The following is a 72089-nucleotide window of genomic DNA, read 5'->3' on the forward strand; positions in this document are numbered from 1 at the left end:
TGTTGTTTCTAATAATTAACTTCTTTAGGTTATGCGTTAGACTAAGAGGCTGTTTGTTAGCCTCTTAATGATCATTCAGATGCTACCTCTTAATGGTTTAAAACCTCTGAATGAATAAGAGGTAACCTCAAGTCTGAATGGTTAAGATGTAACATCTGAATAGTAAATCATTACATGTCACATTCTTCTACCTTCTCATTGGTAAAATTCTTGATGGTTCCATTAAGAGATAGCCTCTTAATGATCATTCAGAGGCTACCAAACAGCCCCTAAGTGTGATAGGGTAACATCATCTTGACGTGGCTAGCTATTAACTTGGCGTTAAACACCGACCCACAGGATGTTACCCATGTCTTATAGGTGGGAAGCGTGAGCTACACAACACTCCGGGGATCCCGATTTTCGTGCCGACGGTCACTATACCATTAATAAGAAAAAAAATCAATTTACACACACAACACTTGTACATTTTTAAACAAACCATTCTCAAATTTTTCTCACAAAAAATTATCGATATCTCAAATTGCAAGAAGAGTTTGGACCCAAGACGAAGAAATAACCTTGGTTATGGCTTGAGTGAATGTGGCCGATGGTGTACCGTGCGGAAGCGTATAGTTGTCACGGCCCTCGGCCCCGGTTTGACCCGGTCCAGAGCCGTGGGACAGGAAATCCCGTGGTATTTACTTTAGACGACAACGGAAGTCTTTAATACAGGATCTTTTAATACTAAAAATGCCCGTTTACTTTAATACATACTTTAGGGATAAACCCTGTTAATTTACATTAACATGATTTCACTGGGAAATCTTTATTTCTCAAAACATGTTTCTTTTATATTGAGCCACTTCTCTAAGCTTGTAGTGCTTCACAGCACTTTTCTTGGATCACAACAGATCACCTGAAACATGTTTGAAAAAGGTTTTGTCAGCGGGGAAATACTGAGTGAGTTCATTCAATTTGCACAAAAACATATTTGTTATAATTTACAGTATTAAGAGCGATTACAATGTTTCCATATCAACCAACTACCCACAGTATTTGTCACTCGACCGGATCTGTGACTGTGGTCATATCACTGTTGGGTCCGTTCACCCAAAAGTGACGTATATCACTATTTAGGTCCAACTACCTAATAATGTATATCATAATTTAGGCACGCTCACCTAAAATGATAAAAACAGTAGTAATGTGCACAATACCACACATACCGGCTGTAATTTGGTGATTACAAAGACTTAATCCCTGTAATTATAACTTTGGAAAATAATTTGGAGTATTGTAAAACAGCTGATAAAAAGAGAATGACTCACATTGCAGATTTAACGAGCAATGTATAAGCCTACTGATTAGCCTTGTTTAACCTAATTTAAATAACAATGCATACAAACTGGGTTAGTAACTAATACAGCAGTTACGACCATTCACGAGATTAAACCCTCACAACGATCGACAAAGTGCGATACTTAAACATCCAGCGAATTCACAACGAATGACAGAGTATAGCCCGAGTTCGGGCAACACTCAAACATCCTGTCGGAATCACGACGAATGACAAAGTATAAACCCAATTTGAGCAGCACTTAAACATTCGTTGGATAGTTTCAATCGATCGGACGTTGTATCGTAATAGCGATCGAGTTATTACCCTGTTTGTTGCGGCAGCGTTTCATGCGGTGTGTGTTTTGTAGTAAACAGTGTATAACGAAGTGCATGAAGTGAGTTTTAATGTCGAAACAAGCAATCTGTGTCACACCCCAACCGATGGCGGAAACATCGGGATGAGACGAAGTGTGTGAAGATTGCTAGAGACGTCATAACACTATGTGACAATATTTAATTAATTTCAAATTTCATTTCAAAACTAAATGTCATACAAATTCAAAAAGAAATAACAACATTGTTCCAACAAATAACATAACAAAAAAGATAGATAAATTTAGGTGTGTATCTAGTCCACCCTAAACTTGTTTCATCAATCATCCATACTTCAATAATCAACCTGCAACATGTATTAAAATAGAGTTTCAATGCAAAAGCAAAGAGCGATTATACAAGTTTGTTTACATAGCATAATAGAATAAAAACTCATATCCAACATGAACATAATAAAATAGTTTCAACCATGCTAGTTTACGCAGTCCAAGTGATAGCCCAAGTTTCATATGCGTTAAAGTACCTAACCCAAAGTTTCACAGGAGATTAATATGTCTCCTCCTAACAATACCCCAAAGACTAACGGGGAGGTGCATTACCCCTATAGCGCTACCATTGTTAAGGCGGAACTACACACAAGGATTAAACGTTCACATAGCACAAAATAGTCTCAAGTATCACAAGTTTCATGTTTAAAAGGATAGAGCATGTTTCAAATAAGTTTCAAGTGTCACGTGCGTTTAATATAGAATACATGTTGCACCCAAAGTGTTTAAAAGTAAAATGGGTTCGAGTATACTCACGATGGTTGCAAGCTTTCCTACTTGAAATCCCGCGAGCGAGTTCGGTGGATGGATTAAGTTGGAGCACCTAGTCCTTCTACACAAGGAAACGTAGGTGTGTGAGTTTGGCGTATAACGGAAGATTATAATTTGGAGTTTAACATATCATAAAGTAGGATATCAAAATAATCATCCTTGACTTATACTCTTATATGACACTACGTAACCACTAGGGTTATATTGTATTTCATGGGTAGTAAGCCCATTAGAATCATACTTGGAGTGTTAAGTCTTAGATGTCATTCTACTACTTTAACATATAAACACGAGTTTAATATTAAAGGTTCGAATGTGTGTATATATATATTTAAGTATTACATATTATTAAGTTCAATATTTCAAGTAGGAGGTAGAAGATTTAGATCTTCGTTTAGGCACCTCGAGTCATTCATGAATGTCATGTATGGGGTAGGAAGAACATGCTTCCGTTTAGAGACCCCTTGAATGTTCACCACTTCACTTGATGTAAAGACAACCAAGGAGGGTCACGAACTAGGGTTAATACAAGTATGTAAATAACCTAAACTAAAGGAAATCATCAAATCATGTGAGGATTTTATGTTGGAACAACCCAAGTTGTTCTATAATCACTCATTCATCTAGGTCTAAGCTTGACATAACTTGTGGGTTAAATACCCTAACAAAACAGAAAGTTTATGAGGTTTAATCCTCTGATTTAAGTGTCTCAACCATGTTTTTAAGCCTAACCAACCATAAGAGAGGTTGTAAGCATTAGGACATTGGTATGAGATGTGTTAAACACAAGTTGGATGAAGTTTAAACAAGTATGTAACAAAACAGAAAGTTTATGGTCAATTTCAGAGCAATTCCAGGTCTGATTTCTCCAAGGAGAAGTCAAGGAATCAAACTCCATGATTAACCAAGCAAGTAGGAAGAAGAATCAAGTGATTTCATCAAGAAATGAGCAAGTTATGCCAAGTTTTGTGCAAGAGTATGAATCTGTCCGAAAATGCAGATTCTTGCTTGAATTTGAGAGTGTTTTGGTGAGATTAGAGAGAGATGAAAGTGTCCAAGTGCTTGGAGGCCCTTGGGTACTTATAGGGAAGTGATTAGGGTTGATTAGAGGGGTTTACAAGTGCCAAAACTCGGTTTAAACAAGGAAATCCCGCCCAAAATTGAAGCTGGTCGCGACTGTCCACATTTTCTGCAGATATGAGGTCCAGGCGGCCCGCTTGAGGTTTCAGGGTAAGTCCACGCGGGCCGCGCGGGCTTGTTTATCTGGAATAAGTTTCAAAATTTACAATTTGGCCCCTGGAGTTGTGTATTTGATGCTTTTAAGGTAATTTAAGGGCCGTATTTGCCACAAAGGCATAGTTTAAGACATGATTAAGTATGAGGAGTATAAACCAAGTATAATCAAGCGTATAAGTATCAAATCAAGTGTCATTCTCGTTCAAAATACGTTCAATGCATAAGTTTAGTTTAATTACAAGTTTCACACATAGTTTCCAAGGATAACGATTAAACATCGATTGATTCACGAAGTCGAACATACGAGCATACATAGAATGCGTATAACATAAATGTAACAAAATACAAGCTTCATTAATGATCCAAGTCTCGATTTGATAATGATTACAAAGAAAGGAACGACCACAAGAATACAAGGTTTCCAAAAATAGAATTTCAAGCAATGGTTTCTAAATAGGGAAATTATGAAAACGCAGGGCGTTACAATCTGATCCAGTCCCAGGCCCCCCTATTTATACCCGAATTTGGTACCTCCCGCGTGTCGCGGAAGAATCCACGACATTTGTCGCGTGTCGCGGGGCAAGTCCCCCTAGTCTAGGGTTGGCTTGTCACCTGGGTAGCCCTGCTGAGTTGACGTACGACGAAAATTCTATTTAGACAATGAATTCGGAGGATAATTATCAATTAGGGTTTACCCCCCCTGAGTTTTAGGGGCCCTGATCCTGATTCTGTTTGTTCTGAAAATTTTAGGGTTTATGCAGAATTACTTGGGTTTCTCAATTAGGGTTTCCTTATTAGACAATTAACATAATAAGTATGGATTTTAGTGAGAGTTGTTACAATAGTTTTGTAATGCACTATTTGATGCATTTTGTAAACGTTTAGGTGAAACTAATCGCCGGCGAGACCAAATTTTTTTCGAAGTGGATGGATTTGAGAATAATGGTAGGGCTAGCATATCGTGTATACCCGTACACGATAAGACACGACACGATAAGACACGATACACAAAATCCGATACACGAACACGACACGATAACTTATCGTGTCCTTTTTTTCAAACACGAACACGAACACGACACGATATACACGAAAATTACCTGTTAATACCTGTTAACATGACTATTCGACTGTTATACACGAAAATTACCTGTTAATACCTGTTAACATGAACAAAAACACGAACACGACATGCTATCTGAGAGTTACAGAGGGAGTTTACGGTTTTATTTTTTTTAATTAAATGAGGAATGCAAATATAAAGGAATTAAGGAACCCACACGCACATGGCTGATGAGTTTTATTTAATTTAATTTCTTATCGTGTACTAACGGGTATTAACAGGTAAACACTGTTTATACACGAAAATTAACAGGTAATATCGTGTCTACCTGTTTGGTACACGATACCTGTTAAGGCCATACACGATACCTGTTAACTTCGTGTAGGTTCGTGTCGTGTATTCGTGTATTCGTGTAAAATTGCCGGCCCTAAATAATGGTTGCCAAACTTAACCAATTCTTCAAAGTCGTGATGGATCGCGATGATAGGGGAATGAGACGAAAGCGATTGAGGAGGCCCTTCGTGAGTACCAAACGCTCTATGATTGAAGATTTACGCACATGTCGTCCTGGCAAATACTAAGAAATCATCCCGGTTGGCAGCTAGTTGCACGTTCCGATTCCGACTTTAATGATTCCGAAGTTGATGATTAGTATTTAATTATACCTTTTTTTTAATAATTGCGTTGTTTTATTTTCTATGTCTAATTTAATCATCTTCAATATTTGATTTAAAAAAGGTATTTAATTGGTCAAAACTTATTTTTTTCCGTTTATGTTTATAACAAAATATATAGTTAAATATTCTAACGACTGTGAGCGTTGATATTTTAACGACTATTTTCAAATGCCTATAAATAACTTTGTCTTCCACCTTCAAACCCTGTATCTTTCCGTTTTCACTTCAAAGATTTCATTTGAATATCTAAAAATTGGGAGGTAAACCGGTGAAATTGTATACCTTCAACCTCCTTCAGTGGCAAACCCTCCTCCAGCTGATGAACATGCTACATGGATAATCGAAGAATGGAATTGGACCTTTAATTTTGTTTTTAATAAACTACGAATTTGGGAAGGGCACGTCCCCATCTCAGAGGATCTTAACCGACTAAAAATTGGAGAGGGGCATATCCCCAATTCACTAGAAGTTAACCCTCCTCCAACGGGTGAGACCCCATCCTCTGGACCCACTAACAACTCTGCTTGTCCGTCCATCCTCCCCTTCCTGTGCAACGGACGCTGAAGCCATGGCCCATCTCTCCCTCTCACAATCACAATTTCTCTCATTTACGAGCGTGCCCTTAGCCACGCGTGAAGAGTCATCTCTTTCATCAAACTCATCATGCCACGTCGAAACAAGCGGCCACGTTGAAGATAGTCTATGTGATGTAGCTAACATCACTACTCATCACAACTATTGTTTTACTCAATAACTTAAAAAGGAATGTATCGCATTTGCTAATCATAAAACCTAAAACTACAACTAAATATAAAACAAGGGGAAAATTGATAATCACCAAAACTTAGGTATAATTTATGTAATTAAGCATAACCACAGGATGCTTATACGAATTTCACGAGCGAAATTGTTGGCACTATAACCGAATTAACTACCAAAAATAGCAACTTCAAAGTAGATTGTTTCCCCCTTTTTCATCACCTATGGCACATTTGGAGTGTAACAACATTTTGTAAATCACATCATTTGTTTTTGTTTTCTGATCAGAAGCAATAAATGTCGAATTTCTCTAGACAAGTTCGGCTCTCGTCGAATCTGATCAGAGATGTACACTACAGAATTTCACGATCATTTACAATCGAATGTCATAGACCCACCATTATTCATAAAAAAGGTGTCGATATTATTCACAATCCATGGTACAATAAGGTACATATTTGAGGTTATTTTCGTTCGGAATGATTCGTATGAAACGTTACATTTTTTGCAATAATAAAATAGGAACTTTGGTTAATAGGGGACAGCATTCTCAATGACTGAGCGAGATCGGCTTGAGCTGCGTGGACTTTTACCTACAAATGTTCAAACCGTCGAACAACAAATTGATCGATTTAGTAAGTTAATATCTTCATTTATTGTTGTTCGGGTTAATACTTAGTATAATAAAAAACAACACATTTGTCGTTTTTCATGAAAAATAAAAGTCCTTGCACATGCTAATAAAAAGGAAAAGAGTCACTCAACCCAGTTTTGCTTTATTAAAGTCTCTACACTTGTCTAGAATGCATGTGTTTGTGAAAAAAAGTCATCGAAATAATAACTCGTTGCCCTTTAAATTTGTAAAATAAGAGTATAAGTTAATAAGTTGATTGCCGCCTCATCAATTTTTGACCAATTTAACATGTAACAAGTAACGTGTTATAATTTTAAATAATTTTTTCACAAGTACGTGCATTTTAGACAAGTGGAGAGACTTTAATATTGGGTTGATGGGCTTTTTCTTGTTCTTTTTTACATGTACACGGACTTTTACATACATGTTGAGGGACTTTTTCGTGAAATTTACGCAAAATTATAGTTCCACTCAGATAGGGAGAAGATACGGGTCAAACAATTCCGAACTTAAAAAAAAAACGAAAAAATGATGGATTAGGCTTATACTGACATTTGAAGCCTGAAAAAGACATTTGTTTAATGCCTTGGTATTTTGGCATGTTTTAATTGTTTATCTAAAAACATCATGATATGAGGTGGTTAATAACCATCTACCGCCATTGTTGTTGTACTAAAAGTCATCAAATATACTGACCTGATTCCTTAAAAAATATTGTTAACGTTACAGAAACAGACCTGAAGAAGATTGAGATGAATGCTAGGGACGGAGATACGGCCTCTCTGGCCAAATGGCGAATACTAAACAGGCTACATGATAGAAATGAAACTATGTATTATAAGGTTAGTAATCCCTCTTGTAAAATATTCTTTAAGGAAGTTTACATACTTCACCATCATATCAAACACATAATATATCATACACAATTAATTAATGAAAAAAAGTCAAGTTTTTAGATGCAAGTTGTACTTTAGCATGATGTTCCCATTGTCGTATGGAAAAGGCGTTTCGAAAGGAACCTTAGAGAAAACTTATGTTTTAAAATGCTAAATATAATTATTACTTATATGGTTTTTATAAGTCAAAATCTTATCAAATATTGACCAATAACATTATACTTATGCTGTGACAGATTCTTATTAACCAAATAACGGAATACGCCCCAATAGTGTACACTCCAACCGTAGCGCGTGTTTGCCAGAAATACAGTGGATTATTTAGAAGACCAAGGGGGATGTATTTCAGCGCCGCTGATCGTGGAGAAATGATGTCAATGGTTTATAACTGGCCTTCTGATCAGGTCTGTTAGTTTTAAATGACGTAATAACATTTAATCGTTTTATTTACATTAATTATATTTCATACTAACTAATACATCTTGTTTGATAGGTTGATATGATTGTTGTCACTGATGGAAGCCGAATAATGGGTCTTGGCGATCTTGGAGTTCAGGGGATCGGCATTGCAATAGGAAAGTTAGATTTATACGTTGCCGCGGCTGGAATAAATCCTCAAAGAGTAATATTTTTACATTATCCGTCCCTATTTTTTTTTTTTTTTTTTGTCACCAACTTATACATCTTTTAATAGGTGCTTCCGATCATGATTGACGTTGGAACCAATAACGAGACCCTTCTTAAAGACCCCCGGTGTAAGGTTCTCTTCACTCATAAACTACTCACTGATGCATTATACTACCATATTCTAGAACTTATATAACATTTTTTTAACTCGTGTCATAAATGAATTAATCCAGATCTTGGATTGCAAGAACACCGTCTTGAAGGTGAGGAGTATGTTTCCATCATTGATGAATTTATGGAGGCTGTATTCAATCGTTGGCCCCACGTAATAGTGCAGGTATTGATTCCAGTTCTAGAAGCCATGATCTGATAACAATTAATTGGTTTCGCATTAACTGTTTTATGGCGTGTGATTTTATTTTAGTTTGAAGATTTTCAAGCCAAGTGGGCCTCGACGTTACTGAATCGCTACAGAAATACTTACAGAATGTTCAATGATGATGTCCAAGTGAGCACTTAGCACCTTATCAAGCTGGAGATGATTTTCCATGAAGTATTATTATTATTATTATTATTATTATTACTATTATAACGTTATTATTATACTAATTTAATAATAGTATCATCATTTATTAATGTTTAGGGAACGGCAGGAGTCGCAGTTGCTGGTCTTCTAGGAGCGGTAAGAGCACAAGATAAGATGATGATTGATTTCCCAAAGCAAAATATTGTTGTTGCTGGTGCTGGAAGGTATGATATATGAATCGTCTTATTTGGTTTTTAATATTATAGTCACTACATGCAAGGGCGTAGCATAGTGGGGGCGGGAGGGGGCGGCCGACCCCCGAACTTTTCACTCAGTAGTGGAGAGTATGTAGTTTTTGTATAGAAATTTTTGGGTATATACGTTTTTGATCCCTCGGTCGGAAATTTCAAGCTTCGCCACTGACTACATGTTGATTATATTTTTATTATTTTTTATTATGTGGCCCTAATATTTTTCAAGTGCAGCGAAGGAGTTGGGGTTCTAAAGGCTGCCAGAAGAACTATGGCTAGAATATTGGGAAATAATAAACATGCTTTCAAGAGTGCAAGGAGTCAGTTCTGGGTAGTTGATGTTAATGTATGTATATATTCATTGCTTTAAAGATTGGGTTAATAGTTAATACCATAAAATCCGTCATGCGTTTTCATTTGCATGAAAAAGTCCTCCAACCCAATTTTCGTATATTAAAGTCCTTCAACTTGTTTAAATACATGTATTTATGAAATCGACAATACATTTCCATTGCTAGCACAATCATCGCCTATTTGGAGGCTATGTAGGCAACCTTTTGTTGACGTGGATGCCATGTAGACTCTTTTGGTGACACGGACCATCATTTAATTAATTTTAGTCGCTTTAAACACAAATTCATATCGTCTTATATAATAAAAGAAAATATCCACGTAAGTATTTTTGAACACTTGGAACATCACTTCAGTACAACGGAGAGTTGTATGCTGCGTTCATCAAATACTGACCCGTTTAAGGGGTAAAACGTCGCTTTAATTTCTTATTTTTTTTGTTCACAAGTACGTGTACTTTAAACATGCCATGGGACTTTAATATACCAAAATTGGGTTGGGGGACTTTTCGTGCAAAACAAGTAAGTATGTCGTTTTTTAATGATATTGACCCTTCATTTTTTGCTTAATTTAGCTATATAGAAATACATCAATACTGGTTATGTTTTTATCTCTAATGGGTCAAACGGGTTCAGCTAAATAATTAAATAAACAGGGAAGGGGGTCAGTGGATTAAGCAGGTTGAACTTATATGTAACACATATTATTTACAAAGATTCATAAGAAAAGAACGAAAAAAATGCTTGCTGGTGAACCTCACATGTACTAAAAAATTGTTCTACGCCAAGTCGACCCCTTAACGCTTATTAGCAGTTACATATGTTGTTTTGTGAGAATGAATCAGGGTCTAATCACAGAAGAGCGTACAAATGTTAGCGATGATATCAAGCCTTTTGCACGGAAGACCAAGGAAATTACACGGTGGGGACTCAAAGAAGGAGCAACGCTATTAGAAGTGGTGTGTGATACACACACCGAAACCATTTTATTCCGTTCTACGCACATTTTCTTGATCAGATATTGAATATTATCGTATTGTAATCAGGTGCAGGAAGTGAAGCCTGATGTACTCCTTGGGTTGTCTGCAGTCGGCGGCTTGTTTTCTAAAGAGGTATATTCTTATATTAATTAACTGAGTAAAACACGTTATGCGGTCATGTATGTCAAAAACAACATGTTTAGGAATCTCCATTTGTAATTTTATTTTAAAAATTTTGTGTAGATATTAGAAGCATTTAGAGGTTCAACTTCAACCAGACCAGCAATATTTGCACTGTCGAATCCCACAACCAATGGTACGGTTGATAACGCTCGACCAAGTTGACATGTAATACGAACTTTTAACGTCTCAAAATTTTGTCATATGACAGCGGAATGCACCCCTGAAGAAGCGTTTTCTATTGTCGGTAAAAACATTATTTTTGCAAGTGGAAGCCCGTTTAAGGATGTAGATCTTGGTCTGTTTTCTAACTTTTTTTTTTATAATTTTACTTCTACCATTTTAATAAAATGAGCTTATAATTTCTGCATGCTGTAATACGAAAACTTGATCGCAGGAGGTGGAGAGATCGGCTACAGTAATCAGGGAAACAATATGTATCTTTTTCCTGGGTCGGTGAACGGTTCATATCTCACGTCACTAATCAGAAAACTGAAGATTTAATTTTTTTTTTTTTTTTTGCTTTAACTACTCTTCATCTGACTAAATCTTGAACTGCAGCATTGGTCTAGGTACCCTTCTGTCTGGTGCTAGAATAATCTCGGACGGCATGTTACAGGCTGCATCCGAGTGGTAATTTTCGTAAGGGAACGTTTCACAATATAGCAACCAACTTAGCTCGTTGGCCCGTTTTGTTAAGTATACTTTTTGTCATGAATTAGTGACTATACTTTGTTATGTGGGCTAATCTGATAATTGTGACCGGTTGATCGCCGCACTGGCCAAATGGCTAAGTACAATAGCGATTTAGTGACATTACGAGTCGAGCCAGGGTGGTCTCGAGCTCGTGCTCAAGAATTTCAGCGAGGCAGCTCGGCTTGGCTTGAGCTGGAGATAGAAGTTAAACTAGCCGATGAATGAGCCAACGAGCCGAGCTCGGCTCAATTACAAAATGAGCCCACTCGGCTCAGGTCGTTTCAATTCGAGTTTTTTTAGCGAGATTAGTCGAGCGAGCTACGAGCCGCGAGCTTTATGAACATTAACCCAGTTAAAGTTATAAAAAAGAGTAAAATGCCATTTTCGTCCCTAAGGTTTGGTCACCTTTGCGACTTTTGTCCCTGAGGTGCCATTTTCATCCAAAAAAGTTTGAAGTCTTGCCATTTTCATCCCTGAGGGCCATTTTTCGAGGGACAAAAGTTGCAATAAATTGCCAACCTCAAGGATTGAAATGGCAAAAAAAAAAAAAAACAAAGGTGAAGTTGCAATGCACAAAAAAGTCATTTTGTATGAAACAGACAAATATGCCCAAACCTCAGGGACGATTTTGGCAATTTACTCTATAAAAATATATATATAAATGTCACATTACCATTAACTCTCTTGCCAAACCTACAGTCTATCTGAATATATGACTGAAGATGAGGTTCATAAAGGAATTATATACCCTCCAATATCAAGGTATAAGCTATAAACCATGAATATTGCCTCCTTGAACCGGACTTTATTTCATATACAAGACACTTATGGGATACAATATGTGACATTTGCGTCTCCAGAATACGCGATATAACAAAAGCTGTAGCTGCTGCTGTGATTAGAGAAGCGATAGACGAGCGTCTAGCAGAAGGATACCGTGAGATGAGCTACCGCGACCTCAAGAGACTTAATAAGGTATCTTAAACATCTATATGTAAACGCCTCGATATTATTATGATAATAATCTAATCTTAATATTGAGTTACTGATTATATAATGTGGTTAGGAGGAAATCCTTATGCATGTGGAGAACAATATGTGGCAGCCTGATTACCCAACATTGATCTATAAGTGATTGAACACTCAATTCAAGACGAATCGGTATGAACGGAAATTGAAATCGGAAATTGCAAAGTATTTGGCTAACACCCAAACGTTTATTATTATTATTCAAGAAACTAACTCAAAACTTGAATTACAATCACTAATACCCAAAGCATGGTATTTATAATCTAAACACTCCTATTAGACTATAACTAGGATTGCTAATAAACTATTAAATTGAACATGATAATTATCACTAAATAATTAAACCTAAACACGTTTAAATATTCTATAATTATCCACTCCATGTTTCCTCGCCTTGCACGCAAAGAAAGCTCTTTTTATTCGAAATTTCCAACAATCACCCCCGGAATTTCGAACTCGTATCTGACAAGTCTTCGACTCCAAGCTTTTCAGTCATCTCCTTGAACTTGATCTTCCCAAGAGCCTTCGTCAAAATATCCGCCTTTTGATCTATGCCACTAACATGCTCGACCACGATATCTTCACGCTCAACACATTCCCGAATGTAGTGAAACCGGGATTTTATGTGTTTGCTTCTTCCATGGAAAACCGGGTTCCTTATGAGAGCTATCGCCGATGTATTATCAACACGTAACACCGCCGCTTGAATTTTCTTGTCGAGTAATTCACTAATCAATTCTGTTAGCCAAACCGCCTGACACGCGGCTGCACTAGCCGCCATATACTCCGCCTCACACGATGATAAAGCAACAGTACTTTGCTTTTGAGAACACCAAGTAATTGGGGAAGACCCAAAATAAAACACGTGTCCCGTAGTACTTCTTCCATCGTCCGGATTTATGTTGTGACTACTATCACTGTAACCGACCAACATATTTTCTCCTCGAGTATAGGTAATGCCATGTTGGCCCGAACTTGGATCTTGATCTCTAAATGAGCGTGAATAACTTGAATAACAATAACTTGTAATAATCAAATGAATGTTTACAAATCGAATTGAGAGTGTGTTACAAATGAATCTACAAGTCCCTATTTATAGTTTTCTACGGGTACGAGTGAATAGTTGCGTCTCTTCGTGAAAGGACACGTCTCTTGGATATGTGGCTATGATTGAATCTTAAAGAGGTGCGTCGAATATTGTCCACTCGTTCCAACCGTCGCGTCTTCTTCTTCCTTGCCTTGTACCGGTTCGAAATGGTGTGTGTAGAGACACACCTTTTCGGTTATTAGGGTAGTTTCCAACTTCCATGTTGTCAACTTTGGTCCTTCAACTTCATAACCGCCATATGTAATATTAATTCTAATTATCTATCTAACTAACTATGTACATGATGTTAAGAGATTAACCGGTTTCATTCACCCCCTTAATCTCGAACATCCATGAGTTGCTTTAAGTCTTGAATTCCGAGCAGTTCCCTCATTGTAGCAAACTTGATCCTTGCTAGTGCCTTTGTTAGTATATCTGCTCGTTGTAGTTCTCCACTTATGTGTTCCACAGTGATATCTTCGTTTTCCACGCATTCTCTTATGAAGTGATATCGTGTGTCAATGTGCTTGCTTCTTCCGTGAAAGACTGGGTTTCTCATGAGTGCTATTGCTGAAACATTATCTACTCTTAGTATTATCTTCTCTTCCTTCCAGCCTGTGATTTCACTTAACAATCTTTTAAGCCATAGTGCTTGACATGCTGCTGCAGTGGCTGCCATGAATTCTGATTCGCATGATGATAGTGCCACTGTTTGTTGCTTCTGTGTACACCAGGTTATAGGTGATTCTCCAAAGTAAAATACCAGACCAGTTGTTCCTTTTCCTTTGTCTGTATTAACTCCAAAACTACTATCGCTATAACCTGTGATCTTACATCCTCCTTGTCTTCTGTAGATGATTCCATGCTCTTTAGTTCCTTTGATGTAACGTAGTATTTGCTTTACTGCCTTCAGGTGTTGCTCCTTTGGTTCTTGCATGAATCTACTAAGTAGACTGACTGGGTAACATAGATCTGGTCTTGTATGCAATAAGTACCTGAGAGATCCTATCAGGCTTCTGTAATGTGTTGCATCCACTAGATCTCCTTCTTCAGTCTTTGTTAATTGAGTTCCTGGAGTCATGGGTGTCTTGTGTCATTGCAGGATAACATATCGGCGTCTTTGAGTATCTTGTTGATATATCCTGTCTGTTTGATGCCTATCTCACCCCCTGCTTGAATTACTTCGATTCCCAGATAGTATGCTAGCAATCCTAGATCGCTCATATCAAATTTGTTCTTCATCTGAGATTTGAAGATGTCTATCTCCTTCTTTGATGTTCCAGTGACTATCAAGTCATCAACGTAGACTCCAACTATTAGTGTAGAGGCTTCCCTTGTTCTTGTATAGATTGCGTTCTCTAAAGTACACTTCTTGAAGTTAAGTGACTTTAGGGTTTGATCTAACTTCGTATTCCAAGCTCTTGGTGCTTGTCTCAATCCATACAGTGCTTTAGATAGTCTGTAAACCTTTCCTTCATTTCCTGGCTTTATAAAACCTTCTAGTGGTGATACATATACTTCCTCTTTGAGGTCTCCGTGTAAGAATGCAGATTTCACATCTAGATGATGTACCTCCCAACCTTGATATGCTGCTAAAGCCAACATTAGTCGTACTGTTTCCATACGTGCTACTGGTGTAAAGACTTCGTCAAAGTCTATTCCGTGTTGCTGAACATATCCTTTTGCAACTAGCCTTGCTTTGTGTCTGACAATATTTCCGTTTGCATCTTTCTTAGTCTTGAATACCCACTTTAAACCTATTGCTTTGTGATCTCTTGGCAACTCCGTCAAATTCCAAGTGTTATTCTTGTTTATTGAGTCTAATTCAGCCTTCATTGCTTCAATCCACTTTCTGTCACTAGATGCTTCCTTGTAATTCCTTGGTTCTTCTTCAGTGAGTAATAATTCATGTGGATCTAGTTGAATTTCTTCTGTTTCTTCATACAGGTCTTCGAGACTTTTTAGTCTTACTGGAGTGTCGCTAATACTCTCTGTTGTACTTTCAGAAGTGGATGGACCTCCACTTGATAAACTGCTTGAACTTCCTGCTGAGTTCTGATTGTACGAATGTGCTGGCGGGGTTACATAGGAGTCTTGTTCTTCTGTCTGGTCTACTCCTGAATCGTCATGTTGTGGCCCGCTACCGCCTGGACTACTTGGCTCATTTTCTTCTAATTCTGGTGGCATGTCGTCTTCTTGAATGACAAAGTTTGTCCATTCGGGATTCCCTGAATCTACCGTTTCCATATAACTATTCCAGTTCCATGGCTGGCCTTCCATGAACTTTACATCTCTACTGACACATATCTTGTTTTTTGCTGGATCATATAATCTGTATGCCTTTGATCCTTCTTCTATTCCAAGGTAAACCATAGGTGCACTTCTATCATCTAACTTCTTTTGTTGAAGTGGTAGTACCTTAGCGTAAGCAGTGCAGCCAAAAACCTTCAAGTGTTCTAAATTTGGCTTCCTTCCTTTCAGTGCTTCATATGGTGTCTTGTTCACCAGGGCTTTTGTCGGAACCCTGTTTAGTACGTATATCGCGTGTCGTATTGCTTCACCCCAAAAGTTCTGTGGCATCTTCATGGCCTTTAGCATACTGCGAGTAGTTGACAGCATCGTCCTGTTTCTTCTTTCCACTACTCCATTTTGCTGTGGGGAATATGGTGCTGTAAGCTGTCTTGCTATGCCGTTGTTTTTGCAATACTTGTTGAATTCAGCCGATGTGAATTCACCTCCTCTATCCGTCCTTAACATCTTTAACTTGGTCTGCGCTTCCTTTTCCACCTTTTCTTTGAACTCCTTAAATGTTTCGAATGCTTGATCCTTGGAAGTTAGTAAATACGCCCACATGTAGCGAGTACAGTCGTCTACAAGTAAGAATATATACTTCTTCCCAGCATGTGTTGGTGGAGTTATAGGACCACACAAATCTCCATAGACTAAGTCCAGAGGTTTTAAAGATCTGAACTTTGCCTGATTTGGAAATGGTGCCCTACTATGCTTTCCTAATAAGCATGCGTCACAGACTTGACTAGCATGACTTATTTGTGGAACTCCATGTACCAAGTTCTTACGAGTCATTTCCTTAATAGCGTCGAAGTGTAAGTGGCCTAACCTTGCGTGCCATAACCATGCTGTGTCTTCGGTCTTTGATAGTAAGCAGATTGGTTTTCCCGTTTTCAGTTTGACTTTGTACAGCCTGTTCTTCATTCTCTTGACTCGCATTAGTAGCTTTCTATTTCGATCTCGGATAGTAAGTAAATCTCCGTCCATAACCACTTTGCAACCGATTTCTGTAAGTTGTCCGAGGCTCAATATATTGGTCTTCAAACTTGGAATGTAGTATACTTGTGAAACAATCTTTTATTCTTGGTTCAGACATTCCAGTAGTATTGAACCTTTGCCTTTAATTTCTACGTGTGACCCATCACCAAATCGTACTTGCCCTGTCACCGTTTCATCTAACTCCTTGAAGTGACTTCGCACTCCTGTCATGTGGTTGCTGGCCCCGTTGTCTAAGTACCATAGATTTTCATTTTCTGAGGCATAACTTGTCGGTTTTATATGTTCCTCGTTTAGCATAGCCCTTTCTTGAACATTTTCTTCTTGTATTGTCATTAACAATACGGGTGCTTCGTCTTCCTCGACGAGGTTTGAATGTTCTTGTACATCGTCTTTCTCTGAACAGTCCTTCTTGTAGTGTCCAAACTTTTGACACTTAAAACATTGGATTTTACTTAGGTCGGTTCTCGCAAACTTCCTCCAATTTCTAGAACTTCCATTTCTAGATCTAGATGTAGATCCTTCGTTTCTGGGACTTTGCCTATTTCCGTTGTTTCGCCAATTTCCACGTGTCTGGTTAAATCTACCACGACCGCGGTTTCCAGATTGCCTTCCTCTGGAGTTATCCTGATGTGTAAACATAAGCCTATCTTGGCTTTCTCCTTGACTTCCTTTCTTTAACTTGAGACGTTCTTCATACGTCTTTAGTCTTCCGACCGCTTCCTGTAGCGTCATGGTTTCTAGATCGGAGTATTGTTCCATAGAGGCAACGATTTGAGTAAACTTATCCGGTACGCCATTTAAGAGTTTGCGTACTAGAGTCGGTTGACTCATTGTCGTTCCTACTTCAGTTGCTCGGGTAACGATACTATTAATCTTTGCGGTAAACGAATCAATAGTGTCGTCATCCCTCATTTGCAACAATTCAAATTCTGACATTAGCGTGTGCATACGCGCCTTTTGTACCCGATCAACGCCAATGTGTCTAATCTTTAGATTTTCCCAAATCTCCTTTGCAGTTTTACAACTTGCAACTTGCAATACAACGTCTTCTGGTATTGCTTGAAACAAATATGCAATTGCAGACTTATCTTTCTTAGTGTCTACCGTTGCATTCTCTGCCGGTTCAATCGTTTCCCACAAACCATTCGCTTCAAGAATCGTCTTGATACGAATAGCCCAAACCGTATAGTTTGTTGGTTTCAGAATCGGACACTGAAACTGGGAAAGAGAATTTCCATTTATCGGACTTTGCCCGGATGATCCTGACATATCTTCCTGCCGAATAATCTTCACTTCTAATAAACTTTCTTTTGGTTTCAATATATCTCAACAACCCCGATTACCCGAATCGTGTAATAACCAAATAACCAAAACAATCTAATTCGCACTAAAACCCCGGAATCAAAACAAATCCTAGATTCCTAACCGTTCGGTTCGACCGACTTCCCTAGAACCGAAAATAAAAAAATTCTGAAATTGAACTTTGCGAATTTAAAACGAAATTGAAACCTGATCGCGAATTCCCTGCGATGCCTTGCGATTCCCACGCCTAGAGCCTGATGCTCTGATACCAATTTGTTGGCCCGAACTTGGATCTTGATCTCTAAATGAGCATGAATAACTTGAATAACAATAACTTGTAATAATCAAATGAATGTTTACAAATCGAATTGAGAGTGTGTTACAAATGAATCTACAAGTCCCTATTTATAGTTTTCTACGGGTACGAGTGAATAGTTGCGTCTCTTCGTGAAAGGACACGTCTCTTGGATATGTGGCTATGATTGAATCTTAAAGAGGTGCGTCGAATATTGTCCACTCGTTCCAACCGTCGCGTCTTCTTCTTCCTTGCCTTGTACCGGTTCGAAATGGTGTGTGTGTAGAGACACACCTTTTCGGTTATTAGGGTAGTTTCCAACTTCCATGTTGTCAACTTTGGTCCTTCAACTTCATAACCGCCATATGTAATATTAATTCTAATTATCTATCTAACTAACTATGTACATGATGTTAAGAGATTAACCGGTTTCATGCCATAACTAAAAGTACCTTTTAAATAGCGAAGAATTTGCTTGATGAGAGCTGCATGAGATTGCTTCGGGCATTGCATGTACCGACTGGCTACTCCGACCGAAAACGCTAAATCTGGTCGAGTCTGTAAAAGGTACCGGAGACACCCGACAATCTTTCGATATCTCGTTGCATCAAAATCTTCTTCGTCTTCAAATTTAGAAACTTCCACGTTCGGTTCTATGGGAACACTAGTAGGATTGCAGTTAATCATACCGGCTTCCGTCAGTATTTTCTTTGCATACGCCTCTTGCTTAATTTTTATCCCGTCCTTGCTCTGCGACACTTCAATTCCAAGATAATAAGTAAGCATTCCCAAATCCGACATTTCAAAGTTTTTAGCCATCCCGCGCTTAAACTCCATAATAAGTTTCAAATTTGAACCCGTCACAATTAAATCGTCCACGTACACGCCTATTAATAAGACGTCCGTTCCAACGGTTCTTCGGTATACGGCTTGTTCTTGCGAGCACCGGTGAAATTTCATATCTAATAAAATATTATTTAATTTCGTATTCCACGCTCGTGGAGCTTGCCTTAACCCGTATAACGCCTTTGATAATTTATAGACTTTATGCTCTTCGCCCTTTTTAACGAACCCTTCCGGTTGAACGACATAAACTTCTTCTTTTAATACGCCATGTAGGAACGCGGATTTAACATCTAGATGATGTAATTCCCACCCTTCATTCGCTGCGAGAGATAAAAGTAACCGAACCGTTTCAAGTCGAGCAACTGGCGCGAACACTTCGTCAAAATCAATTCCGGGTTGCTGAACATAACCCTTTGCCACGAGTCTAGCCTTGTGTTTATTTAGTGAGCCATCCGCGTTTCGCTTAACCTTGAAAACCCACTTCAAACCAATCGCTTTTGCACCGCGTGGTAACTCGGTTAACGACCAAGTATTATTTTTATTAATTGATTCGATTTCTGCGCGCATTGCTTTCATCCACTCCGGTTTAGATTTTGCATCGTCAAAGCGAACCGATTCATCATCCATAAGCAATAAAAAATCTTTATCAATAGAACTCGAATTTAATACGTAATTATTAAAACGTACCCGGGTAACCGTAGCACGATTCGATCTACGAACAATTGGCTCCGGAGTCACAAAAATATTATTTTCATTATTTATACTATTCACGGCTCTGTTCTCAGCCGTATGAGTCTGTCCTCTAATATTTTGGCCATGTGATTCACTTCTTATTCCAGCCGATTGCACCTCTTCATGCCTTGTTGGGCCTTGCTGATCTTCATCGTCAGAAACAATATCATCACTTTGACTTGGATTTGAGGAGCCCACAAAATCTTTAATGGTGGCATGTTGTCCACGATATGGGCATAATGTGCCCAACATATCATTATTTGATATTGTATTATTTGATCCATGGCAAGTATTATTTTTAACATTATCAACACCACATGGGCCCTCAGTATTATTTGACCCGGTTGAATCTGACCCAGTTTGCATTCGTGATCCACTGTCAGATTTGTTGGACTCCGTATTAACCGACCCATCTCCCGTGTCAATAACGCCATCAAACTCGACCCAAAACATACCCGGTTCGCGAGACTCTTCGCCATTAAAAACAATATTTTTTCCCCAATTCCAACCAAGCGTTTCATCAAACTCCGTATCCCCGTCTCGACCCACAACAATTCTTCGAGTCGTTGGATTGTATAAACGATACGCCCCCGAACCTTTTTCGCTTCCAAGATAAACTAGACGAGTCGAACGATCGTCTAATTTTGGAAGATGCCTGCCAACAATTTTCAAATAAGCGGCACATCCGAAAACCTTAAGAAATTGAAGATCCGGTTTCTTTCCTTTTAACATCTCGTACGGTGTTTTGTCTTCGTGTAACGCTCGTGTTGGAATTTTATTTATTAAATTGGTTGAGTGCCTCACCGCCTCCCCCCACATAAAATTAGGAACTTGTCGCGCTTTTAATATACTTCGAGTCATCTCCATTAAGGTACGGTTTCGCCTCTCCACCACCCCGTTTTGTTGAGGTGAATATGGAGCGGTTAAGTGTCGAATAATCCCTTCGTTTTCACAGCACCGATTGAACTCATGAGACGTAAATTCTCCCCCTCGATCGGTTCGAAACGTCTTGATTTTTCTACTAACTTCCACTTCCACCATGACTTTAAACTTTTTGAAGGTTTCAAACGCTTCACTTTTTTCCTTCAAAAGAAAAGTCCACATGAAACGTGAAAAATCATCAACTAAGACAAATACATACCTGTTTCCCGCTATCGTGCTCGGAGAAATTGGACCGCATAAGTCTCCATGAATAAGTTCCAAGGCACGCGTTGCCCGGAACGACGCCGTCTTTGGAAAAGATTGTCTCGTATGCTTCCCGACTAGGCACGAATCACATATTTGATTTTCATGATTGATTTTTGGCATCCCCACGACCATATCTTTATTCACCATTTGTTTCATGGACTCGAAATTTAGGTGACCAAGTCTCGCGTGCCATAACCAATTTTCATTATCAATCCGAGCTTTCAAACAAACGGGTTTTCCAACTTTTAATTTAATCGTATAAAGACGATTTTTAGATCGAGTAACATTCATTAATACCTTGCCTTGAGCGTCACGCATTAATAAATAATCGTCTTTCATACGAATATCACATCCACACTCCGTTGCTTGACCGAGACTAATTATATTACTACGTAAACTAGGGATATAATAAATATCGGTCAATAACCTTTGCTCCCCCGTTTTACCCAATAGTAATATAGACCCTTTCCCGCATATTTCGACTTGAGAACCATCCCCGAATTTAACTTTGCCACCAACACGCTTATTTAATTCAGAGAAAAAAGATATATTACCTGTCATATGGTTACTCGCACCATTATCCAAATACCACAAGTCTTTTTCTTCCGAACCGCTCTCGTAATTTTTTGGAATGACCTTTTCTTCATTAAAGTAAACGATTTCTTGAACATCTTGCACCATAAACAAAGACGGGTCAATTTCTTCCGCATCGATCAAGTTTGCTTGTTTCTCTTTCTTTCGCTTTGGACATCTCGAAACAAAGTGACCGAACTTGTCGCATCGAAAGCATTGAACCTTCGAATAATCCTTCTTTCCTTGTTGTTTATCCCCTTCGTTGGACCCGCCTTGTGACCCGCGGTTTTGACCAGATTGGTTTCGACCGCGTCCACCACCACCACGTCCACGGTTCGAGCATTTCCCGCGTCCCTTACTCGAATCGCGTGAAGTCTGTCTAGAACTTGAAGAGGCATTAGAATTATTAAACATTAGTTTTGTTTGAGTACCTTGTTTATCCGATTGCAATTCTTCATCTTTTATGCATTCTTCATACGCCTTTATTCGACCAACGACATCGTCGAATGCAACTGTTTTTAGATCCACGAGTTGCTCAACTGAGGCTACCATATGGATGAACCGCCTTGGTAAACCACTGAGAAACTTTTTCACGATCCTTTGTTCCTCTATTATAGAACCGAGAGACGCCGCTTTTGAAGACATACCTGTTAACTGGCTAGAAAACTCATCAACTGTGCTAGAATCCTTCATTTTTAACGCCTCAAATTCTGACATGACTGTCTGTAGTCTTGCTTCACGTACCCGATCGGCTCCCAGATGGCGCGCTTTCAGTGCATCCCACATCTCTTTTGCCGTCTTCATATTACCAACTTGCAAGATCTGTTCTTCCGGTATGGATTGAAACAACAAAGCAATCGCCATATTGTTTTTCTTCACATCGGCTTCAGTTCCGGGTTCAATGGCCTCCCACACGCCATGAACGTTAAAAATTGCGCGGATACGCAACGCCCAAATAGTATAATTAACCTTATTCAACATCGGGCATTGAAGCGCTGTTGAATTTGGAACCGATTTCTCGGTATTCGAGCCGCTACCGCCATCGCTTCCAACCATATTTTTCTTTCGTCGACTATACGTAAGATTAAACGAACCCGGTGTAACTGGTTCAGTTTCTTCCAGTCTACACGTTTAAATCCTGAGTTTGGACTTCGACACGGACTCAAGAACTGATTAAAATAAGTTTACGTTTTCCAAACTTTAATCCACTGTTCTAAATAAATTTTAGAGTAAATTACAAGTTTTGTCCTTTATGTTTACATCAAATTGCAAGCGATGTCCTTTTTTCCAAAAGTTTACAGGCGGTGTCCTTAACCTTTCAAAATCTTGCACGTTATGTCCTTTAGGTCAAACCCAGTTAGATTCTTTGGTTAAATCTGGTCATGTGCCTTGCACATGAGGGCATTCTTGTCATTTTACATCGTTAGGGACTTTTGTATAAAATATCTTATAGAAAGGGACTAATTGTGTTAAAAATGAAAAATAAAGTATAAATTAAAAAACCTGAACTCTCTCTCTCTCTCTCTCTCATCACCCCCTCTGTTCTCTCTCTCCCACAGGTATACTCCGGCGTTCTCCGATGACCTTCCACTCCGGCAAAACACTTACCCTCCGGCAAAACCCTTACCCTTCGGCGACCACTCTGTTTATTTCCCCAAAATCGTTACCTTCGTACATCTCCCACACCCCCACACCCATTAGATCGACCTACAAGACCTAATTATAATTAATTCATACCTTAAGCCCAAATGTGGTGTTTGTGAATGGATTCGTGTGATTTCTAATGCTACCAAATTAAAGGGTTTGAAGCCCAAGTCAAACTGGGTAATATTGGAATAACAAATAACCATACATTTGAAATACATGAATTTAATGAAACCCAAGTGGAAAGAATTCCAGGTAGCCATCAGACAATCAGACAGACAGATATGAGGTAAAATCTTATTTATTATGGGGGAGATAGACATAGAGAGAGAGAGAGTTTAGAGAGAGTCAATGCAGAGTTTTTTTATTTTACAATTGTATCACCAAATCCACCATGATAACCGGCCACCATCTCAGTCCAAACCCACCACCGCCTCGGATCCAAACCCACCACTGTCCCTTGTTCAAATCCAACCACCACATCGAACCACCATCAAAACCTTCCAACATCTCGAATTCGGTGAAACCCCAACCCGACACCATGTATCCATTATAGATCTGAGTGTGCAATAGAGAGAGAAGATGAAGGGGGTTGTAGATGATGAAGGGAGTGGGTTGCAGTTGGTGGCGGTGGTTGCACGGCGGTGGATGCAGTTGGTGGCGGCTGGGAGTGGGTTGTAGATAATGAAGGGAGTGGGTTGCAGATGAAGTGAGAGAGAGAGGGGACATTCAGTTGTGAAGTGAGAGAGGGGGACATTCAGAAGAAGATGAAGAGAGAGATATTACAAGCTAGTCCCTGAACATAAGTTTTTTTTTACACAATAGTCCCTAAAAATGAAATGACAACAATACCCTCATGTGCAAGGCACATGACCAGATTTAACAAAAAAATCTAACTGAGTTTGGCCTAAAGGACATAACGTGCAAGATTTTGAAAGGTTAAGGACACCGCCTGTAAACTTTTGGAAAAAAGGACATCGCTTGCAATTTGATGTAAACATAAAGGACAAAACTTGTAATTTACTCTAAATTTTATGTTTAATTAATTCAAGGTGAATTAATTCCACTTGAAACGTCAGATGCACCACACTAGTTCAAAGTTTTTGGTGTTTTGTGCTTTTGGTATAAACAATATTAATTTTTTTTATGGGGAATCACCCCAGAGAAACAAAAACAAATCTGGTAAAGCACCTTTCCACTTTCTTCTGATAAAACAACCCTTTCTCACACCAACGACACACCACCGCGGTAATTTCCGGCTGCCCTCTTCGATTCGCCTGAGAACAGAACCAACAGCAACACTCCGCACTTGCTGTCACCTATTCTGATCCTTCTTCGAATTCGCAGCAACCAGACCCGATTCTCTCTGACCGGTTACGAACTCAGTTCCGATCTAATGCGCAGGACAATCAGCAACTATAAAGCTGCTTTCAACCTGCTTGTGATCGGCGAACGACAGGACAATCAGCAGTTACAAGTAACTGCTTCCAACCTGCCGCTTTCGAGTTTCGCGTCACCGGAGAGTCACCTTCGATTCCAGATCTCGATCGTAGGTCGCTCTGATACCAATTCAAGACGAATCGGTATGAACGGAAATTGAAATCGGAAATTGCAAAGTATTTGGCTAACACCCAAACGTTTATTATTATTATTCAAGAAACTAACTCAAAACTTGAATTACAATCACTAATACCCAAAGCATGGTATTTATAATCTAAACACTCCTATTAGACTGTAACTAGGATTGCTAAAAAACTATTAAATTGGACATAATAATTATCACTAAATAATTAAACCTAAACACGTTTAAATATTCTATAATTATCCACTCCATGTTTCCTCGCCTTGCACGCAAAGAAAGCTCTTTTCATTCGAAATTTCCAACACAAGCAATCCACAAAACAAAAGAAAACAAACTGGAAATAAAACCCGGTGAATTTTGTATCATTCGTTTGAAATCCGTAGCATGATGCATAGAAAAGAGCCTGGTTGGTTATGGTGATCTTCACTAAAGCAAACCAACTCGTGAGTTTTCTTCGCAACGTTAGTCATACTTCATCGTGACAAAATGGGTTTGGTAACGGGTCAAAATAAGTTATGGTTTGTTAACTATGAATACATAAATTATGTTCTCCCTTTTTAGTTTTTGAGCTATTTTCATTTTACCCGTTAACCCCTTAGAGATAAAATATAACCCGAATCGACCTACTCTTAAGTATGCGAGTAAAAACCACCCCCTCTACACTCTACATTATATTATGTCTATTTTAAACTTCTCATAATTCCTCATATCATTCTTTTTTCATTGCAGCAATAGAAGAACATTCAAACACAATCTTCAAGGCATTAGAGAGTAGAGCTTTGATTGTATTTTAAGATGGTATTTTAATGTAAAACTCCTATCTAAATGAAAGTGTTGAAATGATATAGTAGTCAACAATGGCTTCAACTTTGAAATAAATTATTATATGGTTTTTAATCTAGGGGAACTATTTTGATTTTTAAAAGTAAGATAGATTATTAGAGTACACTTATACGAGTGTTAAAAGTCATTAACCATTCTCGTCACTCTTCAAGACCGAGTTTACATTAGCTTTTAGCCTGTTAAATATGGTTTAGGGGTGAAAGTTCTTGATACGACTCGAAAACTGTACTCAAATATTGAGAGGTTTTGGGTTATTGTCTAACCCGTCTAATAAATATCCAAATAGGTGTTGAAATAAACTAGTGGTATATGGGTTGACCCGTCAATCCGTTTATAATTATAATAAACATATATATTATAAGGTCAAACTTCTAACCTGCCAAAATGTTTGACTAGTTTAGAGTAATTGTTACACCCCCAAAATCCACACGCGGAGTACCACCGCCTGGAGGCGTGACTGACCAGGATCAAGCCACCAATCATATTGAACATAACAAGTAATAAGTAAAATTCAACCACACAATATGAAAGGTGTTTCAAAATCAAAACAAAGTTAAGTGTTTAGCAGAAGCATAATTGTAAAACCCATGTAAGTGTTAAGTATGAAATAAAGTAATGTTTTTAGCATGGCACACACTGCCATGTCCCACAACGACCGCGCCTCCCTGTGCAAGCTCCATGAGTACCTAACAACCTGCAAGACATGTAATAACGAGTCAACAACAAAGTTGAGCGAGTTCACAATTGGTTGTTTAGTTATAGTATTCGTTTCGTAAATCATATGTTCATTTTGTAAACCATGTATCGTATTAATTTGTATCGCGGTCTCCCAGACATGTGTGCGAAGATTAGTGGGGGCTTCCCATGTGTTACTAGACCGTGTGTATCGACTGCTACGAAAATGTAAGAGGTGCCCTAAGTCAATGTCTATCAGCATTGACCCTTTGCCCATAGTCCATTAGTACACGCCCGTTCGAACGACATGGTGTGAGGTTTGTTAAACCTAATAGCGCTATTAACTAATGACCCGCTCGCCATAGGCCTCGGCGATTAAGTCGATATAATGAGGGACTTCAATGATAGAGATTTGGTCCAGTGTGAAATCTTGGCATCCTACCCACGTAGGATGGTCATAATTACCGTTTAGTTCATTTACCCATTCCCAACCCTTGGGAATCCCATGCCTTGGAAAGAGTGTGAACTCACCTTGGTTTGCTCGATATGCTAAAGTATGTGCTCACAATTAATCAGTCAAGTCCTAGAGTACGCGGTGTATATAATCAGTTTATATTCACGAAGTCCACGTATGCATATACAATCACAGTGGTATTGAATCAGTAATCACGAATAACACAAAGTACGTATTCAAGCTCATACAAGTCATGCTTAACATCTAACAGCAGTTAGCTAACCCGGTTATCCCTTAATAGAAAGAAATCAAGTTACTGTGCAAATTACCCATTCGACGAAACACCCATGTTTCGTCGTTACTTCCCTTCGATGAAACCCCCTTGTTTCGTCATGTACCCTCGGCGAAACACACTGCTTCGTCATGTCTGTTTCGTCGTGACTGGCCTCGGCGAAACACCCTCTTGTTTCGTCGCGCCAGTCGTTTCGTCATACCACCAGTGTTATGTCATGTATCAGTTACGTACAGGAACCCTAATCGTCGATCAATAATTTACAGCAATCATTCCATCATCATTCAACATAATGAGCCTTATGCTACTAATCATAAATCTATATGCATCACAACAGAATCATCAATGAAACAGGGATCATGTCATCGTTCGACTCAACCACAAAACCCTAACAGTTCACCGATTTGTATACACCAATCAATTATACATTCAGACACGACAGTTCACAAACATCATACCATCTAGATCATCATTCAATACAATAACCTAACACATAAACGTTGCTAGAACTCTATTCGCTAGCCTGATCAGATTTATAAGGACAATATCATCAAACATATGCATACAAGAACAATCAAGGGACTAATTTTTACTAACAGAGTTATCAGTGATGATGGTTTGATTGCTAGAGAGGGCTTGGGAGAACACAGAGCTGCTGTCGCACTAAGGAAGAGTTCTAGGGTTTTCAATTCTGATAAAGTGTGACGAATGAAGTCGTTCCGTGTAATTTATACGCATACAAATGTACTGGGCCTTAATGGGCTTCGGCGAAACTTTGGGCCGACGAAACAGGTGTGTGTGACGAAACAACTCTGTTTCGTCGAACCTTGTTTCGTCAATGAGTGTTACGGCGAAACACTTTGTTTCGTCGGGTCTAATCTCAATAGTCATGCAAGTATACAAGTTCATGCTCATGGAATCAAACAAATCAAACACTTTACTCATATTAGGCACATAACATATCAAACAACCATCTCAACTTATAATCCAGTGTACAGTTACAAGGAAAAACAATCAAACAACTAAACAGTTAACGCGCAATTAATGCGAAGCTGGAATCTTGGAAACTCGAGTTGTCATAGTAATTGGTTACAAAAGTTGTTTTCGAGTTGCACGATCCTAAGCGTGCGTTGATTATGGTTGGTCAACGTCTTTGACACGAATAAATATATGAGTCATGTTAGGGTTCATCATATCAACCCAAAACAGTTACAAATCTACTCTACTAACAAATCTGGAAAACTAATTGAGTCACAAATTATTCATCTAAGATAAATCATTTCCACATTATACACCATTATGGCCTTTTAGGTGGTTTTCATCTTCTTCAAATTTTGAAGAAGAAATGTTAGTAAATCCAGATCAGATTAAACCACCACATCTAGATTTGAACCTTCAAATACTATAACTAGTATTAAGGTCCCCCGCGTTGCGGCGGAGGGCGTAAATTGTGTCAAGTAGCACCAATGCTATATCACTGATATCGACCAGCAACACCGAAAAAATGGGTAAAAACAAAATAACAAAAAAAAAAAGAAAAAAGAAAAAATAACACCGAACGAAAAGCATATGTAGCGGCGGAGGGCGTAAATTGTGTCAAGTAGCACCAATGCTATATCACTGATATCGACCAGCAACACCGAAAAAATGGGTAAAAACAAAATAACAAAAAAAAAAAGAAAAAAGAAAAAATAACACCGAACGAAAAGCATATGTAAAATCGTTGAACCATGCATGCCCGTCGCGTCGTGTTAATGTGAAAAAATAGACTAAAACGAAAACATAGAAAAAAATAACTAAGTTGATCTAGGACCCCGCTCGTTGCGACGAACCTGTCAAATAGGTAAATAAAGACGCATTGCGACGGGCCTATCAAATGAAAATAAAATAGACGAAAAAACATTGAGCCAACATACACGTTGCGACGTATTCACTCGCAAAATTTAGAATAAAATGTAAAACGAAAAATTTACAAAAGATGAAAAGTATGGGGATCAAAGTTGAAAACAAAAAAGTATTAGGGGTTAACTTGCAAAAATTGAAAAGGTTTTTGTAAAAGTAAAAAAAAAAAAATCAAAAGGTTAAAATGCAAAAAAAAATAAAACCTTTAAATTAGAAGTAAAAATATCAACTTTTTTTTTTTTTTTTTGAAAAACTCCCTATGCTTAAACTAAAACTTCATTAAACTCCAACATATGTTACTAATTTATAGTATGAAAATATACACACCAGCTAACGGTAGTCGCATAAGTTTTTTTTTTGAATTAAAGGTAAAATAAATATTTATTTTTTATTTAAAGTGTTTGTCACATGTATTATTACAAATTTCAATTTATTCTTATTTTAACATTTTAAAACTTATTGTGTTTGTTCTTTTGCATATCAAATAATTCAAACATTAATCAAGTTTTAATTAATCTAATGCAAATCATCATTGTTATTCACTTATTCTTATCACTAATCACTTTAATAGACATTTGTCTTTGAATGGTTAAACATTATACTGAGTTTGAATGGTTAGGACCTCTAATCTAATTTGGTTAGACATTTGCCTCTGAATGGTTAAGTATTATACTGCCTCTTAATGGTTCAGACATCTTACTTGTTCAGCACTTAATTGTTCAGACCTCTTACTGGTTTAGCACTTAACTATTCAGAAGTTACCAAACAGCCCCCTAACTCTAAGATTTCATCTTCATTTTCATTTCAGGTCGGGTTAGAGGCATCCATAGCTGGGGAGAGGGTTGGAAGAGATGGGAAGACATTGGACCATGTCTGCATGAGGAAGAGGACGCGCAAAGATTTGAAGACATTTTTTAATGAAATGTCTTCTAAAAAACAAACGGTCTGCAGAGCTAAACGTCTGCGCGACGCAAACATAAGAGGCCAGAAGTTTTTTTTTTGAAAAAAACAAACACCACCTAAGAGGTTAAAGCAAACCTTACTAATACAATTATTTGTTTAATTCATATGATGAGACTGCCATATGTCACTTATATAAAGATAACACCGATGATAGTTGTAACCCTTATTTAAAAAATGTCTTTCAAGAAAGCTTAACCATTACACATATAGTTAGGGCTGCAAAGGAACTAAGCGAACACGGACAAGACCTTGTTCGTGATCGTTTGTTTAGAAATATATGTGTTCACGAACGCTTACCAAATGAGATTTTATGTTTGTGTTCGTTTGTTAAGGAAATGAACTTGTTCGTATTCGTTTATGTTTGTTTGTTAATTTTAGGCAACGAACGAAAACACACGTTGATGAACACAAATAAGCATAAATTATTGTTCATGGACACAAATGGAAAATTGGAAACAGACGAACACAAATAAACGTTCATGAACAAAATATATAATACACGGACACTTATTAAGTTTTTTACTACTTGGAATTTTAAAATATTTAAATAAAATATAAAAACTAAAAACACTAATTAGCTATTGAACACAAATAAACACGTTACTGAATGTTCAAGAACATAAATAAACGAACACGGCGTTTGTTCATGTTCATTCATTTAACTAAACGAATAGAATTTCATGTTCGCATATAGTAAACACCCAATTTAGAGATGGCTTTTAGCATTATATTAGACCGCGCAAGGTGCCGGACCGCCGGTTCAATAATATTCCAATCAAATCGGAGTCGGCGGCCAATCAAAATATAAGTAGACAAAACAACACAAAATTTCAAAACCAGCACAAAGCGCAAGTTAGCACCCCCACCCCCTTTTTTCTTCCGGTCAGACCTTTCCAATTTCCCAATTTCTTCGCGACAGCTTCTTCAACCTTTCTCTCTTTCTACTTTCTCTCTCTAGGGTTTCATCTACACAATCAATTTTCAATCCTTCTTCCGATCGCATCTTCTAGGGTTTCTGACTCTGTTCCTTCGGTTCTGAAACAACACGCGTTTATCATCATCAGTTATGGCGACTATGGAGAGCTTGATCGGTCTGATAAATCGTATACAACGAGCTTGTACTGCTCTCGGTGATTACGGTGGCGGAGACTCCACTTTTTCTTCTCTTTGGGATGCTCTTCCTTCTGTTGCAGTTGTTGGCGGTCAGGTATTATTTATTAATTGTTTTTTTTTTCTCTTCGATCATATTGATATTGTATGTAAGTTTAAATATCATGTGGTTGAAGATAGACTGAGATCGTATCGGTATTACTGTTCAATTTGTTCGATCTGTTTAGTTTGATTTTAATTTATGTTTAGGCTATATGACAGGAGTTCGAGATAATATTATGTACTGACTTGAGAAGCACGTAAACAGTTTGGATTCTGATTAATAACTTCTGACTTTTGCATTGGAAGTGAATTTATTTAGTGAAATTAGATAGAAACTTTTATTTGAATTTAAATTGTTTTTATAAGTCATTAGTTATAACCTTATACAGGTTATTCATGTAGTTTTACTTTATCTAATTGTTTTGTTTTGGCTTGTTTGTGTAATCTGCAATTGACTTGATGATCGTATCACTGTTCAATTTGTTTGGTCCGTTTTGTTTGATTTTAAGTTAGGTTTTGGTTTAGGTATCGGTTGTATAGATCGCTTTTGTTGAGGCTAGAAATTCGAAAGGAGTTGGAGATGATATTATATACTGTGTGTGACTTGAGAAGCAAGTAAACTTAAAAGTATTAGTGACGTGAATTTATTTAGTGAAATTGTATACGAAACCTTTCATTTGAATTTTAAATTGGTTTATAAGTTATAAACTTAATTCAGGTTATTTATGTAGTTTTACTTTATCTTATTGTTTTGATTTTGCTTGTTTGTTTAATCTGCAATTGACTTGATGATAGAGTTCCGGAAAGTCTTCGGTGTTGGAGAGTATTGTAGGGAGAGACTTTCTTCCTAGAGGATCTGGTTAGTTGTTTATTTTATATTATTATATACGTATTTATATGGTTTTATTATTAAATTTGTAGTGTTTGTTGATGCATATAATCTGTATTACGTATTTATTCCAGGGATTGTCACGAGGCGTCCTCTGGTGTTGCAATTGCACCAGACAGATGGCAGGCAAGAAGAGTATGCTGAGTTTGGTCATTTGCCCCGTAGGCGATTCACTGATTTTTGTATGTGAAGTTACTGATACTGATTATTGTAATTTTGTTTGAATTTGAATGTGTATAAACATGTTTTATTCAACTTCAAAAAGTGTATGTTTTTCACTTAATAAATTTAGTTTAAAATATTAGTATTTTACTTTAACTAATGTTTACTGTACATTTTTTTTATGTTAGTGTAAGACGCGAATGTGTTTCTAATTTCTAAACCTATTTGCAGCTTTGGTTCGTAAAGAAATTCAAGATGAAACAGACAGAATCACAGGGAAGACTAAACAAATATCTCCGATCCCAATTCATCTCAGTATATACTCGCCAAAAGGTGTGTCTTTTAAATATACATCATGTAGACTTGTTGTACTAGTGCTGCTGTTCTAAGTGCTTGTTATGAGCTACCGCTGGTTTCGATCTACTTATATTATTTTTAACGTCTCAACATTGTTTTCTTGTTCTTCCAGTTGTGAACTTAACCTTAATTGATTTACCGGGGCTGACGAAAGTTGCTGTTGGTATGTTCTGCCTACCTTTTCTCATACTTATCAGATTATATTGTTGCCCTGAGCTTCATCTGATATGAAGATCCTTGTTCTTTTCAGAGGGACAGTCTGAAACTATAGTCGAAGATATTGAAAATATGGTTCGACTTTATGTTGAGAAGGTAAGGCTGTTTTATGTTGTTTATCTGTGACCAGTATTACTGATTATTTTTTTCTATGTATGTACGTGCATGTTTTTTTGAGTAAAATAAAAATCTAATTATGCTTTGCATCAGCTATACCAAGTCATAGATGACAATTGACTATATGTAATCAATATGGCGTTGTACTTGTATTTTAATGCGAGTGCATGATAATTTTGTATTTGCGTTTTGTGATGAATTTTAAAATAAACATTTTATCTGGTCTTTCGAATTATCAGATTATTAATATTTTAGACAAAATCACAAAATCTAATATTAATAATTTGGATAAAGATTAATAAACAAATAATAAAATAACCGTTTTTGTTCAAATTGATATATGATTAATGTCCAAATGTTGAAAATGTTTCTTAATATGGATGAAGTGGTAAAACCTATGGACTGGAATCTGAGTTATTAGTTTCGTTCAATATCTAAAATGTAATTGTTTTTTACAGCCTAACTCCATCATACTGGCAATATCTCCTGCTAATCAGGATATTGCCACATCGGATGCAATTAAACTTGCCAAAGAAGTGGACCCCACAGGTATCTTTACGGTCACTACTTGCAGGAAAATGTCTTCTTTCATACTTTTGTTATCGTCTTAGGCATTTCTTAACTTGATAGGCGAACGGACATTTGGTGTGCTGACAAAGCTTGATCTGATGGACAAAGGAACTAACGCTTTGGATGTGAGATATTATCACTATGATTTATGCTTTATTATTTAATTATTATTATTTCGCTGATGTTGATACTGTTTTTAAAGGTCCTTGAAGGCAGAGCTTATCGTCTACAGCATCCTTGGGTTGGAATCGTGAACAGATCTCAAGCTGATATTAACAAAAATACAGATATGTTGTATGCAAGGCGAAGGGAGCGTGAGTATTTTGCTACAAGTCCTGACTACGGTCATCTGGCCAATAAAATGGGTTCCGAGTATTTGGCAAAACTTTTATCTGAGGTAATATTATTCATTGACATTTAGTTTTGTATGTTTTCTCGTCAAAGGTGTAAGTTTAATATTTGTAGCTTCTTTCTCCTATGTAGCATTTGGAAAGGGTAATCAAATCAAAATTACCAGGCATTGTTTCCATGATCAACAAAGGTATCGAGGAGATGGAAGCAGAGTTGGACCGTCTTGGGAGGCCAATTGCAGTAGATGCAGGGGTCAGTGTTTTTTTTTTGTTTTTCTAAAATCTGTGTGTGATTTGTAGAAAAGGTAATATAGTTATCTTTAATTCCCTGATTGATCTTTCAGGCACAATTATACACCATCTTGGAACTTTGTCGTGCTTTTGACAAAATCTTTAAGGAGCATCTAGATGGAGGGTAAGCATAGTTCTTGACATTTAAGTAGACCTGGCAAACGGGTCGGGTCGGGTTGGGTCATGGGTCAGAACGGGTTAGGGTCAAAACGGGTCAATTAAAAAAAGGGTTGTTTTGGTTCGGGTCAAAACGGGTTCGGGTTGAAATGGGTCCAGGGTCAGAACGGGTTTCGGGTTGGGTCGGGTCGGGTCGGGTCGGTCAGTTAAAAAACACTTCTTTATAAAAGGATTGTACATCAAGGGGGCAATGTTTTCGGGTTAAAGGGTCCGGGTTGGTTCGGGTTGAGTACGGTTAATACTTTTTGACACCAATCAATCCATGCTTATTGTTTCATGAATCGTGGAATTGGCTGAGGCTGAATCCATGGATATATAACATAAAATCATCCAATGTACAAGAAGCGCGCCTCATACCTGCGTCACAAGCCGTTCTTTAGAAGCTCAACGACATGCAACTAAGGCACTCTGCTGCACCTTTTAAAACACAAACTTCAAACCAACAAAATAGGAACTCAGCATGCCAGTTTGTGATTCATGAATCATCTTTATATCATTGAAAAAAACAATACAAACTAACGAAATTGATTTCAAACAAAGATCATATCAACTATGTTTAGAAGCAGAAACATCAGTTAACTAATCTAAACAGAGATCACATTGAAGATGTCTGAAGTTTACTAACAGAATCATAATAACATAATATATTACTACTACTTGATTTAGCATTATAAAATTAGATTAAGCATACTGGATCATATCAACAAGAACAATGTCAACATGTTACTCCAGAGATGACATTATGTTATGAAACTGAGATCTGAAATAAAAAGCTATACAGAAGTTAATCTTGTAAACAAATCTATTCTACAAAGAACGAACTGAAATTAATCTGATGAACTAATCGATTTTATGAAGAACGACAGAAATTAATCAAATAAACTAATCGATTTTACTAAGAACTACAGAAATTAATCAAATTAACTGATCGATAACTAGGGATGGCAATCAAACCCGAACCCGTTGGGTAAACCCGAAACCCGACACATTTGGGACGGGTTTGGGGTCGGTTAATCGGGTTTGGGAATAGTTTTTATTTTTTTCGCGGGTTTGGGACGGGTTTGGGATTTAGTGATATGCCCGTTTACCCGACCCAATTACCCGATATAATTTCTTTTATATTATTAAATATGTATATATATGATACATCCATTTTCTACACATGTAGCTATTCTATTCCGTATACATTGTAGTTAATTGATATATATTTTTATAATGACAATACAAAATGTAACCGGTTAGTAGTTACCTGATAAATACCCAATGCGTTTTGAGATGAGTATACCCAACGAGTAATCTTCTTAAATTAACGGGTTTACCCGAAACCCGCGGGTATACCCGATACCCGATGGGTATTTACCCGCTAGAAACCCGATGGGTTTTGGGACGGGTTTGGGACAAGCTTATCTAACCGGGTTTGGGTTTGGGATTGCCTAAACCCGTCCCAAACCCGACCCATTGCCATCCCTATAATGATAACTACAGAAATCAATCGAATAAACTAATTGATTTAATGAAGATCGAACTGAAACTCATCGAATAAACTAGTTGGTATTACGAAGAACAATTGAAATCAATTGAATAAACTAATTGGTATTACAAAAAACAACTGAAATTAATCGAATGGACTAATTGATTATATCAAGAACCACTAATATTATTCGAATAAACTAATCGATTTTCACTAAGAACAACTGAAACAATCTAAAAAACTAATCGATTTTATGAATAACGAGTGAAATTAATCAAATAAAGTAATCAATTTCATGAACAACTAACTCAAAATTAAACAAAAAAACTAATTGATTGTATGAACAACGGCAACTAATCGAACAAACTAATTGATTTTATAAAAGAACCAGTTAAATCAATAGAAAAAAAACTAGCCGTTTTTATGAAGAACGTCTGAAACTAATCGAGTTTATGAACAAAGACTGAAACTGATCGGAAAACCCAATCTATTTTATGAACAAATGAAAATTAATCAAAAAATTATGAACATCGATGTGAAAAAAACCCTAGATGCGCAGAACACTTCAACCCGCCTCTGATATTCATAACCCGTTCCAGTTTACAATCAGAACCAAGTTGACCCATAAAATATATCCGTGTTTTAGGGGATGACCCAATTGGACCCGTTAGTTATTAAAAAGAAGCCCAAACCGACCCATTGCAATTTAAAAGAGACCCAAAATGACCCAAATCTATTAATTCGGGTCAGAATTGCCCCCTCTACATTTAAGTTTGGCTGAATATTGGTCTATATGGGTTATTTCTATTCATAACGGGTCAATCGAGTAATAATAAACTAAAAAAGAAGTGGTCAAACATTTTTAACTACTTACTACGTACTGTGATCTTTTAAAGAAAACTGGATCATTATTGAATATAGTTTTGTGATTGTATTTGCTTTATTCATTATTTATGAAATTTTTAAATAATGGATCGAGACGAGAAAGCTTGGTGAGTCAACCCAGACCGTTTGACTCATTTTACAAGGTCACCCCTTCATCGTGTCACCTATGTGTGCTTTGAATTGAAAGTGGGATATTAATAATATTATCAGGGTAATATACTTGTAGAGGGTTGAATGATATGCATAATATATATGATTTCCATTTAAAATTTAAATTTGTGGCCATCATTTCAGGCGGCCTGGAGGTGACAGAATTTACGGAGTGTTTGACAACCAGCTTCCTGCCGCTTTGAGGAAGCTTCCATTTGATAGACATCTCTCTCTACAAAACGTTAAGAAAATTGTTTCAGAGGCAGATGGTTATCAGCCTCACTTAATCGCTCCTGAACAAGGTTATCGCCGTCTTATTGAGGGCTCATTGAATTATTTCAGGGGACCCGCTGAAGCTTCGGTCGATGCGGTAAGTAATTTGTTAGCATCAATTTTAATATGTTATAATATTTGCATTGAGCTACACTACTTACTCCAGAACATTTTTTAGGTCCATTTTGTTCTAAAAGAACTCGTCAGGAAGTCGATTGGAGAAACTGAGGTCAGACTTCACAAGCTTGCTATTATTATTATTATTATTATTTTAATTTTTGGTGAAAGTACTTACATTCTTGTTAGAATTGGAGGAAGGGTCAGATCTGAAGGGAAAAATGTTTTTTTTTTTATATGGTTAAAAGTTAAAACGCTAAAACATAATGTCTAAAATTTTGATTTTTAATAAATAATTACTGTTAACAAAAACTATACTATTTAATGAGATTCAAGGGTGTTTTAGTCATATTTTCATTTTCCATTAACTACTAATTCCACCCGTTTTTTGAAACTAAAATATCTTTCATATACTTTAGTATTTTATTATTAAAAAGTTAATACCATAAAATCAAGCATTATCTTTAATATGAGTATAATTTTGCAATATTTTTTTTTTTTAAATTGACATTTTTTTAATGAAGTTACAAAATAGTGTTTTATGATTGTGTTGTAATTATAACCAGCACATAAACAAACAACACATGGATTTGTAATTTTGTATAATCAGCACATACGTATATAGGGTAAAGTTCTTGTACAAATAATCTTAACATACTAAACATACAAATTGAAGGAAAACTCAAAAAGACAAGGTGGCATTTTTGTAATTATCAATAACTATCAAAGTTACTCTACAAATATACCTAAAAAAACCTAACCACTCCCCCCACCCCCAAAAAAAACCTAAACCCCCCCACCCCCCAAAAACCTACCCCCCCCCCCCCCACCCCCCCCCCTCCCCACCCAAGCTAAAATGCTAAAAACTAAACCCCCCAAAAAACCTAAAAAATCTAAAAAAACACACAAATTATTTTATTTTATTTTTTTAAACATTTTTTATTAAAAAATCGCTACTTTTAGTAGCAGCCAAAAAAAAAAAAATTTTTTTTTTTTTTTTTTTGCTAACGAAATGTAGCGATTTTTTAATAAAAAATGTTAAAAAAAAAATTTGTGTTTTTTTAGGTATTTTTGGTTGTAACTTTGATAGTTGGTGGTAATTACAAAAATGCCACCTTGTCTTTTTGGGTTTTCCTTCAATTTGTATGTTTAGTATGTTAAGATTATTTGTATTTGATCTTTTGCCTACGTATATAATCATAACCAATACATACTAGAACATACGCACACGATTATAACCAGCACATAATTTATACAAGCAACACATGAGTTTGTATAACCAACACATTCGTATATAATGATAACCAACACATATACAAGCAACACATGAATTTGTATAATCAACACATGAATTTGAAACTGCTTCCATGATTTTAGGAACTTTTAGAAACCAACTCTAAACTAAAATACAAAAATGATCTTTATACATGAATTAGAGGGATGGCATGTGGCAGGTTGTGAATGGTTTCTACTGTTTTTACACATAATGAAGTTTGTATATGATCCTACCACGTCAGATTAATATACATGATTACAGTTTTTGTATTATTTCAATAAAAATATATTTTTTTTTTATGAAAATGGTTTCGGAGGTTTTATGCATTAAAAACAGTTTGCGCAAAGATTAATATACATGATTACAGTTTTTATATTATTTCAATAATAATATTTTTTTATGAAGATGGTTTAGGAGGTTTTATGCATTAAAACAGTTTGCGCAACTTTAGGCCACTTTCTTTTTAGCTAATGTTTTTCACTAGTTTGGCCCGCTGAACGTAGAAACAACCCGCAGATTGATTAATTTTTAAGTAAATGGCCCAGAAACTGTCGCCTCTTTTTCTTGTCAAAAGGTGGCAACTTCTAATTTTTTTTTGTTGTAACAGGAGTTGAGGCGGTTTCCAACGCTGCAATCTGCTCTTGCTGCTGCAGCTGGTGAGGCATTGGAAAAGTTCCGAGACGAAAGTAAGAAAACAGTTGTTCGATTGGTGGAGATGGAGTCTTCATATTTAACAGTAGATTTCTTCCGGAAACTTCCACAAGAAGTTGAGAATGTAGGGGGGCCTGCTCCCCCACCTGGAGATCGCCGCACCTCATCTGCAGATCGCAAAAACCCACCACCTTCAGATCGTGATCGTGGAAAACCTGCTGCTGAGCGTGCAAGCCCAGTTGACCCGTTAGGAGACCGTTATGCAGATAATCATTTTAGGAGGATAGGCTCAAATGTATCTTCTTATATTGGTATGGTGTCGGATACACTCAGGAGCACGATTCCCAAGGCAGTTGTTTTTTGTCAAGTGAAAGAAGCCAAACAAAATTTACTCAACTACTTCTATACACAAATAGGGAAAAAAGAGGTAATTATTTTTTACGTTAATGATTTTCTGTAATTCTTGCGAGAAATTGTTCATGCCTACGCCTAACATATTTATCCAATTTTTTTTTTTTAAATAGTTAGTGTGTCAAATGTGATCATAAAATAATTTTTTTATATAATAGTTTTTTTTTTTTTTTTTTTTTTTTTTTGATAAAATAACTTGTGAGCTTGTATGCTAAAAAAGTACACTCTGGGCTAACTTTTGATATGTTTTTTTTAGTTCGGGTTCTAACTCGTTTAAACAAAATGATAATGATACTTGTCTTCTATTATCAGGTTTATTCATCTTAGTTGCAGTTATAAAGTGTTTCTTTTGTTAAATACTACTTTTTTGAAATTCATAAATTATTTATATGAACAGGAGTTATTTAATTAAGAAAGCGAATTTTGGAGGTTTAGTGCGTTTTGGATGAATTCAATCTTTGACCCATAGACTCTTTATTCTTTTAGTCCAACTAATTTGACTGATAAGAGATGGACAATAATGAATAATCTACATTGACCCATTTGGAAACGGGTCAAAATGGCTGATCTCTATTACACACAAGTGTTCTACGTTATCTTTGTTTATGAAGCTTAATCATGCACAATGTTATTTCAGGGCAAACAGCTTGCAGAATTGCTCGATGAAGATCCGACTTTAATGTCAAAGAGACTGGATATCGCAAAAAGACTTGATTTATACAAGGTATCAAGGGATGAGATCGAAGCGGTATCATGGGTGCGGTGATCATGGTTCATGATGTTTGAAATTCCACTAGACCAGGTGTGTTTTGGGGTGGGGGTAAATTCGTCTTTAAATTTTGTTGGTCATTGTTTCACACTTCATTCTTGCGTTGGGTTTGGCCTATGGGTATGTGACATTGATTTTGTTTTTAGATAAACAAGTATGTGTACTACATCTAATATAGAGAATTATTTCTTAAACCATTTATTAAATATGTCATTGGAGTTATGGAGTTTTGTTAGTTGGGTTTAGCTGTATTTGAAATTTGAATTCTATTTCTTAACCGTTTTGTTTGTAAACTTTTTAGAGTTTAAATATGAATATTAATATAATAGATAACATTTTTGTGAAGAATAAATAGATTATAAGTGATGAAGTAGAGCAAAAAATTCAATCGAAAAATTAAAATTTAATCTTTGTTTTACAAACTGTAATACAAGTTTAAGCTTAACGGATCGTTCAAATTCCAATTACAAATTAAGTTTCAAGTGCTGTTTTCAATTTCATTTTAATAGAATTCTAATTCTTACTAAGACCCTAGCGGTAGAGGTAAAGTTTGCCCTGCCATACTTTTATAAAACCTTAGGGTATACAGTGTGGGCTCATCTAACCGAAGGAGATATATTGAACGTCAACATGAGGAGGGGCATGAGACACTCATGGCGGATTATTTTGTCGAAGACACGAAGTACAACGAAGATATCTTTCGGCATAGGTTCCGTATGTCGAAACGTTTGTTTCTAAAAATTGTGACCGACGTGGAAGTGAACGACCCGTGGTTTGAAGAGGCCCCCGATGCGCGAGGTAGGAAGGGCTTTACGCCGTTTCAAAAGGTGACATCGACTATTAAACAGCTCGCAACTGGTAACACTCCAGACGAGAACGACGAGTACTTGCATATGGCCGAAAGAACTTCCCGCGAGTGCCTAGAATATTTTTGCGACACGGTTTGCAAAATATACGCTCCCGAGTTCTTACGTAGACCGACAAGCCACGACATGGCACTTTTTCTACCAAGCTCATGAAGAAAAACATCACTTTCCAGGTATGTTCGGTAGCCTTGATTGCACCCATTTCGTTTGGCAATTTTGTCCGACAGAGTATCGAGGCCAATATATGCGAGGAGATCACCAATACCCGACTGTTATGCTCGAAGCGGTTGCTTCTCAAGACTTATGGTTTTGGCATGCTTTTGCCGGTCCACCGGGTTCTCAAAACGATATCAATGTGCTGCAACAATCTCCGTCATTTTTAACGGAACGAAATGGAACCGCGCCAAAATGTCCATTTTACGTTAAAAACCATTTATACAAAGGTGGTTATTTGCTCGCGGATGGAATCTACCATTCGTGGTCCATGTTTGTGAAGTCGATCCCTTACCCTCACGAAGTAGACCAAAAGAAATTCAAGAGGCAACATGAGGCGGCAAGAAAAGACGTCGAACGGGTTTTTGGTGTTTTGAAGGCGAAATGGGGTGTATTGAGTCGACCGATGCGAGCAAGATCCGTTAAAAAAATTAAGAGTGTTGTGTACACGTGTATTATTTTACACAACATGATTTTGAAAGATGAAGGAAGGGCGATAGCACCGGTGCACATTCGGGATCCTCCGGTCGAGCCCGCTCTAGACGATACGGGGTTGGGCGAGTTGATGGATTTAAACATGCATTGGAGACTAAAACACGATCTCATAAATCATCTCGCAAGTCAAGATTTACTCCACCTTTTGGTCGATTCCGACGAAGACTAGTTTAATTTATTTCAAGTTAATGTAATTTTATTGTTTTTTTAATTTAATGTAATTTTAATGTTTTTAATTTAATTTTTTTGAACAGGTTTTTAATTTAATTTAATGTTATTATTAGTTTATTCTACATTTATTAACTTAAATATTAAATATACTAGTTTACAAAAAAGAAAAAAAAAGTTACCACTTCGGTAAGTGTTTAAACCATTGCTAACACTTTTGACTGATTGACATGACGCACTCTGATTGGTTGTTTTTTTAGTTTGTCACTCTAAGATGTTTAACCACTCCTTAGACCCTTACCAATAGCCAATAGCTCCGGTGCTCTATTATGAATGACATTTATTATGAATGATATTATATTGGATATGATATCTATTATGGTGCTCTATTATGAATGATATTATATTGGATATGATATTTATTATTAACGATACTATATTGGATATGTTTGTATTATGATTTTCTTTTGTGAAAAAAAAAAAGTAAAACTCATTCTACAATATCATTTTTCAGTAAAGATACTAATTTTTAAAAGAAGATGACTGAGTTGCATTTCTGGAATGGTTTGATCATTGAGTCAGGATTTTTACGGGTTCGATCTCATTGTTAACTATTTTTAAATGGTCCATTGGCTCAACAATGGTCAACTTCGAGTAGGTCTCACATGAGCAACACATGAGGGTATTTGAGTAAACGTACGAGATGGTTTTCCTACAACCCTTAATAAAACATAATAAGCTTCATTCTTTATTGGGTTTTCATGGTGATCCGTTAAGATTTCATTTATCAAAAACCGGTTCGATAAATAATAGTCAGTCAATGAATTAAGCGATTTAATCAATAAAACGCAACGGAAAATAAACGAGTGATTCATAATAAACGAAGCCCGACAGGATCCGGTTATATGCGAATACACCGACAAAATGCGGGTATAGGTTGGGGTAGCGGCGGCTAGAGATGGGCATAATCGGGTATTATTAATACCTGGAACCGGTTCCTACCCGTACCCGGGTACTGATACTAGTTAAGGGAACCAGGTTCTCTGAAGAACCGGTTCCGGGTTGAACCCGGGTAGTCGTCAATAAAACTAGAAGCGATGTAACCAGTTACAGGTACTATGGACCCGGTTCCAAGTACTGTTTGGAACCGGTTTTGTCGGCGTTTTCAAACCAAAAAGCTGCCACTTACTGTTGGAACCGGTTCCAATGGATATAATACCGTTGGAAACCGATTATATAATATAAAAATCGGTGGTTTTAGAGTTCTTTGAAGCCATTGTAGAAAAGTATGTCAAGAAGTAGAAGAAAATGATACAAGAAGAAGATGAGTATTGATGAGTTAAACAAATGAAAATTGAAAACAATTTATAATAACCGATTCCAACGATCACATTTGGCATTTAATGCTTTTTGCAACCTCCAAGAATCGATTCTAACGGCTAGTAACCAGTTCTAACGGTAACTTATTACCGGGTACAGTGGAACCGGGTACTGGAAGAACCGGGTACGGGTACTAACCAGGTACGGGTAGGAACCGGGTAAGACCCGTTTATTATCAAGAAATATGGAACCGGGTAAGAACCGCCGGGTATTTTGAACCCGGAACCGGTTCTTCTATACATCGGTTGGAACTAGAACCGGGTACGGGTCGGTTCTACCAGTTCGGGTTTGGAACCGGTTATTATGCCCATCTCTAGCGGCGGCAGTGGCCGGCGATATCGGCAACGTCGGTCGCCACAGAGTATGAGTAGCGGTGGTGGCTGGCGGTATCGACAGCGATGGTGTGGTAGAGAGTTTTGTGCAAGATCTCTAACCTTAAAACCCAACTCAATACATCTCTATATACAGTGGCGGAGCTTGACAAAAAGTTTCGAGGGGGCGTAAAGTGATGGGACCCAGAAAATTTTTTCCTACGTTATGTTTCGGGTCAGGTCGGGTTGACTATTCGATTCAAGTCGGGTAAAATAATAATAGTTCCAAATAAAACAAAGTGTATATTTACCAAACTACCCATCATTTATATACAAAGTTTATAAATATTTACGATATACAATTTACGAAAAATAATCGGGGGGGCGATCTTATATAATTTTAAAATTTTCGGATGAAAAATCGAAACTTATACACTTCTAACCGAAACATTGGGGTGGGCGGGTGCAACCCCGGGCACCCACTATACTTCGCCCCTGCCTATATATAGAGTATGGAGATGCATGCATGCTTGCTAAGTGGCGGACATGCATGGACAAGTGGTGAGGTCAGCATGCATGCGCAACAAGTGGGGATGCAAGTGTGAATGTGTGACAAGTGGCGAGCAAGTGTGCATGCGCGACAAGTGGCGGGTGAGTGTATATGTCTCAGTTGGTCCATGTATCTGTCCCTCATTTAATACCTGCAATAATATAAACCCGTTCACGATCATAAATATAAATATGATCCGTTTCACATATCGTTCGTAATTATCAGTTAAACTAGTTAAGTGTATTTTTAGTTTGCTACCAACGGTGTAACCCTTACGGGTCATAACTCGGTCGGTCGCTTTAATTAATCGGACTCGTCAATTTTTCGAACATTTTTAACATACTGTTTTCATAAGTTAATACCAGATACACGATGAAGTTGGTCATCCACACACCCGGTGTATATTGCTAGATGAGACTTAATAATACGAATGGATGTGTCTAATACACCCTATGGACGTAAGATGAATTATATTGAATTCTTTTTTACTCTTTCTTGATTGGATAATGATTTTTACCAACGGTTTTATAGACATAAATTACTTACACCATGTGTATAAACTTACGGCCAATCTACTAAAACACAAATATATGAAGAAGAGGAAGAACAAATTAACAAGTTAATACAAAGTTAAGCATATGCACCTAGTTTGTATTAGAAGTACACACGTATAAACAAGATTCCTCTAGTTTGTAATTTTGTATTAGAGGTACACCGTACACACGTATAGACAATATGCATCTATTTAATCCAAAACGAAGATTAGATGAACAAATCAATAACACACACAAGGTAAATAGATATGTTATTGAGGCATATAGTTTGTATATATAGTGAGTACTAGTGGGAACATGCGTGTTACGGCGAAGTCAACAATACCATTTTTTTTCTTCTTCATTTTTCTTTTAAGCCATTTTCCAAACTTACTTTTGGATTTGACAAGAAGTTAATAAAGACCCAATACTAAAATTCCCGTATTATTGGATGAAATCGGTATCTTACCAACACTATATTACGTCAACGATGGGTGCACTTGCTCAACGTGAAGTGTAGTGTGATAGTATTTTATTGTATTTTTGTAATATTAAAACGTAAAGTTGTTTGTAAAACAACTAAAAATAACCATCTTTTTATAAGCATACCACGACACATCATTGATCGATCCAGCAAACCAGGTATCGATTTGTCACCCAAAGGTGGCTCAGCCCAACGTCCTGGGTTAGCTGAAGTCAATCACATACGAATTATCACCAAGATCCATAATTGCAATACACCATACTTCTAATTTGGAGATGATAGTCGATTTGGGGATGAAATTGAAAATTAGGGTTTATATCGTTCAAAAGGGACGAAGGAGGTTTATAACACGTTTAAAAATAAAGAAATAATAAAATAATAACAGAATGGACAAATTTGCCCCTAAGGGTCGCGATAACATTAAGTCTGTCAAAAATTAAGTCAAAATGACAATTTAAAACCTTCCAGGGTCTCAGTAATTAAAAAATATATTTTCTGTCTAAAATGGTAATAGTGCCTAAATCTCAAGTGGCCATTTTGACAAATTTACTTTCTTAAGTTTTTAGTGATTTTCTGTGAAACAACTCTCTATATACAAAGGATTTATGGTCATAAAATTCTATGAAGCAACTCTATATAAAGGATTTATGGTCATAATAAAGGAAAAAAAGAAGAAAAAGTTAGCACGGAGTATTTGCATTATTGCATATATGGACGAACATGTAAAAGGAGTTTGATGGATCATTACAATTAAAATGAGAGTAGGTGTAACAAACACATAAGTGAATTATAACACGACATGGAAATAATATAAATAAATGCGTAGAGTAGTTGAGGTTTCTAATTTTGTCAATTATAAATAAATGCGTAGATTAGGTGAGGTTTCTAATTTTGTCTTTATATTTCTTTTACTATAAAATCTCTTTTAAAATTTAAGTGAACATTTCCATATTTGGAGTATAATGTTGTCTGTTTTAGTCCGTAAAATTTTAAAAGCCAACTTGCTTAAGAGAGGTTAACCTATTGAATACTTTAACATCAATATCTTGATACCTAGTATAACAAGGTGAAAAGTTGGATATAAGAACACGTGAGTAATAACAATTTAGGTGGGATGTCGAAATCGAAATCAAGAGTCAATAAATACAACTTATTGCCGTATGGGAAGTACAAGGGCGAAGGAAAGAGACAAAAAAAAACAATTATACACCAAAAAAAGGTTATTGGATTTTATTATCCTTAACTATTGGCCATTGGTCGCTGTCACCCTCAACTATCACTTTGACGTCCGTCCCCCCAACTTAACACTTAGTGTGTTCTGTCACCAGCTCACTAACTTTTGATCCTGTTACTATACTTTTGGGGGTGTCCTTAGATCCCTAAAACCTTCCGAAGATCCCTATGACACCCCAAAAAGTGTAGTAACAGGATCAAAAGTTGGTGATCAGTTAACGACGTGGTGACAGAACACACTAAATGTTAAGTTGGGGGTGACAAACATCAAAGTGATAGTTGAGGGTGACAGTGGTCAATAGCCAATAGTTAAGGGTGATAAAATCTAATAACCCCACAAAAAAGACAAGATCACATGCATAGGTAGAAAAGAGGGCTACTGAATACGTTTTTTTTTTTTTTTTTTTTTTTTTTTTTTTTTTTTTTGTAGGTGTGAATTATTTGTGAATATCGGGAGGTCTAGCATTCGTTGTTTTAACCGGGTTTGCGTTAGAGAGCCCCCTCGCACAATAGATCCCTCTATTTAAACCCCTCAATGAGAAACCCTTATCACCCAGACTCGAACTTGAGAGCTGGAGGAGAAAACTCACCCAGGCCCACCATAGGTGGAACTTAAATACCCATGGCCACCACTAGAGCACTAGTGATGGTTGAATACGTGTAAAAACACAATATGACTAGATAAGACTCCGTAATGGTGCTCGTTACCTCCATACGGTCTTCCTATCCTGCCAGCAATTCCACACATTGAAGCAAACCGTTAGCCTCACCACAGTGAGAGAAAGGTTCGTGCGACCAAGCTCTAGCGTGAGTAAGTAACCAGTTTTTTGTATTGAGTGGTTCGGTAATATTATGTTGAGTAGTAAACGCCTTTTTTTTACGACTAGATTACCTGGTACGGACATTGCCTTATATCACCCAAGTCCCAGGTAGGATTAGGAATCCATGGGTTGCCACAACAATCCAACCCAGGAATTGCCCACCCCTGGAGTCGACCTCAGGACCTCCCGGGCAAGAACTGTCACACCCCAACCGATGGCGGAATCATCGGGGCGCGGCACTAGGCGAATCAAATTGCTCAAGAGAATCCATAACAACTAAACTGCGACAATATTTAATGCGTTCATTATCCCATAGTAATAAACAATTACAATCACATAAGCTGTCACGAATTTCATGTTCTCCCAAACAATACAAATTCGACAACCTAGATTTTAGGTGTGTTTCTAGACTCCCTAGCTTGATTTGATGTAGACTGTGACTAAACCTGCAACATACGTTAAAACAACGTCAATACAAAAGTATTGGCGAGTATACAAGTTTTGATAGTGTAGCGTAAATAGATAAAAGTGCTGCGAATTACCAAATACATAAACGAGATACCTCAACATACATGCATATAAGACAGATATTACCAGCTAAGTCACTCGAGCTGCGATTGCGATTGCTATTCATCCTAACTAGACCCCGTCGGGTTCTATAGTACTAAACTAGTTAAGGCGGGACCTCGCGAGTATATGTCCTAACACATATGTAACTAGCATCACGTGTAAATATGCATAACAGTTATTCGCAAGTGATAACTAGTTGATTGAGTAATTCGTTTTGATAAATTCGATTTAATAGGAACGTATGTTACACCCAAAATGCGATAAAAAGGGGTTCGAGTATACTCACAGTCGGTGTTCAGCAAGTAAACACAACTTGGTTGGATTGAAGGGAGCGCGTCAGAGATTAGCCTGATTACATATTGATAGCATAAGCGTCGAACAGTGCGTTAAACGATGAGCTGCGACTGAGTGTCGAATGGCAACCCGATCGGATGGTCATCCGATCGGATGGCCATTCGATTGGATTGTCACCTCGTTTGGTATGGATGTGTTTGTGTACGATGGTTTGCCTTTTGAAGTTTTCGTTGTAACATTTTGAAAACAGAGAAGTATCTTTACCTTTCAGGTCGATCGATCGAACGGCGGCTCGATCGGGTGACGATCCGATTAGTAGGACATTTAGTGAGAACAAGTTCACAGCAGTTTGTCATTCGATCAGATTGCAATCCGTTTGGAACTGGCTATGTATTGAATATGTTGAAAATTGTTTAGGTGATGAAGTTCAAAACATCACAGGGTCGGATTGTCACACCCCAACCGATGGCGGAATCATCGGGGCGCGACACTGAGCGAAACAGATTGTCCAGAAGTTTCCATAACAACTATATTTACCAATTATTTAAAGCAACATGTCCCATACCATGTCATAAAAGATAATACAATTATTACAGAAAAGATCTAGTCAAATTGTTCTGTTCCGACCACTCAGATTTTTATTACAGACAATTGTTTATTGATCTAGGTCTTTACTAGCCACGATTTCGCAGCAAGCTAATCAAATAAGCATCCGAAGCACCTGTCACATACATTAAAGTAAAGGTCAATACACATAGTGTAAAGGTGAGCATACAAGTTTAACAAATATAATAGAGTTCGAAATCGTTACGCATAACCAGCACGTACAGAGTGTAAAATGAGGCATGTTAGTTATCGACATGAACCTATCGATACCAATGACTGCGGGTTGACTGCCCAAGGCAGTTCGTAATACACACTCACCACTGTGAGCCATGTAACAAATTGTCCTTAACAACCCCTGAGTGAACAGGTAATGAGTCCAAACAAATAGTACTATCGTTGCTAAGGCAGGTAGACAACATTCCAATTGTAAACATAACAATCAAGCATTCATTAAGTCACGCATAACATGCGGTAATTGGTTAGCGATTAAAATATTGCGTAGTGTGTTCGATGTGATTTAGAATAAGTAACGTATGTAACACCCAAAAAATGCGTAAAGCAAAAATGGATCGAGTCTCACAGCGATTGGTGGATTGAAAGGAGCGCTAGAGAGTAAGGTTAGCCTGATCAGAACGATAGCATAACGATAAGTAACGCATAAAACGATACAAGTGTCAGTGGGGAGGACAACAATCCGATCGGATAGTAGTCCGATCGGGAGGCCGGTCGTTCAGGTGACAATCCGCTCGGATGGTCATCCTATCGGGTAGCCTTTCGAGTGGATTGTTACTTCCTTTGGGAAGGATATGTTTGTGTATGATGGCTTGTCTTTTGAAGTTTTCGTTGTAGCATTTTGAAAACACAGAAGTATCTCTACCTTTCAGGTTGGTCGATCGGACGGACATTCGATCGGACGACAACCCGATTGGTTGGACACTTTAGTGAGAACAAGTTCACAGCAGTTTGTCACTCGATCGGATGGTAGTCCGATCGGGTGGCAATCCGTTGATATTGAACATGTCGAAAATTGTTTAAGTATTGAAGTCTGATCATTACATGGTCGAGTGGTAGTCCAGTCGGGAGGTAATCCGATCGGGCAGCACTTCGTTCAATGTTTGTCCTTCAAAGTTTGAAAGTAGAAGTTAAGTGTGGGGCCAAGGTGCAAGTCGATCGGGTGACAATCCAATCGGACAACAGTCCGATCGGGCGGCACTCTGTTCTGGTGTCCCGATCGTCTTCTTCCTTGGTCATTTTGATAGTTTGTCGTTTTCGAGACGGTGTTCCATGTTTAACCCGAAATCGGTAATCTCGTGGGTAGAATCCAGATCTTGAACCAACACATCCACAAGAAAGAGTAGAAGATCAGAACAAGCTCCGATTCTAACGGTTTTGAGTGCATTAAGTGTAAAAGAGTTGAAAGAATGTTGGAAAACCATCTTTCAATCCTTTTCACCGTGAATATGTTTAGATCTATGAAAGATCTTTGTTTATTTGTGTGGAAATCGTTCAGATCTAAGTTGTTCTTTGTGGATTGAGGTCAAAACATGAAGTTCTCAAGAACACCATGATGACATCATCCTAGAACATCTCAAATCCAGTGATTTCACGGTTAGAAATTAAGATTCAAAAGATAGAAAGGTGTAGAATCAAGTGTTGATCATAGAAGTACAAAGATTAGGTTGGAAACTTACAAGATCTGAAAGAAATCGGAGAAAAGAAGCTTGAGTGCGGCTGGTTCGAGCAGAGAGATGTCACCACTCCAAAAGTGGTAACAAGTGAGGTATTTATAGGGTTTCCCAAAGTGGAAAGGTCTGTCCGATCGGGTGGCGGCCCGACCGGGTGGCAACTCGATCGGATGGCTATCCGATCGGTCGGCCACTCGACCTTAGTGTTTAGCGCGACGAGTTTTGTCGTTTCGATTGCGATTGCGAGCGCTGCGATGCGATAGAGTTTCCTATTCAAATTACTTTTAATCCCAACTACTATATCTAACATACAATCATCCTAAATTACTTGCGTGTAGCGTTTGTGATTCGATTTTGATTGAGTTTCGATTAATCACCACAACATAAACATAAGTAAACAAGCACAAGTAACACATAAGGCACACACACATAAAACAATATCCAGAACGCGTAACTCAAGTTGCGAATGCGATTGCGATAAGCGATAAAGCGATCAAACATGCGATAAATATCGAATATACCTCGATTGTTAATAAGTACTCCACATAATACAACTAACGTAAAGCATAAAATAGACTATCTACAAGTCAAAGAAGTCAAAACAGGAATTGAGCAAGGAGTGACCGATCGCAATTAGCAATCTTGTCTCCCTTTGACTTCAATCTTGACTTTGACTTTGACTTTCAAAACACGGGGTGTTCAGCCTCCCCTTCTTAAGGGAATTTCGTCCCGAAATTAGGCTTTAGCCGTAACAAACAACTGCGGGTACTTCGCCTTCATGTCGCTTTCGAGTTCCCAAGTGAACTCTGCGCCTCGTTTGCCTTCCCCTCGGACTTTCACAATAGGAATGCGCGAGCGTCTGAGCTGCTTGGTTTGGCGATCCATGATCTCGACAGGCTTCTCCACGAAGTGTAGTGTTTCGTTTATTTGGAGATCATCAAGAGGTACAATTAAATCATGCTCAGCCAGGCACTTTCGGAGGTTCGAAACATGAAAAGTCGGGTGGACGTTACTAAATTCCTCTGGTAGTTCAAGTTTATAGGCGACTTTTCCGATCCTTTCCAGAATCTTAAAAGGTCCAACATATCGCTGCGCTAGTTTCCCTTTCTTGCCGAATCTGACCACACTGATGTATGTAAAATGCAACATATAAATTACACCAAATGAGGCATAAAACTAACCCTTTTTAAGCACTAATGTTGGAAAAAGAGTGTTTTTGTCACACCCCCAAAAATCCACACGCGGAGTACCACCGCTTGGAGGCGTGACGTGACCAGGATCAAGCCACCAATCATATCGAACATAGCATTCAACAATAAAAATAGATAATATAATTCATCACGACATGATTGATGTCCAAAACCAAACTTTGTTTAAGTAGCGGAAGCATGTAAATAAACCCAACATAGTTAATAGTTTGAAATGTCATAAATGTTTAGCAAGCATTCACTAATCCATGTCCACAACGACCTGCTCCTCCTTGTGCAAGCTCCATATGTACCTAAGGTCCTGCAAGGCATGCAGCAGAGAGTCAACAACCAGTTGAGCGAGTTCACAGTTAATAGTTCAGTAACAGTTCAGTAATAGTATATTGTGAGTAGTATGTTCGTTCGTTATGTCATATATCATATTTCCATCGCGGCCTCCCAGGCAGGTATGCGAAGATATTAGGGGATGTTCCTCCCAAGTATTCTAGACAAGGTTTGTTTGTATCGCGGCCTCCCAGGCAGGTGTGCGAAGATTAGGAGATTTAGTTCGCGGCCTTCCTAAGGCAGGTGTGCGAAGTCAGTCATAATATCGCGGCCAACCCTTGGCAGGTGTGCGAAGATCAGTTCAGTAAGTGTTACTAGTCTAGTCGTGTCGTATCGTTCGGTTCTATCAGCTGAGTATGTACAATAATTCAACAAATCCCATTCCCACCCGGGAACCCCATGCCTTGGCTGTGTGAACTCACCTTGGTTTGCTCGGTATGCTAAGTATGTGCTCAAAGTAAATCAATCACGTCCTAGAGTATGCACGTATACACAATCAGTTTGTGTCCAAGTTGTGCACGTATAGGTAATCATAAAAGTACCAGCATGTATTCTTTATCACATAAGTTATACACATCACTTAACAGCAGTTAAATAATCCAGTTAACATTTGACCGAGTTAAACCTTGTCACTGTGCAAGTATACAAGTTGACGAAACACAGATTTTGGCGAAACACATAATTAACGAGACACATTCTGTTTCGCCAACTACCCTTGGCGAAACACCCCTCTAATATTTCAACATATACTTGGCGAAACACTTTCTGTTTCGTTAAGATCCCCTTTGGCGAAATAGAATCCAGTTCCGTCAAAATCAACACAGAAACCAAAATAAATTCCCAACTAAATTCTTTAGGCCGCCCACTACCACCAATTAGAAAATGTGGCCGCTCAACCCTTGTGATTGGACCGATTAATAGTATTAGTCAAACAAGGTGAGGTGGTCTTATGCAAGAATAGCCGCCATTCTCAATGTTCGGTTCTCTAACATTATTGGGCCAAGCCCACAACCAATGGCCATTAACTAACCGCCCTAACCCACCAACCAAAACATCACACACAAGACTCCTAGACTGTTGCTAGCCGCCAGTTTCCACATGTAACATTCATTAAGCCAAACAAATCACATAATCATGACGACCTACTCTATCATGACATATGCACATGAATCACACACGATTGGACCGATTTTAAGGTGGTTAGTTTGCAATCATTTAGCCGGCAATTACTCACTATGCTATCCACATCTATTCTGACACACACATATAAGTATATTATGGAGGAATGTTGTAGCCGATGCCATTGGACCAAAGTATACCCTAGCCGACAATTTATGATATCAATAATCGTTATCCTACACAAGTCACAATGATTAATACTACAAATACTTTTATGCTCGGACCTCGAGAGGGCAATAAACACAGTAGCAAGCGACACGTGATGATCAAATAATAAACGTAGGGTAATAATTAACACTAACCACAGAGAATGAGAAAAAAACTTGATTTTTCTTTGAGGATTTCCAAGTCTCCAGGTTGCCGTCGCTTAGATGATAAGCCCTAGGGTTTGAGAGTTTTTAGTAACCGTTCTAAGTGCACATCATAAATTAATATAATCACGCAACCAAGCTTGGGCCATAACTGGGCTTTACGAATCTTGGGCCGGCGAAATAGATGTTTCGTCGAGAGGCTCTTGGCGAATCAACATCCATCTCGTCGAGAAATGTATGGCGAATCACATTTGATTCGTCGGGTCCTTAATGGGCTTTATTCAGTTCGGGTTTATAAATAAGCTTTTCACACTGTAACACACTATAACAACGAACCCTACACATATTCAATAATCACAATACGTCTTGACATATCACATCGTGTACAATTACTAGTCAATCAAGTCACACACTTTAAACAGTCAAAGTCAACGGTCAAAGTCAACGTGCATTTAATGTGAAAGTGAAAGTCGAAAGGTCGAGTTGTCACAGTTTTTGTCTTTCTTTTGTATTTTCAGGATTAAATGAGCTCAAATTCACAAAAGAAGCAAAAAGACAGCTAAATCTAACATAAATACAAGAAAAGGAACATAAGTGGATTGCCCGATCCCTTAACAGCATCCTCCCAAGCAAAATGGAGAAGGCAGAAGACTGAACACGCCCCGTGCTCAGCCAGCACGGGGCCGTGCCCAAGAAGCAGCAGAAAAGACAAACCTATAGAAGCTTCTATTGCCCACCACGGGGCCGTGCCCAGTGAACACGGGGGCGTGGCGAAAGTACAGCAGGCGCATTAATTGTAATTGCGAATTACAATTAATGAAGAGACAGAGTGTCAGACAGGCACGGGGCCGTGTCCAGCGGACACGGGGCCGTGCCCAGCCTTCTGTTCAGCCTATAAATAGGAGTGCTTGGTTTCATTGCAACTCATCCCTTGGCACGGGGCCGTGCCCAGCCTTCTGTTCAGCCTAAAAATAGGAGTGCTTGGTTTCATCACAACACCATCATCCACCACCATCATCCATTGTCCATCATAGAGTGTGTGAGTCGTCTCGGGATCCAAGATTGATCGTAAGAGTTCTTGACAATCAAGGCCATGTTTGCCTAAGTCTCTTACATCACTTGGTGAAGACAAGTGTTTAGTATAATACTTTTTATTTTCAATCTTTTGCACTTTTTATTTGGTTTTGTATTAATGACTTTAATAACTAGTTGCTTATGTTGAAGGTGATCTTTCCTTATCGTTTGTCCGTGGTGTCTTGGCATTATTTTACTGTCTATATAAAATAAAAGATTTTCACCATTCATATCTCCACGGTCTATATGGAGGTATGTTGGCTACTTGGTCGGGGGTTAAGGGAACGGTTTGGTAAGGGTCTTGCCCTTGTTCAGCGTTTGGAGGTCCTGCAAGGGACCTGGGTCAAATTTAGTAGGATCTCCTTCAATGCCCATAGGTATTGGATGGCGGGGATCCAAACTCTTTGACCCCCTCATAAGTTAACTACTATTAATACTATAACCCGGCTATTTAGGACTGTATCCCTGCTGACTCAGACTACTTAGTCGAGGGTAACGTCACCTCCAAAAGAGGGGCCTACCATAATTTGCATTAATAACTTAATTCATTATCTTTCAATAATCTAACCCTTTAGGATTGTATCCTTGCTGACTCAAACTACTGGGTTGAGGGTAACGTCGCCTTCAAAAGAGGGGCCTACTAAAATAACTAAGATAATCTCTTAAACAAGTGCAAAAGTGCGAAAATAATCAAAGGTTATACTAATACACGAGTCGGATCCAAGTGATTCATCTTGTCTATCTGTTTTTATTTTTTATTTTATTTTTCAGCATTTAGTTAGTTTTCATTTTCTTAGTTTAAAAATCTTTTCTAACTTTTTGATTTGATTAGACGTTGAGGATAAACCGGTACTAAAAGCTCTTGTGTCCTTGGACGACCTCGGTATCTTACCAACACTATACTACGTCCACGATGGGTGCACTTGCCCATATGTATGTTTAGTGTTAGTGAATATCGTGTTTTATAAATTTAAAACTTGGCTAAAAGTGTAAAAAGGGCTTAAATATACATCTATAATATATACACACTAGCACGCATCAAGTTTTTGGCGCCGCTGCCGGGGACACAAGGATTTTAAGAAAGTTAGGAATCAACGGCCTAATCATATTTTTATTTTCCTTTTTATTTTTTAGGATTTTCTTAGTTTTTCAGCTTCTGCAGAGCTCAGCACGGGCCGTGCCTGGTCGGACACGGGCCGTGCCCAGCGTTGTTACTGGCAGTTTTTAGTTTTCCAAGTTACAGAAGGCTGACCACGGGGCCGTTTCGGTGCAACACGGGGCCGTGTCCAACTCTCCAGTAACTGGGATCTGGAAAACAATCACTGTAACTCCGACCACGGGCCGTGTTCACTGAGCACGGGGCCATGGTGAACCTTCTGACCAGCATTTTTTTTTGTTTTTATTGCAGGACTTGGAACCAGACGCCACCCCTACGTAGTGTATGAGCTCCAGTTCTAATAAGGACATAAAAGAACCTCTAGAAGAACACGAACGCTTTCTCAGAAAAAGGCGATGTCGTGCCATACAATAGGCGATCGGCATCTTCTTCCGTATAAAGCCTCAAACGGTGCCATTTGAATGCTGGAATGATAACTGTTATTATACGAGAATTCGATTAAAGGCAGGTAAGCGTCCCAATTGCCACCTAAATCTATGACACACGAACGGAGCATGTCTTCAAGGGTACGAATCGTTCTCTCAGTCTGACCGTCGGTTTGAGGGTGGAATGCGGTACTTAGATTAAGCGTGGTACCGAGAGCCGCTTGAAACGTTTCCCACAGTTGCGAGGTAAACCGAGCAACACGGTTGATGTCGCGAGGCATCCCATGACGACAAATGATCTCATCGGTGTACATTCGGGCTAATCGTTCTACCTTGTAGTCTTCCCGTATTGGTAGAAAGTGAGCAGATTTGGTCAAACGGTCAATGACAACCCAAATGCTGTCATGACCTGATGGCGTACGCGGGAGTTTGGTTATGAAGTCCATGGCTATACTCTCCCACTTCCATATAGGGATCGGGGGTTGTTCGAGTAAGCCAGAGGGTCTTTGGTGTTTGGCCTTAACTTTCGAGCAAGTCAGGCATCTTCCAACGTAGAGAGCGATATCCCTTTTTATGCCCGACCACCAGTACTTGTAGCGAAGTTCCTGGTACATTTTATTGGCACCGGGATGAATGGAATACCGAGATTTGTGGGCTTCGTCCATCAAAATCTGTCGCAAATCGGTCCGCTTAGGGATCCAAATTCGGTCCAGATAGTGGAATATCCCATTCGACTTGTTCACAAGATGGGCTCCATCGTGGTGGATTCTTTCCTTCTTCAAATTGCGTTCGGTAAAACACGCATGCTGGGCTTCGTGAATGAGGGTTTCGAGATGATGCTAGGCGGGAATATTAGGAATGGTATGCAGGTAGCTTCGTCGGCTTAGAGCGTCGGCAACGACATTTGCTTTGCCTGGGTGGTAACGGATCTCACAGTCGTAATCGTTGAGAATAACTACCCATCGGCGTTGACGCATATTAAGTTCCTTCTAATCAGAGATATGTTGTAGGCTCCTATGATTAGTGAAGATCGTACACTTAGTACCATAAAGTTAGTGTCACCAAATCTTTAACGCAAAAACAACTGCGCCTAGCTCGAGGTCATGGGTCGTATAGTTCTTCTCGTGGATCTTGAGCTGATGAGATGCGTAGGCGATAACCTTGTCTCGTTGCATAAGAACACAACCAAGACCAAGGTTCGAGGCATCGCAATAGATAATAAAGTCGTCGTTTCCATCGGGTAAGGTGAGAATAGGAGCATTGCAAAGCATATGCTTGAGGGTTTGGAAAGCAGACTCTTGTTCAGTTCCCCAAACAAAAGGCTTGTCTTTATGCGTGAGATTCGGTAAGCGGCACAGCGATTTTAGAGAATCCTTAGATAAATAGACGGTAATAGCCCGCTAGTCCGAGAAAAGAACAGACTTCAGACGGGTTCTTCGGTGTAACCCAACTCTTAACTGCTTCAATCTTCGCGGGATCGACATAAATACCTTGACTATTAACAATGTGACCGAGGAATTGAACCTCCTCCAGCCAAAATTCACACTTGGAGAACTTGGCATAGAGTCGATTCCCTTGGAGTAGCTCGAGAACCAAACGTAGATGTTGCGCGTGTTCGACTTTCGACTTGGAATAGATCAGGATATCATCGATGAACACGATGACGAAGCGGTCAAGAAATGGTTTACACACCCGATTCATTAGATCCATGAAAACCGCGGGTGCGTTAGTTAAACCAAAAGGCATAACAACGAACTCATAGTGACCGTATTGAGTGCGGAAAGCTGTTTTGGGTATATCCTCCTCTTAAATGCGTAGCTGGTGATAGCCTGAGCGTAGATCGATCTTCGAGAAACACGTAGCACCTTGTAGCTGATCAAACAAATCATCAATTCGAGGTAGGGGATAGCGATTCTTGATTGTCAGCTTATTCAACTCCCGATAGTTGATGCACATCCTGAACGACCCATCCTTCTTTTTGACAAAAAGCACTGTGCGCCCCATGGAGAGGTGCTCGGGAGAATGAAGCCTTTATCAAGCAATTCCTAGAGCTGTCTCGATAGTTCACGCATTTCGAACGGAGCGAGTCGATAGGGAGCTCTAGCAATAGGGTTTGCTCCAGGAATGAGGTCGATACGAAAGTCGATATCACGACTTGGCGGAAGACCAAGAAGATCATCAGGAAACATATTAGGAAATTCACGAACCAGAGGAACATTTTTCACTTCTGTCTTTCCTTTCTTTTCCTTCTCCGTTACTACAATGTTGGCCAAGAAAGCTCTGTATTCCTTGCGGAGATACTTGCTAGCTTGGGTACACGACATAAGCTTAAGACCTTTCGAAGGAGTTTCACCATAAACACACAATACATCACCGTTAGCGAGCGCGAATCAAATCATCTTATCAAAGCACACAACTTCAACATGGTTTTCACGAAGAAAGTCCATGCCTACTATGACGTCAAAACTTCCGAGCTGCATCGGGATAAGGTCAATCGGAAAGATGTGATTGTTGAGTTCAAGGGTACAATCACGAAGAACAGAATTGATGGCGACAGTTCTTCCGGTGGCGACTTCGACATCGAGCGTCGAACATCGAGGGGAGATAGGAGCGCTTACGATTAAGGAGTTTCTCGAATTCAAACGACACAAAACAGTTATCGGCTCCAGTATCAAACAAACACGAAGCATAAATACCGTTCACGAGAAACATACCATTAACCACATTTTTGTCGGCTTGTGCTTGGCGCGCGTTGATGTTGAAAGTCCTGGCGCGGGCGGCTTGTTGCTGTTGCTGTTTAGGCTGTTGTTGTTGCTGAGGCTGCTGCTGCTGGGGCTCTTGTTTCACAACCCTGTTCGGGCACATGTTCGCAAAGTGGTTGGGATCACCACATGCGAAGCAGACTCTGGCGTTGACCGCGGGTGCCTGAGCCGCTTGTTGGCCTTGAGGGGCTGGAAGCAGAGCTTGATGAGTAGTGGCTTGAGCCGGTGCTTGGCGAGGACCAGTACGACAGTTAGCAGTGAAGTGGCCATACATGTTGCAATGCACACAAAAACGACAAGTGATACCCACCGGGTGATGATAAGTACATGTCGGGCAGGGAGGGTGAGGACCTGTATATGCACGCTTTGCAGGCGGTGCATAGGTAACTCGTGCGGGTGCTGATCGGTGTTGGGGTTGCTGTTGAGCCGGTACGGCTTGGAGTGGAGCAGCAGTGGTTGTGACATCACAGTTCTTGTTGCTGGAGCTGCTGTTATTATTCTTCCTTTTGCGGCGAGAGGACTTTGATGACTGCGATGCGGCGACAGTGTCAGCGGTCGGTGCGGCGGTGGTAGCTTGGTGCAGGTTCTTTGAAGCTTTATCCCAAAAACCAGCTTTTACTCGCTTGTCGTTGATTTCAGCGGCAAGCAAGTAAGTTTCTTCGATTGTTGCTGGATTAGAAGCATGCACAAAATATGCAACACAATCCGGCAGAGCGCGGATGTACTTCTTGATCGTCATGTTGGTAATCTTCACCAGGTCGGGACAGATGATACTGAGCTGCTTGAAGCGAGCAGTCAGGGGCAGCGTTGTCACCATCTTTCTGCTTGATGTGCCAGAATTCATCCTCCAACTTTTGGCGCTCATGGGGAGAGCAGAGCTCTTCGAGCATAACGTTCTTCAACTCGTCCCATGACAGACCATAGGTTGCATCATTTCCGCGCTTGTTCCTCTCGGCTGTCCACCAGTCTAGTGCGCGGGACTGGAAAACGCAGGTAGCATTCAGAGTGCGGAGATTGTCAGGACATCCACTCTGACACAAAGTTACTTCGATCGAGTCGAACCATTGGAACAAAGCCGTAGGGCCTTCTTCGCCGGTGAACTCTTTCGGTCCGTATGCCTTGAACTGTTTGAAGCTAAACCCAGATTTTGGCGAGTCTGTCCTTGACTCTTCAGACGACTTGCTCATGTTTTCGTACAGTTCATTGACGACTTGAGGGACAACCATTGCCATTTGCTTAGCAACCATAGCGGCAAGGCGTTTGTCTGCTTGCTTTCGACGTGCGTCTCGGGTAGCGCGAGATCCAGATGACGACATTGTCTGCAACAGACATCGCCACAGGACTCAACACAACATAATAGAATCTCACCTCACAAGCCTATTACTACTAAAGCTAAGGAACACGTCTACGTAATATATAGGCACATAATCACAGATTCACATAAGCACAGAAGCACGTAAGCACGTAAGGCACGGAAGCACAGAAACACATATGCATGGAAGGTGAAGAAACACGGAAGCACATACGCATGTAATCACAAGAAGCAGTCAGAATACAGAAACTTATCATTCAAAGTCTACGCGCGCGTTCGAGAAATAGCGTCTGCGATTAACATAGCGGGTAATCATAACAAACAGTATGGCGTAAGGTCGTTCCGCGAATGGTAGCGATTTGTCAGCGTTTTGAGATAGAAGTGCAGTGCGAGTCGTGTGTGTCGATTAAAGCGATAGCGAAAAATGATTAAACCACCAAAAATCGTAACATATAAACAAGTAAAATCACATAAAACACATAAAATCCACAAAAATAGCAAATATCAGAGTCGGCAGTAGCGAGCTCAGAATCGAAACACGTAAAAATCGAGAAATAGATTGTCTACGGCTATTAGACGTCGACTAACCAAAGTGGTTCAACTATTCACAAGGACCTTTTGTTCACACTTTGGCCTTCAGGACTGTGCTCTCGCCTCGAATCTGGGCGATTGGCACGCGTCCTTCCAGTCATATCGTGACTTCAAGTCGTTGAAGTCCGTCGAGACTTTGGTGAGAGTTTTGTAAAACCAAAAATAGCGGGCGGAACAAGTCGTCAAGGTTCGGGTTTCACCCCTGACTTAATAGCTTGCTCCCGTTTTAATAAAATGAAGAAGAATCATGCGTCAAAGTATGGATTTCACTCCTGATTCAACGCAAATTCTCGTGTTTATAGATAAAATGTGAGTCGAACAGGCAATTTAGTCGAGAGTTTGCGGTTTTCACACCTAATCTCGACCTAATCGCCAGTTCCATTTCGAAAATAAAAGTGCAGTAATAGTGTAGCGTAGGCGAGAATAGCGAGAGATAGCAGGTAAGCTTGTACAAAATCCCTATAGGATATTCACAAGTCGGTCTGTTGGTACCTAACTATAGACTAGGTCGTTTCTAAGACATCGACCCGGACTAGGTCGATTCTTGCCTAATTCCCTATAGTTATGGCTCTGATACCAATCTGTCACACCCCAACCGATGGCGGAATCATCGGGGCGCGGCACTGAGCGAAACAGATTGTCCAGAAGTTTCCATAACAAATATATTTACCAATTATTTAAAGCAACATGTCCCATACCATGTCATAAAAGATAATACAATTATTACAGAAAAGATCTAGTCAAATTGTTTTGTTCCGACCACTCAGATTTTTATTAGAGACAATTGTTTATTGATCTAGGTCTTTCCTAGCCTCGATTTCACAGCAAGCTAAGCAAATAAGCAAATAAGCATCCTAAGCACCTGTCACATACCTTAAAGTAAAGGTCAATACACATAGTGTAAATGTGAGAATACAAGTTTAATAGATATAATAGGGTTCGAAATCGTTACGCATAACCAGCACGTACACAGTGTAAAATGAGGCATGTTAGTTATCGACATGAACCTATCGATACCAATGACTGCGGGTTAACTGCCCAAGGCAGTTCGTAATACACACTCACCACTGTGAGCCATGTAACAAATTGTCCTTAACAACCCCTGAGAGAACAGGTGCTGAGTCCAAACAAATAGTACTATCGTTGCTAAGGCAGGTAGACAGTATTCCATGTGTAAACATAACAATTAAGCATTCATTAAGTCACGTATAACATGCGGTAATTGGTTAGAGATTAAAGTATTGCGTAGTGTGTTCGATGTGATTTAGAATAAGTAACGTATGTAACACCCAAAAGTGCGTAAAGAAAAAAGGGATCGAGTATACTCACAGCGATTGGTGGATTGAAGGGAGCGCTAGAGAGTAAGGTTAGCCTGATCAGAACGATAGCATAACGACAAGCGACGCGTAAAACAATACAAGTGTCAGTGGGTCGGATAGCAATCCGATCGGATAGTAGTTGATCGGAGTGTCGCGCTCCGGTCAAAGATAATATTTATATACCCTAATTACCCTTAACAAATAGCTAGTGGTAGCAAGGGGTCGAACCACGAAGAGTATGTGGTTTGTGTGTGGATTTGATTGAATTATGAATAGATGCCACTTTTATGAAGCTTGCTATATTGTTTTTGTATATTTTTGTTTGATTGAAAGATGTAAATTGAAATTACTAAAGTGATTAACTAAATTAACTACTAAAAGCAAAAAGTGGAAATGATTGTTTAAACAATAATAAGAAAACAAGGCTCACACCCGGTTTCAACAATTGCAAGACCTAGGGTTACTATGTATTTTAATTAGCTTTACTTGAAATAGTTCGTTAACGGGTCGCAATCACAAAGCTTAGGTGTCAATCGCTATCAACGTTGTAAACAACGGACCATGATACACTTCGTTACTTTGGACTAACAAATCCTACCAAAAGACAAAGCATAAATACGTGCATTCATTTCACAAAGTCAAATTTAATCATTCACTCGACAATTTGCAAATTCAATACCAACGTAGGACAATTGTCTAAGATTCAAACGCAATTCAAGTTGTCACAAAACAATCAACAAAACATAGTAAACCCTAAATCTTACAAAAGTCTACACCGGGGTGAAACCTCCAAGAAATTAGCCGCTCATGGTGTAAACGGTACAATCAACGGATGCACAAGACTTCAATTGGATCATCTTGGAGCTTGAGGATGGATGGTGGAATGATTAGGGTTTGGAAACGGTTGGTGGTGATGGATGGATTGAAGGTGGTAGAATGGTTGTGATGATGATGAACTAGGGTTTGGAATCAAGAAGATGATGGTGCCTTTGTTCTTGATTCCGGATGTAGAAGTGATGGATCCTGGATTGGTGATGAGATGATCCCTGAATAATGGCTCCAAGTTGTGTTTTCAAACTCAAAACTAGGTGTAACTCCCGAATTGAATGAGCTTGGACCAATCAAAATCGAACTAAACCCCCAATTGATCAAATTCCCGTTTTCTGTTTTGGGCAGGCCGTCGCCGACGGCCATAAACCCGTCGGCGACGGGTCTTGGATTTTCACTTTTTGTCCGACGGCTAAAGCACCTGGTTACGGGCATTACTAGCCTACGGGCATTTTAAGGGGGCGTCGCCGACGGCCTGGTACCCGTCGGCGACGGGTTCTCAAAACCTGATTTTCAGTTTTCGCTTGTTTCGCTCCCGTTTGATCCGTAATGCGTTCCGATGTTCCGTTTTTCAATCCGATGACCCGTAAAGCTCCCGAAAAGCTCCTTAAACTTCATCAAACCTGCAAAACACATTCTTGATTAAAAGTAGGCTATTCGAAACTAAAACTCACGTAAAAACGTTAAGTTAAACAATTACAAGCACCGGTTTTCACCCACGTATCACATCCCCACACTTGTCTTTTGCTTGCCCTCAAGCAAATCTGTTTTTCACTTTCACGTGGGTCAAACAACGAACATACATCCCATTCCCGAGACAAGGTTAAGGTCTAATGTTATACAAAAGTTCAAACTCTTTATAATATTCAATGTATTTAACGGTGACGTGCTTTAGATACACAAATGGCTACCCAAAAGTAACCCGCTCGTAAAACTAACAACTCATGCATATCCCTCACAATGTGCTCTCCACTCGGCTTAAAGTTTGCTAACATGTGTAATGTGTTAGCTTTTCAACAATTAATCGCTCAAAACCAAATAGAACACGTACCCGCATAGGCTTGCAACTCAATCATTCTCCACTATCGAACACAAATACTAAGCACAAGTCAAAAAGGTCTTTGAGGGGTTGTAACGGGGCTAGGCGAAGGGTAGGAATAGGGTATTTTTAAGTGGCTATGGTGATGAGAAATTCGAATTTTATTACCAAAGACTATCCTAAACAAAAGCAAACTATAAACATCCAACATGGGCAAAAACTTTCGCCTTTTATTCAACAACTACTAACACATCTTTTTGTGTTTTTCTCACTACTTTTTCATTCTTTTTTTTTTTTTTTTTCATATATAAACCATAATTATGCAAACAAATAATCCTAAAATCGAATTTCCATCACACGGGTTTAAAAGAAAAAGGTTTACGGTTATGGGCTATAGGGTGGTCAAATGAAAGGTTTAGGCTCAAAGTGGGCGACTAGTGGATTTATTTGGGTAAAGGTAAGCAAATGGTGTAAAAGAAAAAGGTTTGCCTAATGCCTTAATCATTCTCGTGCTTGTATTCGGTCTATAGTCTCGAATGTATCAAAAGTTGCAAGTTCTACAATACGCGACTAATGGCCCACTCAACAAAGAAACATATAAATGTGAATCTATGATGTAGAAAGGCTCAAACCTCACGTATAAGGGTATGATATGTGATATGCATACATTGCTAGTTCCTTAGGCGAATTATTCTCAAATAACCACCCACTAAATACCCGATATGCTTATTAATTTGAACTTGACCATGACAAAAGACCAAATGGTTTGTGACATCCCTCGTTGACTTGGTTACTTGTGCTTTTGAGATTGCTTTGAAAACAAGACATTTTTGAAAAAATTTTTGAAATTTTCCCCCATCCCCACACTTGAGGTAAACATTGTCCTCAATGTGTAGTATTTAAATGAACGGGTCAAAATCGAAAATTTTTACTACTCCCCCATCCCCACACTTGAGGTACATATTGTCCTCAATATGTAAGAACTAGAGTTTGTAAAACGCAAGGAATGTGACACGGCTAACCTCCCCAAAATTACACCCCGGAAAATAAAATACAAAATACACTCCACTTATTTGCTAACTAAAGATCAAAGGTAAAAAGAAACGTATGCACCTGGTTTTTCGCTAGTTCCTTGTGTGCTCTTCATCTTTTCACCAAGCAGTTGTCTCACGAACATAATGTACCTACAAATCTTAACCCTTGTGTAGAAGCATGCTTCTCACAACCATCAAAATTTGTTAATTGCCTAGTTCTACCACTTTTTATGAAATTATTACCAAGCCATACGTTATTGTACCTTTGACTTTATGTGGAAAATATTTTACAACAACAATCAACCTAACTCACTTTCGTAGGAATCACGGTTGCATTTAGCTTATGCAACAAGCCCTTTTAAACCTCCCGATAGCTCGGGAGGACGAGTAGGTCTCGTGAGGGTTATATAGGGAACACACCCACAAAGTTCATTTAACTAGGCAATAATTAAATAAAATCAAAAAGAAATAGCGGAAAATAATATACAACAACAACAACATAAAACATACCATACCTCTACCGCTGATATCGCTCGTTTGGATCCATGGGCGGGTTGGGTTGGTATGGATAACCAGTGAGGGCCTCGAACATCTCCCTATAGTTATCTAAGGGGCTTTGCTCCCCTTGGGGTGGTGGTTGGTACGGGATTGGAACGAAGCTAGACCCTACCGCTTCAGGCCAATGCGGAGTCGGGTCGGATGGGCCTTGAGGATAGGGAAGATCGGAGTAATTTGTCCACCCCGAGTGCTCGGCGTAGGGGAGGCCGGCTTGGTAGTCTCTATGGTGTCGCTCCTGATCATGCAACACTTTGGCGTTATTAAGCGCCATCTCTTGAGAGACATACAGGGCACTCCAACGGCGGCGGTTCAATTCTTCTTCTTGTTGTCGACGCGCCGTTTCCGCTTCTTCCCATGCCCGCCTTCGGGCTGCTTCATCCTCCTGTTGCTTTGCTAACTGCTCCATATGTGATCTTTGCATGGCTTGAAACAGTTCTTGCTCTTCCATGAACTTATTCATTCTTTCACGTTGGGCTCCTTGAGCGTCCCAATATTCTTGCATTGAAGCTCCGTAAGACCCTTGCCAAGCTTCTCTCCTTTGATTGTATTCCCGACCCTCTCCTATACACGCGGAGACATTATCATATATCTCCTGTTGCCCCCTGTCAAAGTTTTTGTAGGAGGGTACACGTCGTCGGGTCACAAAACCTGCCACCTCAGCGTTTATCTCCCTATGTGGCCGCATATAACGTTGCCTTGGCCTTCGTGCCTCGGAGGGTTCAGCTTCCTCCTCTTCTTCCTCTTCTTCCTCCATCTCCACATCTTCTTCCTGCACGGGTGGTGCCCCGGAAGTACGAACCTCAAACTTGTTCCCCAAATCATCGGTCACCACATACCTATTTCCCGAAAACTTGACCTCTATCCTCCAATTTTTCTTCATGTAACCCCAAGTAAATTCCTCCACTGGCTTAGAGACCCATAGTGCCTCCGAAGGTAAGCAATTCTGCTGCACAAGCATAGCACTGATGAGGCGAGCATACGGAATAAATCGCCTCTGAGACGACTCCCGGGTGGCCCATGTGTTCATCATGACTATGTGCCTCCATGACAGTGTCGGGGCCCCATACAATAGGGCATGCACCACCCTGCAATCACTAACTCGCACACCCCCACGATCACCAAATCTTGCTAAAATGTTCTCAACCGAGATCCCTTGAAGGATCTTTCCCTCGAGTGACATATGCTTTCGTTTCATATCACCCCCTGGGTGGGTTGGCAAGATAACATCTACCAATTGATCTATGTCGTTGGTGTTCAAATGATTATCCAAAAAATTTTCAATGGATGGATAATCATAGGCTTGTACCCCCAAAGAATCAAACCTAGCAATACGATTCATAGTTTCAAAAGACATCGTCATGTTTCCTCGAGATGTCTTCCCCACTAACTTCCATTGCGAAGGGGGTTCACTCTTGTTGACAAGCTTCAATGTGGACAACCACTCACATACTTCTGACAAGTAAATCCGGTGAGTGTTGTCTTCACACCAATCCAATACACTCTCCCAGCCCAACCTCTCAAACATTTGTACAATCCCGATGTTCCGGAATTCTTTTACATTCACGGTCCGTTCACATATCACTCTTGTCGGAATCGACGTGTTCACCCCATTTGTCATCTTCCATTTCCACAACTTAGCTTCCAACTTTCTGTCTTGGTAGCTCGACAACTGTTTGTTCTTCTCGTCATCCCAAATTCGGGCACTTTGACTATCCCTGAACTTTGCCCATTCCCAATCTTGTCGGTATAGTCTTGCATCATTTTCTGCAACAGTGCTCGGTTGTTCCCACTTCTTCGGTATTAAACCGGAAGAAGACCCAATCCCAGATGATGAAGCTTGACCCGTAGTCTTTTGCCTCTTGCCTCCTGCCATGCCTACAATCAAAGACAAGCAGAACATCAATATAGATTCAACCTTCATTAACTCCCAAACTTTGAACATGGGGTATGATGTTGACAATTTAATTAACAAGTATACGCAAAGTCGCCTCTTTTAACTTCCAAAGTCGCTCACTTTGTCAATAACTTATTAATGTTTTGTCAATCTTACAATATCTTACAATTTCAACAAAAGTCAACATCATATTCATGTTCAATCATGTTCATAACAGTGTAATTACTTCACTATAGTTATGGCATGCTCAAATTCCATTCAAAATTACTAATCTTTGCCCAAAATCATGCTATCATAACATACATTGTCTAAACAACCCACTCTTAAACCAAAAAGTTTAAAATTTCGGAAGAACAACATTAATATATAATAATCACGCATAAATTTAAGAGAAATCCATACCTTTGATGTTGTTAGACAAGAAAAACTAAGAAAAGATGACAAGCAAGCACTTTGATGAACACCCTTTCAAAAACCCTCAAGAACACGCCCAGAAATCTTGCACAATAGCAAGAATTGATGAAAACCGTGTTAGGGGTTTTGTTCGTCTTGAAAAACTACTCAAGATGGACCCAAGAATTAGTGGATTTGGTGTAGAATTGAGGAAGTTATGAGAGCTTGAAGGTTTCTAGGGTTTGGGGAAGAAGATGGAGAAGATGAAGGAGTTGGGTGAATTTGGAGAGAGAGAAAGCAGGGAATTTGTGGTGAAAAAAGTGAGGTAAGATGATTTGGGTTCGAGTTTGTGGTTCAAAGTGGGTTTGGAAAAGGTTTGGTGAGGTAAAAATGGGTTTTAAATCGTTTTTATTAACCTGGGAGCGGAGCTGCGTCGGAACGAAAAGGAGAGCCCGTCGCCGACGGGTCCCCCCCCGTCGCCGACGGGTAGTGGAAAAGTGATGTGGTGCCGACGGTTTAAATGTCTGCCGACGGTCGAAAATGTGCCGACGGGTCATTTCTAGAAGCCGTCGCCGACGGTCATGACCCCGTCGCCGACGGTCACCCCTTTTTTTTTTTTTTTTTTTTTTTTTTTTTTTTTTAGGAAGAAAATCATGAATATTTACCAAAGGGACTATTTACATCAAAAATTCCTAAAAATTATTAAAAATGTTTTTGTGATTTTTATAAGTTAAAATTTATAAACAAATAACCGTTAACGGCCCTACCACCCCCCAAAAATTCGTGTATTGTCCTCAATGCACCAAATCAAGTCTAAAACATACCTTGTATCGTCATGACCCGTTTGGAATGCCCGAACTTCACACAATCAAGAAAGGTTAGTATGAACCGGAAACGATTCACATCCAATTACGCAAACAATTAAATAAGTGTACATAACTTTACAAAACGTGTTACCGGACCTTTTAATTTACCTCATATGTTGGTACGCTTCCCAAGAAGCATACCAACTCCACATGTGCATCCTTTTTCTCTTCATTACCATCAAGGAATGGTTTAAGGCGGTGACCGTTAACCGTTTGCTTCGACCCGTCCTTCGGGTCCTTGATTGTAACATCGCCAAGTTTCCCGACCCGTGTAATCACATACGGGCCCATCCACTTGCTCTTGAGCTTTCCGGGGAAGTATTTAATCCTCGAATTGTAGAGCCAAACCTTTTGACCCACTTCAAACTCCTTTGGCTTCAACTTTGCATCGTGTGCTTTCTTCATGTCATCCTTGTACTTTGAAGCACACTCGTACGCTTCTTCCCTAAGCTCCTCCAACTCGCAAAGCTTCAACTTTCGCTCCTTTCCTGCATCGTCATATTTCATGTTAACCTCTTTTATAGCCCACCAAGCACGATGCACAAGTTCCACCGGCAAGTGACAATTTCGCCCATAAACTAAGCGATAAGGAGTAGTTCCAATAGGTGTTTTATGAGCCGTTCTATAAGCCCATAAAGCATCATTCAACTTTGTTGACCAATCCTTTCGGTCGGGTCGAACAGTCTTTTGCAAAATTTCTTTTATTTGCCTATTGGAAACTTCAACTTGACCGCTTGTTTGTGGGTGGTAGGGGGTAGCAATTCGATGGTCAACACCATACCGTTTCAAAAGTTTGCCAAAGTTAAAATTTTTGAAATGAGATCCCCCATCACTAATGATTACCCGGGGAACCCCAAATCGAGAAATTATATTTGTTTGAACAAAATTGCAAACAACGGTATGGTCATTCGTTTTGGTGGCAATCGCTTCGACCCACTTGGATACATAATCGACCGCCACCAAAATGTATAAATTGCCATGCGAATTAGGGAATGGGCCCATGAAATCGATCCCCCATACATCGAAAATATCTACAATAAGGATCGGTTGCATGGGCATTTCATCCCTTTTTGAGATACTCCCCAACTTTTGACACTCAACACAGTTTTTAGCGAAATGAAAAGCATCCTTAAAAATAGTCGGCCAATAAAGACCGCTATTTAGCACTTTGTGCCCTGTTTTGTGACCACTAAAATGGCCCCCACAAGCAAATGAATGCAAGTGCATCAAGACGCTAGGAATCTCCTCGTCGGGTATGCATCTTCGAACGACTTGATCCGGACAAATCTTGAATAAGTCCGGTTCTTCCAATGTGTAGTACTTGATTTGAGACAGGAAATGCAACCTCTTCCTTCTATCCCAGTGAGCCGGTAAGTCACCTGTAACCAAATAGTTAACAATATTAGCATACCATGGTAATATTCCAACTTTTAAAATGTGCTCATCTGGAAAAGTCTCATTAATTTCTTCACGGGAAGAATCCTCTACACTCAACCGAGACAAATGGTCCGCGACCACATTCTCACTCCCTTTCTTATCTCGAATCTCCAAATCAAACTCTTGTAATAAGAGTACCCATCGTATCAACCGCGGCTTAGCATCCTTTTTCTCCATGAGGTACCTGACAGCACTGTGGTCAGAATAAATAATAACTTTGCTACCCCATATGTAAGCCCGGAATTTATCTAATGCATAAACTACCGCAAGTAGCTCTTTCTCAGTTGTTGTATAGTTAAGTTGTGCATCCGAAAGAGTCTTACTTGCGTAGTAAATGGCAACCGGCTTTTTGTCTACCCGTTGACCCAACACGGCCCCAACCGCATAGTCGCTTGCATCACACATAATTTCAAATGGTAATGACCAATTTGGTGATTGCAAGATTGGGGCTTCAACCAATTTCTGTTTCAACACATTAAAGGCATTTTCACACTGTTTGTCAAAATTAAAGTCTCGGTCTTTTAACAAAAGATTACATAGAGGTTTTGTAATATCACTAAACCCTTTTATAAACCTCCTATAAAATCCCGCATGACCTAAAAACGACCTAACACCTTTAACGGTCGTGGGATAAGGTAGAGTAGATATGACTTGTACCTTAGCACGATCAACCTCTATCCCACGACTTGACACTACGTGCCCCAACACAATTCCCTCTTGAACCATAAAATGGCTCTTTTCCCAACTTAGAACCAAACTAGTTTCAACACATCTCTTTAACACTTTATCTAATTGGTCCAAACAAGTCTCAAACGATGATCCAAAAATTGAGAAATCATCCATGAAGATTTCTAAAGACTCTCCCACCATATCGGAGAAGATACTCATCATGCACCTTTGAAAGGTGGCGGGAGCGTTACATAATCCAAACGGCATCCGCCTAAATGCGAAGGTACCGTAAGGACATGTAAAGGTAGTCTTTGCTTGATCTTCCGGATGGATGGCAATTTGGTTATAACCAGAATAACCATCTAGGAAGCAATAAAATTTTTGCCCCGATAATTTCTCAACAATTTGATCAATAAACGGTAAAGGAAAATGATCTTTAGAAGTTGCGTTATTCAACTTCCTATAATCAATACAAATTCGCCACCCGGTTACCGGCCGGGTAGCTACCTCTTCACCTGCGTCATTTTTGACGACTTGTATGCCGGCTTTCTTGGGAACCGTTTGTGTTGGGCTTACCCATTGGCTATCCGAGATCGGGTAAATGATACCCGCATCAAGCCACTTCAACACCTCTTTCTTCACGACCTCCCTCATGTTCGGATTTAACCGTCTTTGCGCATCTCTAACGGGAGTCACATTCTCCTCCGTGATGATTTTGTGCATCACCACCGAGGGACTAATACCTTTCAAATCCGCAATGGTCCATCCAATCGCCGCCCGATTGGTGACCAACACCTCCATCAACTTTTTCTCTTGTTCTCCGGTTAAGTTGGATGCAATGATAACCGGGAGAGTATTGCCCTCTCCAACATAAGCATATTTGAGATGCTTTGGCAATGCTTTCAACTCAACTTCCGGAGGCTCCACTAAAGACGGCTTCAATTTAGTATCAATGCTCTCCGGTAAGCTCTCGACTTGGTGCGTCCATGTCGGTTTTCCTTCTCTAACCGCAAGCACCTCTAAACTCCTCACTTCCTCGTCCATGCTTCGTTCCACCTCCACCTGTGACCTGTCAAACACATAACAATCCTCCATTGTGTTTTCCCCATAAACGACTGTGTCGCAAAGAGGTATGCACGTGTCAACAATGTCTGCCATAAAGCATTCATCATCAACTGGAGGGTTCATAAGTCCGGAAAAAACATGCAACCTCAA

General features: G+C 39.0%; 4 protein-coding genes across 4 annotated transcripts; 3 read left to right on the plus strand and 1 right to left on the minus strand.

Moving 5' to 3' along the window:
* Positions 1–6503: 6503 nt before the first annotated feature.
* Positions 6504–12481, plus strand: LOC110864621 (NAD-dependent malic enzyme 62 kDa isoform, mitochondrial). Its single transcript, XM_022113731.2, has 19 exons — positions 6504–6656; positions 6745–6841; positions 7570–7682; positions 7973–8140; positions 8230–8358; positions 8431–8491; positions 8597–8700; positions 8788–8871; positions 9007–9113; positions 9375–9486; positions 10336–10449; positions 10537–10602; positions 10714–10786; positions 10862–10948; positions 11048–11102; positions 11212–11283; positions 12046–12108; positions 12207–12321; positions 12413–12481. Exons 1-19 carry the CDS (start codon positions 6504–6506, stop codon positions 12479–12481), a joined length of 1842 nt encoding a protein of 613 aa, XP_021969423.1.
* Positions 12482–13799: 1318 nt separating this feature from the next.
* On the minus strand, positions 13800–14543 carry LOC118479494 (secreted RxLR effector protein 161-like). The gene has a single exon (XM_035974041.1). The coding sequence runs from the start codon at positions 14541–14543 to the stop codon at positions 13800–13802; it is 744 nt and encodes a 247-aa protein (XP_035829934.1).
* Positions 14544–30866: 16323 nt separating this feature from the next.
* LOC110864620 (dynamin-related protein 1E) lies at positions 30867–40555 on the plus strand. The gene is made up of 15 exons (XM_022113730.2): positions 30867–31248; positions 31989–32052; positions 32157–32264; positions 32476–32577; positions 32714–32764; positions 32852–32913; positions 33393–33483; positions 33565–33629; positions 33707–33901; positions 33988–34107; positions 34199–34269; positions 36973–37198; positions 37280–37330; positions 39102–39572; positions 40194–40555. Exons 1-15 carry the CDS (start codon positions 31108–31110, stop codon positions 40320–40322), a joined length of 1947 nt encoding a protein of 648 aa, XP_021969422.1. The 5' UTR covers positions 30867–31107; the 3' UTR covers positions 40323–40555.
* Positions 40556–40978: 423 nt separating this feature from the next.
* LOC110944364 lies at positions 40979–41344 on the plus strand. Its single transcript, XM_022186023.1, has one exon. The coding sequence runs from the start codon at positions 40979–40981 to the stop codon at positions 41342–41344; it is 366 nt and encodes a 121-aa protein (XP_022041715.1).
* Positions 41345–72089: the final 30745 nt, after the last annotated feature.

This window comes from Helianthus annuus, chromosome 6, assembly GCF_002127325.2.
Source record: "Helianthus annuus cultivar XRQ/B chromosome 6, HanXRQr2.0-SUNRISE, whole genome shotgun sequence".
Taxonomy (NCBI): domain Eukaryota; kingdom Viridiplantae; phylum Streptophyta; class Magnoliopsida; order Asterales; family Asteraceae; genus Helianthus; species Helianthus annuus.

What these genes read in the sequence shown, in the direction of transcription:
- LOC110864621 (XM_022113731.2), top strand. Translation starts at nt 6,504, where the DNA reads ATGTCGAATTTCTCTAGACAAGTTCGGCTCTCGTCGAATCTGATCAGA. An exon ending in ACAACAAATTGATCGATTTA is followed by an intron (nt 6,842 to 7,569) that starts GTAAGTTAATAT and finishes TTAACGTTACAG; the next exon opens with AAACAGACCTGAAGAAGATT. An exon ending in ATAACTGGCCTTCTGATCAG is followed by an intron (nt 8,141 to 8,229) that starts GTCTGTTAGTTT and finishes CTTGTTTGATAG; the next exon opens with GTTGATATGATTGTTGTCAC.
- LOC118479494 (XM_035974041.1), bottom strand. Translation starts at nt 14,543, where the DNA reads ATGACTCCAGGAACTCAATTAACAAAGACTGAAGAAGGAGATCTAGTG.
- LOC110944364 (XM_022186023.1), top strand. Translation starts at nt 40,979, where the DNA reads ATGGCGGATTATTTTGTCGAAGACACGAAGTACAACGAAGATATCTTT.
- LOC110864620 (XM_022113730.2), top strand. Translation starts at nt 31,108, where the DNA reads ATGGCGACTATGGAGAGCTTGATCGGTCTGATAAATCGTATACAACGA. An exon ending in TAGGCGATTCACTGATTTTT is followed by an intron (nt 32,265 to 32,475) that starts GTATGTGAAGTT and finishes ACCTATTTGCAG; the next exon opens with CTTTGGTTCGTAAAGAAATT. An exon ending in TGGCAAAACTTTTATCTGAG is followed by an intron (nt 33,902 to 33,987) that starts GTAATATTATTC and finishes TCTCCTATGTAG; the next exon opens with CATTTGGAAAGGGTAATCAA.